The 60948-nt window shown below is 39.9% G+C and overlaps 1 protein-coding gene across 1 annotated transcript; it reads right to left on the minus strand.

The window, feature by feature from the left end:
• Positions 1-55566: 55566 nt before the first annotated feature.
• LOC110894409 (protein NEOXANTHIN-DEFICIENT 1) lies at positions 55567-60644 on the minus strand. The gene is made up of 11 exons (XM_022141639.2): positions 60361-60644; positions 59359-59468; positions 59005-59088; positions 58839-58902; positions 58337-58383; positions 57602-57656; positions 57419-57457; positions 56898-57051; positions 56257-56326; positions 56096-56152; positions 55567-55974 (listed from the first exon to the last, which is right to left on the minus strand). Exons 2-11 carry the CDS (start codon positions 59451-59453, stop codon positions 55755-55757), a joined length of 885 nt encoding a protein of 294 aa, XP_021997331.1. The 5' UTR covers positions 59454-59468; positions 60361-60644; the 3' UTR covers positions 55567-55754.
• Between the last annotated feature and the right edge of the window lie 304 nt (positions 60645-60948).

The raw sequence follows: 60948 nt of genomic DNA on the forward strand, positions 1-60948 counted from the left end.
TATCCATATATCAAAAGAAAGAAAATTTGTTTACAAAATGAAACATAAATCCAGATTAAATTAAACTAAGTCCAAAGCTCCTAAGTCTAGCAAGTTTTGGAAATAGCATCAAACATTTTTACATGAAATATGTGGAAATAAAGGGTCAACTTTGAAAAGTCAGCGAGGGTAAATATATAAAATGGAATACGTACACATCATATGACAAAGTAAAGGGTGTAAACTAATTTGTTAATAAGACATACCAATCAGGTGTACACTCAAACCTATGTTGCCTGTAAGGAACCTAATGTGTTTGTGATAGCACATTGTAATTGTATATTTTCCATTTTGCTCCCTGTGATTTGGTCATTTTAACAGTTTTACCCCAATAGTTTAAAAATAGCCATTTTCCTCTCTGATTTTTCTAACTTATTGTTATTTTGCTCCCCACCTCCAACTCCATCCAAAAAATCCATTAACTAGAAGAGTATTTTGGTAATTTTATAGATAAAAGCAACGACATGTAAGTCTTTTCACCTAAATAACCCTATAACTTGTTTATTTAAATGTATATAAGTAATTCTTTTCTGATCCCACATCTTTCCAACCACTCTTTCTACCGGCCACCATCATCCATAACCATCCACCACCACCTGCAACTACCACCTATCGACCATGAGTCCATGACTACCGCAACTTTTAACTAAATGTTTTAGTTGAGTTAGAGTCAAGGAGTAAACTACCGAAATAGCCCTACTTTTAATTGAATGTTTTAACTGAGATAGAGCCAGGGAGCACACTGACAACAAACTTGAAAGATCAGGGAGGAAAATGGTTGTTTTTAAACTATTGGAGCAAAACCGTTAAAATGACCAAACCACAGGGAAAGTTAACTCTTGTATATTTTGTACACGTTTTAGTTGTTTAAAAGCGTCTTTTCATATCTATAAGTTGTGCTTATTGTGCATCGGGTTTTATTGGCTTAACGGGTGCTAAACGGGTTAAAAAGAGCATACAAGATGGAAAATGGGTTCGACGGGTCAACCCGATAGCTGAAACACAAATTTTGAAAATAGTGTCTCCCCCACGCCACGCGGGGGAGCAACCTAGACATTGCGCGACACGCAAGAGGTGCCTATTTGTGGGCCCCTGATTTGTTAATCCTCGCGCCACACGGAGATGGTAGAAGACTCTCCTACGACGCATGGGAGAGTGTTATTTCGGGATATTTAAGTTTTAATCGAAATCACAAAATAATAATCTCATTCTATTCCTGAAGGGGTAAGGTCACAAAAACCTCATATCAAATACTTGGGACCATACCACAACCTCGTTTTTTAACCCTCTTTTAGACCCGCGCGGTCGCGTACCGGTCCTACAAAGAGTTTAGAAGAAAGTCAGCAAACAATACATGCGCGTCATAAGGAGGATACATAAATCCTTGCGCCACTTCTCTATAGCAAAGGGATAAAATCCTAACAAGTACTTCCGCTCAAGTAATACCCAGACTTGGATATTATTTACTAAGCAGATACCACACAGTAAGGAGTCACACTGGATTATGGCAATAATCTTCTAGAAGACCCAATCGTGCACCATCAGACGGTTATAACCGTCTAGACACGTGTCATCACCCCAGGCCATCCTGGAATCACGATGATGGCATGGAATTGGAGAGAAACTTTCACTTACCCACTTTCCACGTGGCAATCTCCCAACCTTCGATTAAGATCGCGATCCGTGTAATAACACAATCCGATCAAGAGAGTTAACGGAAGGAAAATAACCACTTACGGGGTTAGCATCTTCCGTTAATATTTCAGCAACAAGTTTTCCCGCCCAAAACTCTCAGCTATAAATAAGAGAATAATTCAGGTATGAACTTCAAGTTACACACACTTCACTAATACATCTTCTTCTTCATAAACACATACTTATTCTCACACCAGAGTCGGGTCAAGGAGAGAACCCCCTTCTCCCCTTGACGAGGCTAACGTGTTTTGTTTTGCAGCATTTACCGGAGAAGAAGATCTGTCCCTTCAAATCGAACGAGAGAGAACCACCCTTTTATGCAGAACCTAACCCCTAGATAATCTGATTCCGGTCAATTATCTAGTGTTTCTTCATTGGCGCCCACCGTTTCTTTCTGTTTCATCAGTTTTTTCTCGTTTCGATTCACTTTGTTGATTCCATTTGCAAATGGAAGAAACCTCAGCTCATCAGCAGTATGGCCCTCGGCCAAATTTCATTAACAATACCCAGGTTGACAGTCTTGTTGAAGAAGCATCAAATGACAACGAAATACAGTTCGCCGATAATCATCAAAACGAACCTATCACCCCAGGGGTACAGCCGAAGGTCCCTATAAGCTCAATTTTGCCCCCAGTAGAAACCCCAATCTCCTGGTACATCAGATCTCAGGGGCCATTAAATGTTGTATACACACAGCTGTGTGCAAAAACTGCCCCCAAACACAACCACGGAGACCTGTATCCCAGGCCAGGACACAATCGGCACCTCATGTTTCTCAACATGCTGGTCCATCCTGAGTTCAGATCGAAGACACGGAGGTTTACTCTAGATCTCCTTCGAGATATGAGTATACTCAGTCGGAAAATCGCCGAAGAGGAAACAATGCTCGAAAATACTCAGCGCACGTTCGATTCTTTACGCCGTGTGAACTTAAAGCTCAACCCAACAAAATGTTCCTTTGGGATGGAAGAAGGAAAATTTCTGGGTTTCATAGTAACAAGGGACGGTTTTAAAGTTAATCCAGAAAAGGTGCAAGCCATCCAACTAATGCCATCACCCTCAAAAATAAAAGAGATGCAAAGACTCGCGAGAAGGTTAGCAGCCTTGAACAGATTCTTGGCAAATCACGCTGCGAAGTCTTACCCGTTCATTAGTACGCTGCGCAACTGCGCTAAGAAGACTCACTTCCAGTGGACACCCGAAGCGGAAATAGCCTTCAAGCAAATGAAGGAATGCTTAATTGAACTGCCAACACTAACAGCGCCTCGAGAAAAAGAACCACTAATCTTATATTTATCCGCTGCAGAAGTTGCGGTTGGTGAAGTGCTAATGGTAGAACGAGAAAACATTCAGACCCCAATCTATTACATCAGCAAGATGCTCACCGGTCCAGAGATGCGCTACTCAATGATAGAAAAACTGGTCCTCGCGCTAGTGCATGCATCTCGACGACTTCGCCGATACTTCTCAGGTCACGTCTTTACAGTTCACTAACTATCATTTGGGGCAAATTTTATCCAAGCCCGATGTCGCGGGAAGATTAGCTAATTGGGCCATAGAACTAGGAGGATACAATATCCTATATAGACCGCGACCAGCAATCAAGGGGCAAGTTTTAGCAGACTTCGCCACCGAGGTCCCCATAGACAAGGTGCAGGAATGTGAAGCAATCCAAAACCCTGTTCCCGTTTTCGACGACAGGGTCTGGACCTTACACACTGACGGAGCTTCTAATGACGATGGAGCAGGCGCAGGCCTCCGATTGGTCAGTCCAGACCATCACGAGCTTACATATGCGATACGCTTAGATTTCCGAAGCACAAATGTGACAACTCGTACTTCAAACCCGTCTTTGTGTTGTATGTAACGTATGTGAACATGTGAACTTGATTGACTTATTGAATGTTATGACATTGTGATATGTATTATGTGCATTATGTGTGTATGCTATGTTATGTGAATGTTACAAGAACCGAATGCACAACACTACACACAATCGCACAAGCCATTGGGCTTTACTCTTGCATGCGGACCATTAGCACAAGCCCACTAAATGTCGTGTCCTTTGTATTCGGACCAAAGGGGGGCAGCCATGATGGGCCGGCCCACTCTTGTTGTTCACATAATACTAGGGGTAGTAACCACCCCTCACTTTGATCAAATATCACAACACACAAAACCCTAGCTTCTCACTCTCTCTCTCTCTACTCGACGGCAACAATCCAAGGCAATCGAAGATCTCTCTCTCTCTCCTTGATTCTAACCGGTTAGTACATCATGATCTTATTAGATGATGTTATGATTCCTATGTATTGCATGATGTGATTCGGATGAGTATTGTATGATTGATTGTGATAAAACCGGCTCACATGTGCACTTTACTATAAATCGGATGTTACAATTAGGAACCGAATAGATGATAAATCTGTTGTTATGTTATGTAATTCGGATTGTTAGATTGTTTATGAATCGGACTGTTCTTGATGTGTGTATACCGAATGATTTTAATTGATTTGTATGGTTATTGTCACGGCCCCCGACCCGGTTTGACCCGTTTCCGGAGCCGCGGGACAGAAACCCCGTGATATTTGTTTAATTGAGTTTTAGCAGCGGAAAATTTTGAACATCAGGATCGTTGTAAAGCTAAATTTTTCCCGATTATTTTTATTTCACAATTCGGGATAAAACCCCGATAATTTACAATACATCAGTTTAGTGATAAATTCTTAATTTAAAACATCTTTATTCTTTTTACATTGAGCCACTATTTTAAGCTTGGAAATGCTCCTCAGCACTTTTTCCTGATTTATAGCAGATCACCTGAAACATGTTTGAAAAAGATTTTGTCAGCGGGGAAATACTGAGTGAATCATTCATTTTACTGAAAATGACACATTTGTTATAATTTACAGTATTAAGAGTTTTTACATATGTTTATTATCAACCAACATTTCAAGAATAGGTATTTGTCACAGACCAGCTCTGTGACTGTGGTCATATCACCATTGGCTGGCCCAATGAGTGACGTATATCACTTTCTTTTAGGCTCGCCCACCTAATGTGATTAAAACAATAATAATACTGTGCACAATACCCCACATACCGGCTGTAATTTGGTGATTACATAAACTTAATCACTGTAATTATAACTTTGAAAAATGATTTGGAGTATTGTAAAACAGTTGATAAAAAGAGAATGACTCACATTGTAGATTTAGTACTGACAGAATATGATTTTATCCCTGTTAACCTAATTTCACAATAATGCACACAAAACAGAGTTAGTGATCAATACAGCAGTTACGATAATTTCCCGAGATCAAATATTCATAATGAATGACTAAGTGCGATACTTCAACTCATTTATCAAAATGACAAACGACAAAGTATAGTACTTCAACTCGTGTATCGAATTATCGACAACGACAAAGTACAATGCTTCAACTCATTATCGAATTATCGACAACGACAAAGCATAGCCCAATGTGGGCGGCACTTAGACATTCTTTGGGTATATTGATCCTGGAAACTGAATCGTAATAGCGATCGAATAATTACCCTGTTCTGCGGCAGCGATTCGATAATTGTGTGTGTGTGTTGGACTGTTTTGCTTATAACTCGACCTACGTAACTCCGATTTTCGTCGTTCAAGTGCCAAAATTCAAGTCCCAACCCCTGCTATTTATACTGAAATTTTGACACCGTCGCGTAGCGCGAGGGGGTACCCCCTTAGTCGTCGCGCTACGCGAGTGACCACCCTATTTTCATAGAGTAGCCCTTCGTGCATGTAGGCTTGCTGTGTCGACGGTTTTGTTAATTTCGAATTTTACACAGAGTTATGAGGATAATCGTTACTAGGGTTTTGCCCCCCCTGAGTTTTAGGGCCCCTGATCCTGATTCTGATTGTTCTGGAAATTCTAGGGTTAGTGCAGAATTACTTGGGTGTCTCAATTAGGGTTTTCTTAATAGCTAATTACCATCCTAATTATTTAAATTTTAATGAGAGTTGTTACATCCTCCCCACCTTAGGAAAAATCTCGTCCTCGAGATTCACTGGAATAGATGAGGATACTTGTGCTTCATTTCTGATTCCAGCTCCCAAGTGTATTCTGGTCCTCTTTTTGAATTCCATTTGACTTTGACTAATACCAGTCGTTTGTGTTTGAGAAACTTGACTTTTCTATCTTCGATCTGTAGTGGTTTCTCTATAAACTTTAATTTTTCGTTCACCTCTATATCTTGAAGAGGTACTACCAGGGATTCGTCTGATAAACATTTCTTGAGATTGGATACATGAAATACATCATGTACTCCAGCTAGTTCTTCTGGTAGTTGTAAGCGATAAGCAACTGGTCCGATTCGTTGAATCACTGGGAATGGTCCAACATATCGGGGACTCAGTTTTCCTTTCTTACCGAATCTTACCACACCTTTCCAAGGAGATACTTTTAAAAGTACTTTGTCTCCTATTTGGAATTCAAGTGGTTTGCGACGATTGTCGGCATAGCTCTTCTGACGATCTCTGGCTGTTTTCAATCTTCCCTTGATTTGAGTTATCTTGTCTGTGGTTTCTTGTACGATTTCTGGACCTGATAATTGACTTTCTCCTATTTCTGCCCAACATACGGGTGTTCTGCATTTGCGTCCATATAGTGCCTCGAATGGAGCGGCTTCAATACTTGAATGATAACTATTGTTATAGGAGAATTCAATTAATGGTAAATGGTTATCCCAATTACCTCCAAAGTCAATTACACATGCTCGAAGCATGTCTTCCAGAGTTTGGATTGTCCTTTCACTTTGTCCGTCGGTCTGTGGATGATATGCAGTACTTAGGTTGAGTCGGGTTCCCATTGATTCTTGGAAACTTGTCCAAAATCGGGAAGTGAAGCGACTATCTCTATCCGATACGATGGAGAGCGGGACTCCATGTAAGGATACTATTTCATCCACATATAGCTTGGCTAATCTTTCCATGCTAAAGGTTTCTTTTATTGGTAGAAAATGAGCTGATTTGGTTAATCGATCCACGATTACCCAAATTGCATCATTACCTTTTCTGGTTCTGGGTAACTTAGTAACAAAATCCATTGTTATAAGTTCCCATTTCCATACAGGCATTTCTAACTGTTGTAGTAAACCTGAGGGTTTCTGGTGTTCGGCTTTAACTTGTGAACAAGTTAAACACTTAGATACGTATTCAGCTATATCCTTTTTCATTCCTATCCACCAGAAATTCTTCTTTAAATCTTGGTACATCTTATTGTTTCCTGGGTGTATAGTATACCTAGATTTATGAGCTTCTTCTAAGATCTTTGATCTTAAATTTCCTTGTTTAGGTACCCAAATTCTGCTTTGGTGAAATTTCCAAATTCCATCATTTCCTTGTTCTAATTCTTTTAGGTAACCTTTCATTCCTTCGACTTCGTCATTGATTGCCGTTTTCTGGATTTCTTTCACTTGCTCCCGTAAATCTACTTGTAGATTTATTCTAAGAGCACGGACTCGCTTTTGCTTTTCATGGAATTTACGACTTAATGCATCTGCTACTACGTTGGCCTTTCCTTCGTGATATTGAATATCACAGTCGTAATCACTCAAGACTTCCATCCATCTTCTTTGTCTCATGTTTAACTCTTTTTGCCCGAATATATACCTTAAACTCTTATGATCCGTATAAACAGTAAACTTACTTCCATACAGATAATGTCTCCAAATCTTAAGGGCAAAAACTATGGCTCCTAGTTCTAAATCATGAGTCGTATAGTTTTCTTCGTGCTTTTTCAATTGTCTAGAGGCATACGCAATTACCTTCTTGCGTTGCATTAACACACATCCGTATCCTAATGTTGAAGCATCACAGTATACTTCAAAACCTTCCGTTCCTTCTGGTAAGGCTAAGATTGGCGCATTGGTTAATTTCTGTTTTAAGATTCTAAAAGCTTCTTCTTGTTTTGGTCCCCACTCAAACTTAGTGGCTTTACAGGTCAGCTTAGTTAATGGTACAGCTATTTTGGAAAAATCCTTAATAAACCGTCTATAATAACCGGCTAAACCTATAAAACTTCTAATTTCCATTGCAGTTTGTGGAACCTTCCAGTTGGTAATTGCTTCGATCTTAGCAGGATCTACGTGAATACCTTCGTGATTCACCATGTGGCCTAAGAATTGCACTTCTTGCAGCCAGAATTCACACTTCGAGAATTTCGCGTACAACTTTTCTTTTCTTAACAGAGTTAAGAGTGCATGCAAGTGCTGACAATGCTCGACTTGACTTTTGGAATAAATGAGTATATCATCAATGAACACGATTACAAATTTATCCAAATAGGGTTTACAGATTCTGTTCATCATGTCCATGAATGCAGCTGGGGCATTGGTTAATCCGAAGGGCATGACTGTAAACTCATAATGACCATACCTAGTTCTGAAAGCAGTTTTAGGTATGTCTTCTTCTTGAACTTTCAACTGATGATATCCGGATCTTAAATCTATCTTAGAGAAATACTTAGCTCCTTGTAATTGATCAAAAAGATCGTCAATCCTAGGTAGTGGGTATCGATTCTTAATTGTAACTTTATTCAATTCTCTATAATCAATACACATTCTCATTGATCCATCTTTCTTTTTCACAAACAACACTGGTGCACCCCAAGGGGATGAACTAGGTTGTATAAATCCTTTGCTTAGTAATTCATCTAATTGCTTTTTCAATTCTAGCATTTCGGTAGGAGCTAATCGATAAGGTGCCTTGACTATCGGTGTAGTGCCTGGAATTAGATGAATCCTAAATTCTACTTCTCTATCTGGGGGTAACCCAGGTAAATCTTCTGGAAATACATCTGGGTATTCTGAGACTACAGGAATTTCCTTGAGTTCTTTGCCTTTAGTACAAATGATTACGGAAATCATATATACTATTCCTTGGTTTCGTTCATAATTAGCAACTTTCATTACTGATATGAACTTTAATGGCTTCCTAAGTTTATTTCCTGAAATCTTAATTACCTCTCCAGTAGGTGCTTGAATTTCTATAGAATTTCTATCACATATGATTTGAGCATGGTTGGCTATTAACCAATCCATTCCTAACACAACATCAAACTCAGCTAATTTCATAGGTAATAGGTTTGCAACAAACTTATGACCTGAAAGTTCTATTTCTACTTTTTGCAAAACCTGATTAATTTCTATGGAATTCCCATCTGCAGTTTCGACTATAAAGATCTGCCTAACTGTAGTTAATGGTAACTTAAGAGCTTGACAAAATGAAGTATTTATGAAACTTTGGTTCGCACCAGAGTCAAATAATACTTTTGCATAGACGTTGTGGACTAAAAACGTACCGGCGATCACATCCGGAATGAGTTCTGCTTCTTGAGTAGTCAGCTGAAATGCTCTAGCATTCTTCTTAGTAGTTCCTTCAGCTGCCTTGGGTTTGTTGTCTGTGGGGTTGATTAACTTAGGACACTCTGGTTTGATATGTCCAGCTTCTCCACAATTGTAACAAATTATGGATTTCTTTCTGCAGTTTTCTTCCCGATGTCCGGTTGTTTTGCAAAAATTGCAAACTCTATTACACTTTCCAAAATGTCTCTTTTTGCAAAATTTGCATAATGGCACATTTGAAGATTGCCCTGTTCCTCTTTTCTTGAAATTACTACTATTACCCACCCTAAATCCTTGGGTAATTTTCTGAGCCAATTCTTTCTTCCTATCTTCATCTCTTGTGCGTATCAGTTCGTCGGTTAGGGTATTAGCTAATTCTACTGCATCGTCAATAGTGCGAGGTCTCGCAGCTTTAACGATATTTCGAATTTCGCTAATTAATCCCCAAATATATCGAGAAATGAGTACTGGTTCTGGCGAAGCCAAGTTAGGTACTACTCTCGCATATTCGAAGAATGTCGAAGTATAACCACGACAATCTACTCCGATCATTCGATGATTGAGGAACTTATTTGCCATTTGTTCCTTCTCATACTCAGGACAGAATTTCCTTTCGACCAGATTTTTAAATTCGTCCCAAGTCATGGCATAAGCTACCCGTCTGCCTTTTGCCTGTAACACTGTGTTCCACCATTCTAGTGCTCCTTCTTTAAACAGATTGGAGGCATACATGACTTGATCTTCGTCAGCACATTTACTTATTGCAATTACTGCTTCGGTTTTCTCTAACCATCGCAGCGTTGCAGTTGCTCCTTCGTTGCCTGCAAATTCAGCGGGTTTACAAGCAAGGAATTCTTTGAAAGTGCAACCAGGTGTTGCAGCCTTTCGTTTCTTAGGGTGCTGCGTGTGCTGAGATTCATTGTCATGATTTATATGATCATTGCCCCCGTTTATACTGTTACTGTAATTATCTTCGATGGTATGTTTACTAGGAACAATATGTTGTGGATCGTTTGGATTTTTCATAGCAGCAACGAACATTGGAATTGCATTGGCTATGCCTTGGGCAACCATATTTTCAATATCTTGTTTGGTCATATATTGATCTTCTGGGTGTTGCTCTGATTGATTAACTTCATTTACTGGTTCGTTATCGTTATTTGCCATCTGATGATAAATTATTATGAATAATTAGCAATTAACAATTCATACAAATCATTAAACAAGTTATAACACATAAAGCCCAAAATTATCGATTTCTCGATTGCATTTCATATCAGTATAGTATGCATCAATACACACCGATATTTTACAATGTTTTATTCGTTATGTTACAACTGGTTTCACTAATTACTATTACTATTATACAAAGATAGTTTCCGTCCTCCTATTTGTCATCCTAAAAACGAAGTTCCCTCTCGTCATACTTCCATGCAATCTGTCCCCCTATTTCCCTAATTCTATTCCCTGCATCCATCAACTCTTCACCGAAATGGCGAAGTTCAGCCAAATTCTCATTGCTCATTGGTGGATTAGGTAGGGGTTCTGGGTCGAACTGTGGAAAGAATGAGTAAGCGTTATTGACAATATTTTGAAATTGCCAATCGTTGGTCCACCATTCTTCCATTTCTACAGGTTGGTTATGGACTATTGGTTCAGTGATGGTTGGTGCAAAATTCATAGGAATTGGGTTTTCGATAGGATAAGTAAAAATACCCGGACTGACAGGTTGCATAGTCTCACATTTTTCTAGTAAAATATCTATCTGATCCTGAAAAGTAACTCTTTTAGTTTGGTTAGAACTTTCTCCAACTTCTACTTGGGTTGGGTTAGAACCTTGCCCTATTTCTATTGCTATTTCCTGAGAATACTGATCGAACTGCTCCTCCATTTGCCTGGATTCGTCATTGGCTTCAGTTTCTGGTTCTTGTGGATTAGGGTTTTCTTGGATTATAATTGCTTTTCCTTTGTCTAAAGGTTTACTAGTTTTAGGGGTTCTTGTAACTGTCTTTCTCTTACGTATACGGCTTCCCCATACATAATTTTTCTTTGGCCTCTTTTTTTGTTTGGTCACTGGTGGAGTAGGAAGTTTTACAGGTTGGTCCACATCAGCAATATATCCCGTGAATTCATGAGAAACTTTTATGTTCACTGGGTACAAATTGAGGTTCTGAAAAGCTTCAGATATCTCATTCATGCTGTGTAGCATATATGCAAAATGCATAAAATATCAAGTTAAAACTTTGGAACAAAGTTTAACAAATAACATGGAAGTTTTATTGCACACTATTTGTACAAAATACAGAAGACATACTCAATTTTTTTTTTTATTTTACTAACTTTTATTTATTCACTTATTGAGAAGTACTGCTTAAAATTTTAGAGCATTTTTAAAGATTTGCATGTTCAGCCACAGTGGCTAGCATATATAAATTTGCCCATTTTTCATCGAGTTTATCTTCCCAAGGTGATTTCTTAAGTAACTCATGGGTTTCCTTTTTAATCTTCTTTTCTCGGATTTGCTCCTTACTTTTCTTAATAATCATACTCCTTTTTCTAGGAGAAAGCGGATTTTCATAATTCGCTTTTTGCACAAATATTCCTTCCTCAGGAATTGTAGGGAGCCTTGAAGTTTTAGTTTTAGACGAACTTCCTTTCTCGTAAATTGATCTATCTAATTTAAGATAGATATATTGCAACTTTTGTTTACCCATACTGTAACTAACAAATAATCAGTTAAAAGCATATAATCACATAATCACATAATAGTAATCAGGAAGAATTAAGTATTGGTTAAATACTTAATTAGCTTAACTCAGTGGCTCTGATACCACCTTGTTTCTGTCACGGCCCCCGACCCGGTTTGACCCGTTTCCGGAGCCGCGGGACAGAAACCCCGTGATATTTGTTTAATTGAGTTTTAGCAGCGGAAAATTTTGAACATCAGGATCTTGTAAAGCTAAATTTTTCCCGATTATTTTTATTTCACAATTCGGGATAAAACCCCGATAATTTACAATACATCAGTTTAGTGATAAATTCTTAATTTAAAACATCTTTATTCTTTTTACATTGAGCCACTATTTTAAGCTTGGAAATGCTCCTCAGCACTTTTTCCTGATTTATAGCAGATCACCTGAAACATGTTTGAAAAAGATTTTGTCAGCGGGGAAATACTGAGTGAATCATTCATTTTACTGAAAATGACACATTTGTTATAATTTACAGTATTAAGAGTTTTTACATATGTTTATTATCAACCAACATTTCAAGAATAGGTATTTGTCACAGACCAGCTCTGTGACTGTGGTCATATCACCATTGGCTGGCCTAATGAGTGACGTATATCACTTTCTTTTAGGCTCGCCCACCTAATGTGATTAAAACAATAATAATACTGTGCACAATACCCCACATACCGGCTGTAATTTGGTGATTACATAAACTTAATCACTGTAATTATAACTTTGAAAAATGATTTGGAGTATTGTAAAACAGTTGATAAAAAGAGAATGACTCACATTGTAGATTTAGTACTGACAGAATATGATTTTATCCCTGTTAACCTAATTTCACAATAATGCACACAAAACAGAGTTAGTGATCAATACAGCAGTTACGATAATTTCCCGAGATCAAATATTCATAATGAATGACTAAGTGCGATACTTCAACTCATTTATCAAAATGACAAACGACAAAGTATAGTACTTCAACTCGTGTATCGAATTATCGACAACGACAAAGTACAATGCTTCAACTCATTATCGAATTATCGACAACGACAAAGCATAGCCCAATGTGGGCGGCACTTAGACATTCTTTGGGTATATTGATCCTGGAAACTGAATCGTAATAGCGATCGAATAATTACCCTGTTCTGCGGCAGCGATTCGATAATTGTGTGTGTGTGTTGGACTGTTTTGCTTATAACTCGACCTACGTAACTCCGATTTTCGTCGTTCAAGTGCCAAAATTCAAGTCCCAACCCCTGCTATTTATACTGAAATTTTGACACCGTCGCGTAGCGCGAGGGGGTACCCCCTTAGTCGTCGCGCTACGCGAGTGACCACCCTATTTTCATAGAGTAGCCCTTCGTGCATGTAGGCTTGCTGTGTCGACGGTTTTGTTAATTTCGAATTTTACACAGAGTTATGAGGATAATCGTTACTAGGGTTTTGCCCCCCCTGAGTTTTAGGGCCCCTGATCCTGATTCTGATTGTTCTGGAAATTCTAGGGTTAGTGCAGAATTACTTGGGTGTCTCAATTAGGGTTTTCTTAATAGCTAATTACCATCCTAATTATTTAAATTTTAATGAGAGTTGTTACAGTTATTATGATTGATTAGGTTATTGGATTATTTGCATCATGATTGGGATGGAAGATACGAAATCGGCTGTGATGTATTGTCATAATCGGATGTAGGTTGGTGATCGAGATCCATGTTATTATGTTTATGTATTGTTAAGATGTTGTTCATGCTATGATGCTACTAGGGTTCATGTGATTTAGTAATAGATTTGTCTTGTTTGATCGAAAATTTGTAAAACAAGAAACTGTTAGTGGATATGGTAATTTTGGAATTTGTTAATTGTGTAACAAATATGCATGATTTTCGGATTGATTAAAGCAATCGCACAAGATGATCCATACGCACAAGGGCACCTGGTCGCACAAGGTGTTCTTGATCGCACAAGGCGTATTGGATCACACGAACTGATAAGCCGTCACAAGTTGGGCCGGACGTGCATATCGGACTGGGCTGGTACGGATCGCACAAGGTTACCGGATCGTACAAGCCCATCCGGGTCGTACAAGCTACATCGTCCATTGGGCTGCGTATGACCATGGGCTGATGGTGTTGGGCCTTAAGCCCAATCCTAATCGCACAACCCAACTCAGCCGCACAAGGCTAACCGGGTCGCACAAGGCTAACCGGGTCGCACAAGCTAGCTGGATCGCACAAGATTGTTATTTGGTTAATGAATTGGGCTGTTATGTGTTACTATTTGGGCCGGTACATGTTGGATCGCACAACATGTTGTGGATCGCACAACATGTTGGGCCGATTACATTTGGGCTAGTGATTAAAACGCACAAGTATGGTTTCGTTGTGCTCTCGACTGCCTACGTGTTATACGTGTTTGCTATGGTTATTACGTGCACGTTATCTGCTAACTTATGTGATTCATACGTGCATTACTTGAAGTCAAAACCTGACTTGTGTGGTAACCCTGTTAGGACGTGGTTGACCACCTTTAGTTCAAGAAACCCTCTTTGTGTATCTGCCGAGCAATCCAAGGTGAGTTCACACAGCCAAGGCATGGGATTCCCGGGTTGGGAATTGGGTTGGAATGTTTGATATGGAATGATTACTCGTACTTACGCAATCACTAGACTATAGACCATCGTCCTCAGGATAGTCAGGACACTTACGTAAAACCTACGTAAACTAGTATCTACCACTGTCTCCCGGGTCGGGAGGACACTTACGTAAATCCTGCGTAACCTAACACCCACTACTGTCTTCCGGGTCGGAAGGACACTTACGTAAATCCTACGTAAACCCCACGCGTACCACTGTCCTCGGGGAAGGGCACTCACGTAAATCCTGCGTGACCTAGTACGTATTCCTGTTCTCGGTTTAAGAAGAACACATGGTTGTAAATAGTCTAGTAAGTACCATAATGGGAAGCCCCCATTGTAAAGGATAAATGTGAGAATCCCTCACCAGTAGTATATACTTGTATGGGAATCCCCCACTAGATGAACATACGCATTATTAATACGAACTTACTTTCTGTGAACTCGCTCAACTAGTTTGTTGATTTTTTTTGCTGCATGCCTTGCAGGACCTTAGGTACTTATGGAGCTTGCACAAGGAGGAGCAGGTCGTTGTGGGCAAATGGATCGTGATTACTTATGTCATTTCATACATTAATTCTTATGATTGGGTTTTTATATAACAACCCTCGGTAAAACAGATATTCTCATAATATTTCTGGCACCCTAATATATCTTTAAATATATCAATATGTCTTTATATGCACCCCGTATGTGAAAACCGAGCCCCAAAATAGATTATACTATATAAAATAAATAAAAACAATAATTATTAAGTTGAGGCGGGCCGCGTAGGGCCTCACCTCAAGCTTAAGCGGGTCGCGCGAGTGTGTACCAGGATATCGCCAAAACCCTTAGTTGATGCGGGCCGCGTACATGTTTGGGTAAGTGAAGGCGGGCCGCGAGCGTCCTGATTTGTGGCACAGCCCGGAGCGGCCACGTGTTCGATGCGTGTCGAGGCTACATAGTGACCGGACCAAGCTACGCTTTGACCCGGAGTTGACGCGGGCCGCGTAAGCCCGGCCCAAACTCCACGCGGGCCGCGTGGGGACTCGAATTCAGCACTATAAATAGAAGGCAACGGCCTTCAGTCTGCTTTCGTTCATTTTCTTTCTGTCTCTCTCTACACTTTTAAATAGTGGGCATTATACCCGAGTTCAATATCCCCTAAATTAGCGAGGTTCTGCTACGATGTAAGTATTATAACCCCTGGAGACGTATTAGATACGCTGCCCGATTGATCTAGGGTTCCGTAACGGCTGTCGTGGTTCTGCCCGACGTAGTCGTTGGAATGCCGTCTCGGGGAGAGTATTACTAATGTTAAAATGGGTTATTATACTAACACACGTGCATTTGTGTAAATTATAGATATTCACCAGGAAACCCTAAAGAATCACCTAAGACAGCAATGTGAGTTGATTCGCTTTTTGTAAACCTTTTTGTTTACTGTTTTCACAAAACCTCACTTAATTAAATATATACAAAGCAGTTTTTGAGTATTTGTGAAGAATACAATTATAGTGGTTATGTTGGGGTTTTGTATACAAAATTGGTTACTGGCGTGGTAACATCCCATAAGTTGAGTATGACCGTACCACTGATGTTAATTGTGATGTCTTGGATACAAATGTAATTGCGGATGTGCCCTCAATACTGCAAATTGGTTTTTACTTAAACTTGATTAAACTGGGAATCACTCACCAGTATTTCCCACTGACAAAATGTTTTTAAAAACGCGTTTCAGGTAACAAAATGTGAAAGCCAAATAGAAGCCAGCTGGACAGCACTGAAGGCTTGGAAAAGTGGCAATAAAGTTACCTAAGAATAAAATGGATGTTTTTATTAAATAAATAGGATTTATTCCTATGAAACGTGTGTATTGAAAACTTGGGTTTTTACCCATATGTTTAATGTTATAAAACATGGTGGTTTACTCTGATTAAAATATTTCCTAACTACGGTCCTGATGAAAATTTCCGCTGCCAAATTGAATAAATAAATGTGATACCACCGAAACTGGCTCACGGCCGCCCGTTCCCGGGAGATAGGGATCGGGGGCTGTGACAGAAGGTGGTATCAGAGCTATGCCACTGATTCAGCCACAGAAGTGTTCTGCTGACATCAAAATTCAAAGTGTTAGGAAATAAACTATGGAAATACGTGTATAATTGTATTTCTTGCTATGTGTTATCTGACTATTTGTTAGTTTACAGTATGAGTGACCAAGGACCTTCTGACGCCTATCGTCAACTGTCTGGTTCGCCTAGGAGCGAAGGCACCTCCTCTTCTCAGCCTGCCCTCTCAGGGTATTCTGCTGACACAGAAGAAGGAATCTTTGTGTTTAAGGCTCAGTCTGAAGAGCCATTTCCTCAGAAAAAGAGGGGATGGTTCAGTAGGGGAGCGCACGAGCGTAGGAAAAGAATGAAAAAGTTGCAGGAACAGCGAGTGTTAGCCGCAGCAAAAAGAGAAACTGATGCTTATAATCAGGATATGCTCAATAGGGGTATCGCTAATATCCATATTTTAGTAACCACTGCTACCGACCCAAACCTGGAACAGATGCTAGCACCACAACCACAAAATCCTGATCAACCCATGGAAATAGAAAACCAGATAGAAATGCCTGAATTCAACCCGGAGGAGATACCTAGAGTACCTGCACCTGATCCTCTAGACCCAAACAATTACGACCCCTGGTGGGACGATGTTAGGGACTACGTGCAACAAAACCCAATTCAGGAAAATGTGCCAATACCCAACTTAGGAGCTTATCCAGGGTTAGATCCTCAAGATCCCTACAACATTAGTGACGCATATGTTAGGGAAATTTTAGAAAATCCATACCCGTACCAAGCCCCTATGCCTCCGTATCAGGAACCCGTACCTCAGTTTCCAAACCCAGTCCTAGAAACTGCACCCCCAATGAGTGCAGAAAATGTCCAGGAACTTAGGACTTTTGGGGAAGAAATTTTAGAAAGCAGTGATCGTATGCGACAGGTGGGAGAACGCCTCGTATGGAAATACGATGAGCGTAATATGGATTTCTGGATGAATCCATATCAGTAAACGTGATGACAATACGGTAGTAGTAATAATAATATAATAATATATGTGTGTATGTGTTAAAAAAAAAAACTACGGATGCATACTATTAGTATTGTAGTTTTACATTTCAGTCGGTACTGTAAATTTTATTTCTGTACTGGTGTGTATTGATGCATACTATATAAAAAGAGTAAAAGTCGCAATGCTCGACGCTTTTGGTTAAAAAGTGCGTGTCATGTGATTGGCTATATATATAAATATTATTTGTGATATTAATATTTGGTAAATGTCTAAAATTCAGATGGCCGACGCGGGAAATCAAGAAAATCTGAATAACGATAACCAGAGTAACATTAACGTGGTTAATGAGAATTCGGACAATAATAACAACGGAAACCAAATGGATAATAGTGCCGTTCAGCATATTGTGGCACAGGGAATTATAGATGCGATGCCATTTATTATTCAAACAGTTCAGGAAGCGAATAATAAAAGTAAGCATAGCAGTAAGCGACCAACTGAACCAGAAAACAGCGTGAACAATGGACCCATACTTCAAGCGCCCGTTCCCAAAAGAAGAAGAACCATGCCACATGGTTGTTCTTACAAGGAATTCTGGTCCTGCAAACCAATAGAATTCTCGGGCAATGAAGGACCCATTGCAGCTTTACGCTGGATAGAGAAAACTGAGGCAGTTCTGAAAATAAGCAAGTGTGCTGAAGAAGATAAAATAATGTTTGCTTCAAATCTGTTTAAAAATGCAGCCTTAGAATGGTGGAACACTATCCTCCAATCCAAAGGAAGTGATAGGATTTATAATATGGAATGGGAAGAATTCAAGAACATGGTAGAAAGGAAATTCTGCCCTCCCAATGAAAAAGAACAGATAGCAAATAAGTTTCTGAATCTAAGAATGACCGGGGTAGATAGTAAGGGTTACACTACCACATTCTTTGAATATGCTAGAATAGTACCTACCCTTGCATCACCTGAACCGGTATTAATCTCCCGTTATATCTGGGGATTAATTGGAGAGATTAGACATGTAGTCAAGGCAGCTAGACCCCAAACCATAGAGGAAGCTGTAGAACTAGCCAATACCTTGACAGATGAGTTAATCCGTACTAGAGAAGAAGACCAGAGGAGAAACCTAACCCAAAGGCTTACTCAAGAATTCCGTTCTGGGAATTCCAATCGTAGGAATGTAGGTTCTACCTCTGCACCCTACTGCAAAGCCTGCAGAAAGAAGCATTCTGGAAGATGCTCTACTTACTGTAATTTTTGCAAGGCCCCAGGACACAAGGAAGAGAATTGCAAGAAGAAATCCAGTAATGGAATGTGTTTCAATTGTGGGGAAAAGGGTCACATTAGGACAAACTGTCCGAAATTGGCTCCAGCTGCAACCAACAAAAATCCTAAAAATGCCAGAGCATTCGTGCTAACTACAGAGGAAGCCAGGATGATTCCAGACGTAATTGCTGGTACGTTTTTAGTTAATGATATTTTTGCTAAAGTATTATTTGACTCTGGTGCAAACCAAAGTTTTATTAATACTTCGTTTTGCAAACTCCTAAATCAATCATTAACTAAACTACCACAAGAATGTCTAGTGGAAACCGCAAATGGAGAAACTGTTAAGATTTCTGAAATCTTGCATGGAGCAAGAATAGAAATTTTTAATCAAAAATTTATGGCAAACCTTTACCCAATGAATCTGGTAGGATTTGATGTCGTATTAGGAATGGATTGGTTAATAGCCAATAAAGCCAATATCTTATGTGATCAAAAGTCAATTCAGATAAAATCACCAAGAGGTGAAAAGATCAAAATTAAAGGAGATAAACCTTTTAGATCCACTAAATTCATCTCTGTGATGAAAACTGCAAGTTGTATAAGAAAAGGATCTATAGTGTATTTGATTTCTATAATCACTAACACTAAAGGAAAAGAGTTAAAAGATATCCCAGTAGTATCCCAATTTTCAGATATCTTTCCAGAAGAATTGCCAGGATTACCACCAGACAGAGAAGTCGAATTCAGAATCCATCTGCTACCAGGAACAGCACCAATTGCCAAAGCACCTTACCGTTTAGCACCCGCGGAAATGCAAGAACTGAAGAAACAACTAGACGAGTTGTTGGAAAAGGGATTCATACAGCCAAGCTCATCGCCATGGGGAGCGCCGATTTTATTTGTTAAAAAGAAGGACGGATCAATGCGTATGTGCATTGACTACCGTGAATTGAACAAAGTCACGATTAAGAATCGATACCCATTACCGAGGATCGATGATTTGTTTGATCAACTTCAAGGAGCTCGATTTTTCTCTAAAATCGATTTAAGATCAGGATATCATCAATTAAAGGTACAGGAAGAGGATATTCCTAAAACCGCATTCAGAACAAGGTATGGTCATTATGAATTTACTGTCATGCCATTTGGTTTAACCAATGCCCCAGCCGTATTTATGGACATGATGAACCGAATATGTAAGCCATATTTGGATAAATTCATAATTGTCTTCATAGATGATATTCTAATTTACTCTAAAAGTAAAGATGAGCATGCAAAGCACTTGCACTTACTTTTAAGTTTATTGAGAAAAGAGAAGCTTTATGCTAGTTAACCATGAAGGAATTCATGTAGATCCAACGAAAATCGAGGCAATTACCAAATGGAAAACCCCAGAGTCACCAACTGAAGTTAGAAGTTTCTTAGGATTGGCCGGTTATTATAGAAGATTTATTCGAGATTTTTCTAGAATAGCCATTCCTTTAACTAAGTTAACCTGTAAATCTGTTAAGTTTGAATGGGGACCAAAACAAGAAGAAGCCTTTAGAATCCTTAAGCAAAGATTAACCCATGCACCGATACTAGCATTACCAGAAGGAACTGAAGACTTTGTAGTCTTTTGTGACGCTTCTAAATTAGGTTATGGATGCGTATTAATGCAACGCCAAAAGGTTATAGCTTATGCATCTAGACAGCTTAAGAGTCATGAAGGAAATTATTCGACCCATGATTTGGAATTAGGAGCCATAATTTTTGCCCTTAAGATTTGGAGACATTATCTTTATGGTAGTAAGTTTACCATATTCACAGATCATAAGAGTTTAAGATATGTCTTCGGGCAAAAAGAATTGAATATGAGACAGAGACGCTGGATGGAGTTACTTAGTGATTATGATTGTGATATCCAGTATCATGCAGGAAAAGCCAATGTGGTGGCTGATGCTTTAAGTCGAAAATATCACGAAAAGCCAAAAAGGATACGTTCTCTTAAATTAAATCTACAAGTAGATTTAAACAATCAAATTAGAAAAGCACAAAAATCAGTAATCAAGGAGGATACTAAAAAGTTAAAAGGAATGATTAAGGAATTAGAACAAGGAACAGATGGAATTTGGAGGTTCCATAAAAAGAGAATGTGGATACCTAAATTAGGAAATTTACGTCACCGTATATTAGAAGAAGCCCATAAGTCTAAATATACGATGCATCCAGGAAGTGATAAAATGTACCAGGATTTAAGGAAAAATTTCTGGTGGATAGGAATGAAAAAGGATGTAGCAGCTTATGTTTCTAAATGTTTAACTTGCTCACAAGTTAAAGCTGAACATCAGAAACCCTCAGGATTGTTACAACAATTAGAAATACCAGTTTGGAAATGGGAATTGATAACAATGGATTTTGTTACCAAATTGCCTAAAACAAGGAAAGGTAATGATACAATCTGGGTGATTGTAGATAGGTTAACCAAGTCAGCTCATTTCTTACCAATGAAGGAAACCTTTAGTATGGAACAATTAGCCAAATTATATGTAAATAAAATCGTTTCTTTACATGGCATTCCTTTATCAATTGTTTCCGATAGAGATAGCCGTTTTACTTCTCATTTTTGGTCAAGTTTCCAAAAAGCAATGGGAACCAGGTTAAATCTAAGCACAGCTTATCATCCTCAAACGGACGGACAAAGCGAAAGGACAATTCAGACAATGGAGGACATGCTTAGAGCCTGTGTAATTGATTTTGGAGGTAACTGGGACGAACACTTACCTTTAATAGAATTTTCTTATAATAACAGTTACCACACAAGTATCAATGCTGCACCATTCGAAGCACTTTATGGACGAAAGTGCAGAATCCCAGTCTGTTGGGCAGAAATCGGGGAAAAACAATTATCTGGACCCGAGATAGTACAAGAAACAACTGATAAAATCATTCAAATCAAGGAACGACTGAAAACAGCACGTGATCGCCAAAAGAGCTATGCTAATAACAGACGCAAACCATTAGAATTTCAAGTGGGAGATAAAGTGTTATTGAAAGTTTCTCCCTGGAAAGGAGTGGTAAGATTCATCAAAAGAGGAAAGCTTAGTCCCAGATATATTGGACCTTTCAAAATTCTTAAAAGAATAGGACCTGTAGCCTATCAGCTACAACTGCCAGAGGAAATGGCAGGAATACATGATGTATTTCATGTATCTAATCTTAAAAAAGTGTTTAGCTGATGAATCACTCGTAATACCTCTCAAGGATATAGAGGTTAATGAACAACTCAAATTTGTAGAAAGACCTCTACAGATTGAAGATAGAAAGATTAAGAATCTCAAGCATAAGAGATTAGTACTGGTCAAAGTAAAATGGAATTCCAAAAGAGGACCCGAGTACACATGGGAACTTGAATCAGAAATGCAAAAGAAATATCCACACTTGTTCCAGTAGATCTCGAGGACGAGCTCTAAAACAAGGTGGGGAGGATATAACAACCCTCGGTAAAACAGATATTCTCATAATATTTCTGGCACCCTAATATATCTTTAAATATATCAATATGTCTTTATATGCACCCCGTATGTGAAAACCGAGCCCCAAAATAGATTATACTATATAAAATAAATAAAAACAATAATTATTAAGTTGAGGCGGGCCGCGTAGGGCCTCACCTCAAGCTTAAGCGGGCCGCGCGAGTGTGTACCAGGATATCGCCAAAACCCTTAGTTGATGCGGGCCGCGTACATGTTTGGGTAAGTGAAGGCGGGCCGCGAGCGTCCTGATTTGTGGCACAGCCCGGAGCGGCCACGTGTTCGATGCGTGTCGAGGCTACATAGTGACCGGACCAAGCTACGCTTTGACCCGGAGTTGACGCGGGCCGCGTAAGCCCGGCCCAAACTCCACGCGGGCCGCGTGGGGACTCGAATTCAGCACTATAAATAGAAGGCAACGGCCTTCAGTCTGCTTTCGTTCATTTTCTTTCTGTCTCTCTCTACACTTTTAAATAGTGGGCATTATACCCGAGTTCAATATCCCCTAAATTAGCGAGGTTCTGCTACGATGTAAGTATTATAACCCCTGGAGACGTATTAGATACGCTGCCCGATTGATCTAGGGTTCCGTAACGGCTGTCGTGGTTCTGCCCGACGTAGTCGTTGGAATGCCGTCTCGGGGAGAGTATTACTAATGTTAAAATGGGTTATTATACTAACACACGTGCATTTGTGTAAATTATAGATATTCACCAGGAAACCCTAAAGAATCACCTAAGACAGCAATGTGAGTTGATTCGCTTTTTGTAAACCTTTTTGTTTACTGTTTTTACAAAACCTCACTTAATTAAATATATAAAGCAGTTATTGAGTATTTGTGAAGAATACAATTATAGTGGTTATGTTGGGGTTTTGTATACAAAATTGGTTACTGGCGTGGTAACATCCCATAAGTTGAGTATGACCGTACCACTGATGTTAATTGTGATGTCTTGGATACAAATGTAATTGCGGATGTGCCCTCAATACTGCAAATTGGTTTTTACTTAAACTTGATTAAACTGGGAATCACTCACCAGTATTTCCCACTGACAAAATGTTTTTAAAAACGCGTTTCAGGTAACAAAATGTGAAAGCCAAATAGAAGCCAGCTGGACAGCAATGAAGGCTTGGAAAAGTGGCAATAAAGTTACCTAAGAATAAAATGGATGTTTTTATTAAATAAATAGGATTTATTCCTATGAAACGTGTGTATTGAAAACTTGGGTTTTTACCCATATGTTTAATGTTATAAAACATGGTGGTTTACTCTGATTAAAATATTTCCTAACTACGGTCCTGATGAAAATTTCCGCTGCCAAATTGAATAAATAAATGTGATACCACCGAAACTGGCTCACGGCCGCCCGTTCCCGGGAGATAGGGATCGGGGGCTGTGACATTTTACATTAATGCTTCCGCTATACTTAACTATGTTGGTTTTGATAAACACCTTTCGTATTGATGGATAACTTTTGCTATATATATATATTTACATGTTCAATATGATTAGTGGCTTGATCTTGGTCAGTCACGCTCCCAAGCGGTGATACTCCGCAGGCGGATTTTGGGGGTGTGACAGATTGGTATCAGAGCCATTGGTTATAGAGAACTTGGTTTTAATATGGGAAAACGTTTTTATTAAAACCAGACTATAACCAGAACAGTGCTCTCAACGATCCACAACGACGCTTCGCTCCACGTGCAAGACTCGACATCCTAGGTAATAAGGTTTATGTTTATTGCCTGTTTGCTAGAACTGCTTAGAACTTTGCTCGCATTACGCTTAGATACACATGACTTTATTACATGAGAATACCTACGTGCTTACACTTTTCTGTCATCGCCCTACTCGCGAACCATTCTCACTTACGCTACTTTTACTATGAAGACCATGTCTGGACGAATCAACATGACTCAAGCCCAGCTAGAGGCTCTCGTTCAAGCTCAAGTTGCTGCGGCACTTGCAGCTGCTCAAGCAGGTAGTATATCCTGTAGTCATAGCACACACTAGGATCTTTAGATCCTACACTCCTAAACTAGCCCTTGTATTTAAACTTTGCCCTATTCATACACAATAGGTCAACCAGCGCAGCAGCAAGTTTGCACCTTTAAGAACTTCATGGACTGTCGTCCAAGTACTTTCAGTGGCACGGAAGGAGCAGTGGGACTACTCCATTGGTTTGAGAAGCTCGAGTCGGTATTTGAGATGTGTGAATGCCCTGAGGCTCGCAGGGTGAAATACGCCACTGGCACGCTAGAAGGAATAGCACTAACTTGGTGGAACGCCCAAGTTCAGATCTTAGGGTTGGCAGCTGCTAACGCCACACCCTGGAACGATTTCAAGGAACTTATCAAATGTGAATACTGCACACGTGACGACATTCACAAGCTGGAAAATGAGTTTTATCATCTGAAGATGACGGGGTCAGAGATAGAAGCTTACACGAAACGATCGAACGAACTGGCTATTTTGTGTCCTACCATGGTAGACCCTCCGATCAAGCGCATCGAGTTGTACCTCAAGGGTCTAGCCTCAGAAATTCAGAGCCATGTTACATCGGCTAACCTCGACAATATCCAAGACATCCAGCGTCTTGCTCATCGCCTCACGGATCAGGCGGTGGAACAGAACAAGTTGCCCAAACGCATCAGTGCTACCACTTCAGCCACTACTCCCACTACGCCCAGTGACAACAAAAGAAAGTGGGAGGGGGATTCTAGCAAAGGTTCAGCAACAGTTCAATCTCAAGCTCAGCAGCAGAAGACTGACCACTACCAGAGTCCCAGTCAGCAATCCTCTGGTGGTCATAGACAGAGAAGGTATCAAGGGTTTCACCCCAAGTGTCACAACTGCAACAGACATCACAGCGGCCAGTGCAACAAGGGTCGTTGTCAAAGATGTCTCAAGATGGGTCACGAGGCCAAAGACTGTAGGAGCCCACGACCTGCAAATCAGAACCAGCAACCACAACAAGCAGCTCCACAGAACCCACAGCAGCAGCAGCCACAGCGTGGAAACCGGGGATGTTTCCGGTGTGGGGCTGAAGGTCATTTCAAACGCGACTGTCCTTAACTGAACCAGAACCAGAATCGCAACAACAATAACCAGGGCAACAGGAACAACAACAACGGGGGAAACAACAACAACAATGGCAACGAGGCAAGGGGTCGAGCTTTCGTGTTAGGACGAGGAGACGCAATGAACGATCCCAATGTGGTTATGGGTAAGTTTCTCCTTGACGATATTTATGTTACTGTTTTATTTGATTCGGGTGCGGATACAAGTTATATTTCTGTGAAAGCCAGTAAATTGTTAAAACGTACATCAACACCCCTAAGCACCAAACACGTCGTAGAACTAGCTAATGGTAAGAGTTTAGAAGCCACGCAGATAGTCAGGGGTTGTAGTATTGTATTAGCCGGTCAAGTTTTCTCCATCGACCTTATTCCCATAGTCTTGGGAAGTTTTGATATCGTTATTGGGATGGATTGGTTATCCCAACATCAGGCAGAGATCTTATGCAGTGAGAAGATCATTCGTATTCCCCGTTCTGGTCAAGAACCTCTTGAAATTCAAGGCGACAAGAGTGGTGCTGTGGTTGGCATCATCTCTTTCTTGAAGGCTCAGAAGTGTCTGCGAAAGGGTCACACCGCAATCTTGGCACTCGTTACAGACGCATCAGCAAAGGAAAAGAAATTGGAGGATATTCCAATTGTTCGCGACTACCCTCAGGTGTTTCCTGAAGATTTACCTGGTTTACCGCCTCACCGTCAGGTCGAATTTCAAATCGAGCTCGCTCCAGGAGCAGCACCCATAGCTCGCGCACCATATCGTCTAGCTCCATCAGAATTGGAAGAATTGTCAAAGCAGCTACAAGAGCTCTTGGAAAAGGGCTTCATTCATCCAAGCTCTTCGCCTTGGGGAGCTCCAGTACTTTTCGTGAAAAAGAAAGACGGTACGTACAGAATGTGCATCGACTACCGTGAATTGAACAAGGTAACGGTGAAGAACCGTTATCCTCTTCCACGCATAGACGACTTATTCGACCAGTTGCAAGGGTCGTGTTACTATTCCAAGATAGACTTGAGGTCTGGTTATCATCAGTTGAGAGTCCGGGAGGAGGACGTCTCCAAGACAGCATTCAGAACTCGCTACGGTCACTACGAGTTTCTTGTCATGCCGTTCGGGTTGACGAACGCGCCTGCCGTATTTATGGACCTTATGGACAGGGTGTGCAAACCCTATCTTGACAAGTTCGTCATTGTCTTCATCGACGACATCCTGATCTACTCCAAGAGTCAGGAGGAACACGAGCAGCATCTACGCCTTATTTTGGAGCTTCTTCGAAAGGAACAGCTGTACGCTAAGTTTTCGAAATGTGACTTCTGGCTTCGTGAAGTCCACTTTCTAGGCCACGTAGTGAACAAGGATGGGATCCATGTCGATCCGTCCAAGGTAGACTCGATCAGAAACTGGCCTGCCCCACGTACGCCAACGGAAATACGCCAATTTTTGGGTTTGGCGGGGTATTATAGACGGTTTATCAAGGATTTCTCAAAGATTGCTCAGCCGCTTACACTACTGACACAGAAGGGTGTCACCTACCATTGGGGCAACACGCAAGAAACTGCTTTTCAGCACTTAAAGGATAGACTTTGCAGTGCACCTATCCTCTCATTGCCAGAGGGCACGGACGACTTTGTGGTCTACTGTGATGCATCCATCCAGGGTCTTGGATGTGTGTTAATGCAGCGCGACAAGGTCATTGCTTACGCCTCGCGCCAAATTAAGATTCACGAACGGAACTACACGACGCACGATTTAGAGCTGGGAGCTGTTGTGTTCGCGCTTAAGATATGGCGACACTACCTGTACGGTACCAGGTGCACGATTTACACCGATCACAAGAGTCTCGAGCATATCCTTAAGCAGAAGGATTTGAACATGCGTCAACGAAGATGGGTTGAACTACTTAACGATTACGAATGCGCCATCAAGTACCATCCAGGCAAAGCCAACGTTGTGGCTGATGCCCTCAGTCGGAAAGACACTCTACCACGACGCGTGCGAGCGCTACAGCTTACGATTCAGTCTAGCCTTCCTACACAGATACGAGATGCTCAGGCAGAAGCATTGAAACCAGAAAACGTCAGGGCTGAACCCTACGCGGCTCAAGGCAACGATTAGAACAGAAGGCAGACGGCGCCTACTATGTAACGGGGCGTATTTGGGTCCCACTTTATGGCGGTCTACGCGAACTTGTAATGGATGAAGCTCACAAGTCTCGCTACTCGGTACATCCAGGGTCGGATAAGATGTACCACGACATCAGAACTACTTATTGGTGGCCAAGCATGAAGGCCCACATCGCTACGTACGTTGGAAAATGCTTGACCTGTGCGAGAGTCAAGGTCGAATACCAGAAACCAGCGGGCCTACTTCAGCAACCCACGATACCTAAATGGAAATGGGAAGAAATTTCCATGGATTTTGTTACAGGCCTACCTAGATCCCAGCAGGGGAATGACACCATATGGGTGATCGTGGATCGACTCACCAAGTCTGCACACTTTCTGGCTATAAAAGAAATGGATAAGTTCTCCACTCTCGCAGACGTTTATCTTAAAGAAGTTGTTTCGAGGCACGGGGTGCCCACTTCCATCATTTCGGATCGCGATGCACGATTCACGTCAGAAATATGGCAAGCGATGCACAAATCTTTCGGCTCACGATTAGACATGAGCACAGCGTATCATCCTCAGACGGATGGACAGTCTGAGCGAACGATTCAAACACTTGAAGACATGCTTAGGGCATGCGTTATAGACTTCGGCAACGGCTGGGAAAAGCACCTCCCTTTGGTGGAGTTCTCATACAATAACAGTTATCACACCAGCATACAAGCCGCTCCATTCGAGGCATTGTACGGACGTAAGTGCCGGTCACCTCTCTGTTGGGCAGAGGTGGGGGATAGTCAGATCACGGGTCCAGAGATTGTAGTGGACGCCACGGAAAAGATTGCACAGATACGACAACGCATGGCGGCAGCACGCGACCGTCAGAAAGCCTACGCGGATAAGCGTAGAAAGCCATTGGAATTTCAGGTCGGGGACCGGGTTTTACTTAAAGTCTCACCCTGGAAGGGTGTGGTTCGTTTTGGCAAACGGGCCAAACTAAATCCGCGGTACGTCGGACCATTCGAGATCATTGAGAAAATCGGCAAGGTAGCCTACAGATTGAACCTACCAGCTGAACTCGGGGCAGTTCACAATGTCTTTCACGTGTCGAATCTGAAGAAGTGCTTATCAGATGAGACCCTTATCATTCCTTTCAAAGAACTCACTATCGACGAGCGGTTGCAGTTCGTCGAGGAACCAGTTGAAATCACGGACCGGGATGTGAAGGTCCTCAAAAACAAGAGAATCCCTCTTGTTCGAGTACGTTGGAACTCCAAACGTGGCCCAGAGTACACCTGGGAACGCGAAGACAGGATGACAGAAAAGTACCCCCAGTTATTCGAAACCAATGCAACCACTACTGAGGTTGAAGCTACTACTTCGGAATTTCGGGACGAAATTCCAGATCAACGGGGGGAGGATGTGACACGCTAGGAAAACCAGTGAACGATTGAACTTACCTAGCTTCCTCAGTGAGTGCATACCAAATTTCGGGACGAAATTTCTTTTTAGTTGGGGATAATGTGACAACTCGTACTTCAAACCCGTCTTTGTGTTGTATGTAACGTATGTGAACATGTGAACTTGATTGACTTATTGAATGTTATGACATTGTGATATGTATTATGTGCATTATGTGTGTATGCTATGTTATGTGAATGTTACAAGAACCGAATGCACAACACTACACACAATCGCACAAGCCATTGGGCTTTACTCTTGCATGCGGACCATTAGCACAAGCCCACTAAATGTCGTGTCCTTTGTATTCGGACCAAAGGGGGGTAGCCATGATGGGCCGGCCCACTCTTGTTGTTCACATAATACTAGGGGTAGTAACCACCCCTCACTTTGATCAAATATCACAACACACAAAACCCTAGCTTCTCACACTCTCTCTCTACTCGACGGCAACAATCCAAGGCAATCGAAGATCTCTCTCTCTCTCCTTGATTCTAACCGGTTAGTACATCATGATCTTATTAGATGATGTTATGATTCCTATGTATTGCATGATGTGATTTGGATGAGTATTGTATGATTGATTGTGATAAAACCGGCTCACATGTGCACTTTACTATAAATCGGATGTTACAATTAGGAACCGAATAGATGATAAATCTGTTGTTATGTTATGTAATTCGGATTGTTAGATTGTTTATGAATCAGACTGTTCTTGATGTGTGTATACCGAATGATTTTAATTGATTTGTATGGTTATTATGATTGATTATGTTATTGGATTATTTGCATCATGATTGGGATGGAAGATACGAAATCGGCTGTGATGTATTGTCATAATCGGATGTAGGTTGGTGATCGAGATCCATGTTATTATGTTTATGTATTGTTAAGATGTTGTTCATGCTATGATGCTACTAGGGTTCATGTGATTTAGTAATAGATTTGTCTTGTTTGATCGAAAATTTGTAAAACAAGAAACTGTTAGTGGATATGGTAATTTTGGAATTTGTTAATTGTGTAACAAATATGCATGATTTTCGGATTGATTAAAGCAATCGCACAAGATGATCCATACGCACAAGGGCACCTGGTCGCACAAGGTGTTCTTGATCGCACAAGGCGTATTGGATCACACGAACTGATAAGCCGTCACAAGTTGGGCCGGACGTGCATATCGGACTGGGCTGGTACGGATCGCACAAGGTTACCGGATCGTACAAGCCCATCCGGGTCGTACAAGCTACATCGTCCATTGGGCTGCGTATGACCATGGGCTGATGGTGTTGGGCCTTAAGCCCAATCCTAATCGCACAACCCAACTCAGCCGCACAAGGCTAACCGGGTCGCACAAGGCTAACCGGGTCGCACAAGCTAGCTGGATCGCACAAGATTGTTATTTGGTTAATGAATTGGGCTGTTATGTGTTACTATTTGGGCCGGTACATGTTGGATCGCACAACATGTTGTGGATCGCACAACATGTTGGGCCGATTACATTTGGGCTAGTGATTAAAACGCACAAGTATGGTTTCGTTGTGCTCTCGACTGCCTACGTGTTATACGTGTTTGCTATGGTTATTACGTGCACGTTATCTGCTAACTTATGTGATTCATACGTGCATTACTTGAAGTCAAAACCTGACTTGTGTGGTAACCCTGTTAGGACGTGGTTGACCACCTTTAGTTCAAGAAACCCTCTTTGTGTATCTGCCGAGCAATCCAAGGTGAGTTCACACAGCCAAGGCATGGGATTCCCGGGTTGGGAATTGGGTTGGAATGTTTGATATGGAATGATTACTCGTACTTACGCAATCACTAGACTATAGACCATCGTCCTCAGGATAGTCAGGACACTTACGTAAAACCTACGTAAACTAGTATCTACCATTGTCTCCCGGGTCGGGAGGACACTTACGTAAATCCTGCGTAACCTAACACCCACTACTGTCTTCCGGGTCGGAAGGACACTTACGTAAATCCTACGTAAACCCCACGCGTACCACTGTCCTCGGGGAAGGGCACTCACGTAAATCCTGCGTGACCTAGTACGTATTCCTGTTCTCGGTTTAAGAAGAACACATGGTTGTAAATAGTCTAGTAAGTACCATAATGGGAAGCCCCCATTGTAAAGGATAAATGTGAGAATCCCTCACCAGTAGTATATACTTGTATGGGAATCCCCCACTAGATGAACATACGCATTATTAATACGAACTTACTTTCTGTGAACTCGCTCAACTAGTTTGTTGATTTTTTTTGCTGCATGCCTTGCAGGACCTTAGGTACTTATGGAGCTTGCACAAGGAGGAGCAGGTCGTTGTGGGCAAATGGATCGTGATTACTTATGTCATTTCATACATTAATTCTTATGATTGGGTTTTTACATTAATGCTTCCGCTATACTTAACTATGTTGGTTTTGATAAACACCTTTCGTATTGATGGATAACTTTTGCTATATATATATATTTACATGTTCAATATGATTAGTGGCTTGATCCTGGTCAGTCACGCTCCCAAGCGGTGATACTCCGCAGGCGGATTTTGGGGGTGTGACAACAAACAACGAGGCAGAATGCGAAGCGTTTCTAGCGGGCCTCCGCTTAGCGCTTAAGATGGAAGCAAAAAATCTTGAAGCTAACGTTCATTCAAAACTAGTAACCGAGCAAGTTAATGGACACTACGATGCGAAAGGCGAAGCTATGGCGTTATATCTGGAACAGGCGCGAATGCTAATTAGCCAGTTCCAAACGTTCAAAATAAACCAAATAAAAAGAAGTGAAAACAAGCATGCGGATGCACTAAGCAAATTGGCTGCTACCAGTTTCAGACGCCTAGCGAAAGAGGTTCGCATCGAGGTATTGTCCAATCCTTCTGTTCCTCTCAAACAAGTAAACATCGTAGAGATCGGCAATCCATCCTGGATGTCCCCGATCATCATGTATCTAGTATCTACAGCATGGGAAACTTCCGGAAGGAAAGGCAGAAGCCAGGAAAATCCAGAACAAGGTGATAAACTATGAAATGGCAGGCGGTCCAGAACAAGGTGATAAACTATGAAATGGCAGACGGAATCCTGTATCGGAAATCGTTCATGGGACCACTCCTGCGCTGCGTTGACAAAACAGATGCGCAATACTTAGTCAGGGAGATCCTTGAAGGCTTATGTGGGATACACGCTGCTCCGCGCATGGTCGTAGCTAAAATCATGAGCGCAAGCTACTATTGGCCAGGGATGCACGTTGATGCGATAGAATTATTACGAAAGTGTGCAGCTTGTCAACGACACGCACCAAAAACTCTTCGTCCAAAAAATCCACTCGTACCGGTCACATCTGCTTGGCCTTTCCAGCAATGGGGCATTGATCTTGTTGGTCCATTCCCTGATGCGCCCGACGCAGTAAAATTTATTATCGTGGCGGTAGACTATTTCACAAAGTGGGTCGAGGCCAAGGCATTAGCTTCAACCACGGCAATGGTAATCCGCAAATTCATATGGGAACATATTATTTGCAGATTCGGATTACCATTGCGCATCATTTCCGACAATGGCACCAACTTCGCCTCAAAAGACCTTCGGAAATTGTTTCCGACAATGGCACCAACTTCGCCTCAAAAGACCTTCAGAAATTGTTTAAAGAAATGAAGATTGAACACAACTTCTCCTCTGTGGCGCATCCACAGGCAAATGGGCAAGTTGAAAGTGTCAACAAACAAATAGTTGACGGTATAAAGGCAAGACTTGGGACGGCGCGCAGAGGATGGGTCGATGAGCTCCCTAGCATATTATGGGCTCATCGCACCATGCCAAAATTAACAAGTACGGGAGAAACCCCATTCAGTCTTGTGTACGGATCAGAAGCGGTTATCCCAGTCGAAATTGGCCTTCCATCACCGCGCATGCTCGCCATGGAGAAGCAAAACAATGAAAAAGAACGAAGGATGGATTTAGACCTTCTCGAAGAAAGGCGCGAAAACGCCGCCATCGCAGAAGCAAGATACGAATCCAAACTGGAAAAGTACTACAACGCGCGAGTACGCGTATGTACTTTTGTCCCAGGAGACTTCGTCTTACGTGACAACGAAGCATCGAATGCGGAAAAACCGGGCAAGCTTGCGCCAAAATGGGAAGGACCATACATTATCAACGAGGTCTTAGGCAAAGGAGCATACACTTTAAAAAGAGTTGACGGAACGTCAGTCCCGCGCACCTAGAACGCGCAACAATTGCGCAGGTGTTATATATAACCAAGTTGTTCAGCAGAACAAATCTATACAGGCAATATGTTTTTCCTATGTTACTTTGTATACATTGGCTTACGCCTTATTAATGCAATAGCTACCTTTACATATGTTATTGTTTGTTACAAATCGTATATAATTCTTTTGGTTTACACGAAAACAATATGGTAAACATTGTACGCCTCATGAGCAGTCTAAAGAAGCAAACTCTTGCGCACATTTTAGACATACGTTCACAAGTACAATACCATTCTCATTCGCTATACCTAAATAAAGCAATTAAACATATGCAACATATTGTAATCCAAACATAACTTATGAACCATTCAATTAGATATGCATAACAGTGCATCAAAAACATATATCATTTGTCACACCCCAACCGATGGCGGAAACATCGGGATGAGACGTACAAACTGTTCAAAGACATCATAACACTAATTGTGACAATAATTAAAATTTTATTTATTAATATTTCAAAGTTTCATACAAATGTCATAAAGAGAAAATACAAACATAATACATGATTTATTTCTAGGTGGGTTTCTAAGCCATCCTAATCAATTCTTCGAATCTTGATTCCTCATCCTGCAGTATGCATTTAAAATAAAGTCAACAACACATGTTGGCGAGTATACAAGTTTGAATATAGCATAATAGAGTTAAAATAGTTTAACAGGATCTAGTCCACGTGAATACTTGAATTCATATTAACAGTTATACTCGTAACGATGAAACTATGTGTTCAAACCATAGTTTAACGCAATTAACATAGCCTAACCCTCGAAAGGGTGGTAACATAGAGTTAAAAATCCTAACAATACCCATAATATTACGGGAGGGGCGTTACAACCTACAGCACTGCCATTGTTAGAGGAGGCTTGCAAAGTTAATGAACACACAGCCATAAATGTTTAACATTAGCATAACATGATTAACATGAGTCAAATAGATTCACAAGAAATGTGGATAGATAGTGCAAAAAATGTTTAACATAGTGTTTTTGATATAGGAAATGCATACTACACCCAAAAGTGTAAAATGGAAAATGGGTCAAGTATACTCACCTTAGAGTGCGTTGCGTATTTCTTGGAATAATAATAATAAGAATCAAGAATTTCCCAAGAAGATTGTGCACAAGAGAATTACCCTATTAATTTTGAAGATTTGATTAATTATTGGGAATTTATAGAATTAATTAAATAACAAGACATAAATAATACAAGATTTCCAAAGTGACATAATAAATATATATTTGTCATATCTTGCATTTAAAATATCAAATTATTTACGAGTGAAAGATTAATAAATATTGATACATATATATAAATAATTTTTATAAATTCTGATTTAAATAAATATGATTAGATAATAATTAAATATTAATTCAGAATTAATTTATAAGTTAAACAACAATTAAAATAAATATTCTGAATTAAATCTGAAATTAATGAAAATAATATATTTGATTTTTATATAAATGAAAATTCTGGAAATTATAAATCTGATTATATATAAATAATACTAAATCTGATTTTAATAGAATTAATAATTCTGATATTTAAATAAATAATTTCTGCATTAATAAATAAGAAAAATAAAATTCTGAAATAATAAATCTGTTTTAATAAATAGATAATAATTATAAACCTGATTATTTTAATGAATAGATCTGTTTATTATTATATTTCTGATTTTAAATAAAACTACCAAATATAATTATGTAAATAAATCTGATTATGTTAAAAATTTCAGATTTTATATAAACTGAAATAGTAAAATATTATATAAATAAATCTGTTTTTATTATAAACTAAATATAAATCTGATTTTATAGCTAGTAATATTAATAATCTGTTTATTAAAAGCATTATATAAATAAATCTGATTTACTTCTAAAATATTCTGATTATAAATAAATGCTAGATAAATCTGATTTTATATTATAAACAATCTGATTATTAATAATAATAATAATAATAATAATAATAATATAACTGTACGTAAAGGAAATAAATAAAAAAAAGAACTGATTGTATATATATATGTATAAAAGAAAGCGGATCGGTTACCGGCGTTTGGCGGCACGGCGGCGAAGGCGGTGACCGGTGGTGGCTCCGTGGTGGTGCAGCGGCGGTTCCTGCTAATACGATCGGGTTCGGCTCGGTTCGGCTTCGGTTTGAAAGGAACGAATTCGGGTTGATTCGGTTTTGATCGGGAACAAATGAAAGGAATAATGAGAACTTGGTTCAGGATTTATAAGGTGTTGCAGGTCTGTGGTTACGAAACCGAAAGGTCAAGGTTCCGGTGAAAATGTAAAGAGTCGAGGAAGATGATCAGGTTGTTGGGCGGTTTCTTTATTTAAATTCGCAGCATTTAATGTGTGCTTAAATATTTTATAGCTCCAAGATAATCACAAGTTCAGGTGTAGATCAGTTGGTGTGTGCCTGTTGTTTGTATTGTAATGGTCGCGAGTTCGAGTCCGGGCGCGTGCATAAAATCCCATTTTTTATTAACTGATAGATCTAACTAACTGGGTTAGCCACTAACTGAGTTTTCCAACTCAGTTAGTGCTGCCCTTTAGTAAACTTAACCTGATTAGGCTCATTTAACCGGGTTTTCACTAACGGGGTTAGATTAACTAACGAAAATGCTTAAAAATCAATAAAAATTTAGAAAATAATTATTTAGTCAATTTAAATTATTATTTTATTCATTTAAAATAATAATAAAATAATAGAATAATCAAATTTAACTCAAACTTCAATACTTTTACCGAATTAGCGTATAAATTCCCAATTTTTGCACGGTTTAGGGTAATCTCTTGGCAACGATGAATTTAAGAGCTGAGATTAAGATGTAATTTCTCTGTTTTTACGTGTTTAACATAGTTTCAACATGTTTCAATTGTTTCAACAATTCATAGCATTCAAACACAAAATATGGATAAAATCATGCATTTTCATTATGATTTCAAGTCTCGAGTACAATTTGGAATTTGAAACAAATACCACGAAGGTACAACTTACAAAAATAGAAAGTACAAGTAGACTTGCCAAAAATGGAAAGATTGAAAATACGAGATGTCACATCATTAGTACAGCAAAACACTTCAAACAACCATTTACAAAGAACACAACAGTGTTCTTCCAAAATACCAGTATCAAAACAAACATACCTACAACATCAAAAGAGGTATACACCGTTCCCTTAAAAACTTAACCTAACGGCGATGATCAGCAGCAAGCTCATCATCAGCAACCGGTACCTGACCAGAACGGCGACTTTTCCGGCGATGGTATACCAGCTGGAATCCACCTTTCTGAATCATCGGGAAACGTGCCATCAGGTCATCAGTAGATAATGCATCAACCCTCGCATCAACAACGTCTTTTGGCCGGTAAGCTTCAAAATCAGAACCCATAACCGTGGAAGGAACAGAATTGAACAGTTCTCCGTTTCCGGTAATCACCAATGGCGGTGAATCAGCAAGAAGGAGGAGACCCTCGGCGGCTTCATAAATCCTCAAAATATCCAACAATCATCGGGTACGAAGAGACCATGTTTCCAAATCAAGCAAAAAATTCAAAACCCTCAAACGTATATATAGAAGTACCGACTCCGGGAAAGGAAAAGGGTTAATAATCATGATTAACTGTCAAGTCGTCCTTTCTAAATGGCGCCACAGGGAAAAATGTCACATCTCAATAAATGAAGCCTGACAAACGTCGATACATATCCCAAGGCATGAAGGAAGGAAAGTATCGCGTATATTCATTTTTTATTTACAAGTGACGTAATGAAACGTCAGATCATGATTAGAGAAGGTCAGACCAACAGAGGAAAATTCACCTTAATGAGCAAAAAACCCTCTCTCTTAAAAGATTTTTCAGCTTCACGTCGAGGATTCTACAGTAAAAAGCATCTCCCTTACAAAGTCCAGTGCTCCACTTATTCGCATAAGTACAACACTGGACTGGGGGGACTTGAAGGGGTAAGGTCCCAAAAACCTCATATCCAATACTTGGGACCATACCACAACCTCGTTTTTTAACCCACTTTTAGACCCACGCGGCCGCGCACCGGTCCTACAAAGAGTTTAGAAGAAAGTCAGCAAACAATACATGCGCGTCATAAGGAGGATACATAAATCCTTGCGCCACTTCTCTATAGCAAAGAGATAAAATCCTAACAAGTACTTCCGCTCAAGTAATACCCAGACTTGGATATTATTTACTAAGCAGATACCACACAGTAAGGAGTCACACTGGATTATGGCAATAATCTTCTAGAAGACCCAATCGTGCACCATCAGACGGTTACCGTCTGGACACATGTCATCACCCCAGGCCATCCTGGAATCACGATGATGGCATGGAATTGGAGAGAAACTTCCACTTACCCACTTTCCACGTGGCAATCTGTCACACCCCGATTTCCACGTGTTTCACCGGTGGGCCCGGTGGGGGATTACCGTGACGTAGTTGGCAACAATATAGTCAAACCACAATATATAAATGCACAGCGGAAGCATAAAGATAAATATGATTCAACCATTTACTGTAATATCAAATGTATCACAAGTAGTTGAATAGTATCCACAGGAGGGATCAAAATAAATAAAAATATTGTTCAACAGATAAGACATCAAGCTTGCGAGACTTCTTAAGATGCTAAGGAGCTATTGCCAGCCGATTACGTGTAGTACCTGCACTTAATCTTTTTGGGAAAATACGTTAGTTTACACTGGTAAATACATTTAACCGACACTTTTAAAAAATGTTTATTAAAATTGATTTGAATGCACGAGGCACAAATTCTTTTATAACTTGGGAGAATTATTTTAAAATTATAATCTTGTGAACGAATTACATGTTCCTTCTATGCGTTCAGTAGCCCGGATCTAGTCCGGGTTAAAGATCAATAGACACACCACATTGCGTAAAACCGAGGTGGGTAAACCATCGGCTACGTCTTTTAATTGTATAGACATAATACCGGGTGTACGCCTACACCCGACTGTCAAGGTCGTGGCCATTTCTTCGAATGATGCCAAGGATATCCGGGACATGGTCATTAACCCCCCAAAGGCTTTTAAGTAACAAGACTGTTTAAATGAGCCGATCAAATTATTCAATTAACCACCTAAGCGATGGAAGATTTGATGCTCAATCAAGCGGTATTTTATATACCGTAACCCAAGCCCGTATAAGGGAAAATAAGTTAAAAGTATTTACCTTTGCAAGTATTGTCCTTAATCAGCTAAATCACAGATATCTTTTACTGGGGCTCCTATTCTGGAACGAAGGTTTTAAAATAACCTATTAGAATCCTAACGGGTCTTTTTATTAGCCGTAGCCTAGACCGGTTAGTTTCGAGGGATAGATACGGTTTAATCGCGTGAAAGGCGAAAACCGAGAATGGAATGTGATTCTAACCCAACAAGTTCGGAGACTTGTTTTATACGGGTTTAATATTCACACTCTGAATCTTGGGGTCAAAATGATATGGTTTGACCCGTATCGGCTAATTTATGTAAACTAGTTACATAAGCCGGACCGTGCGCGCAACAGGCGCAACGGGTAACCGTAGGAGTCCTACACTGTTTTCCTAAGTCAATATACTTTAAAGAGGTTGTGGTATCAGTAGGATACCTTCCATAATGCCCGTAACGAGTTTTAGTTCATTATATGCCCCGTAGGGGTTTTCCGGTCATTTTAAAGACTTTTAAAGGGCTTTCTGAGTTCTACAGGAAACCTGAGTTTCCCGATCAGTTTAATAAGTCTAAAATACTTTATTTATTAATTAAAATCAGTAGCAACTGGAATCAGATCAAAAGACCTTGTAGAACTCAAGTTTTGGCCGAAAAGGACATATTCGGTATTTACCGAACCGTAGCCATAACCGCAGGTTATGAGCAGGTTAAAATTAATTAAAAATCTTTAAAAATCCCAAAATATTATTTTACTACAGTGGGTAAAAGTTTTGGTGATGAAATCTTGGTTTAGGTAGGCGTTATGCTAATTGCGCCGTTTATTACAAAAGTTTCTTATAAATGCGCTATTTAACATAACTCCCATTCTAGACCTCGGATTGGCGTGAAACTTTAGGGATATGCTTAGAATTTAGTAAGCAAGGTTATGGTCCCTTCACGTGTCCGAAATACTCGTTTTATTTTAAAAAGGGCGTTACGGTCAACTTTTAAGTAATTAACGGAAATGCGTAAAAGACTCGGACAAACAACGAACCGGTCACAGAGGGTGATACCATCACGTGACCTGGTCCTAAGAGAGTCCTAAGGCATATCTACATTGCACTAAAATGGGTCAGAACTGAAGTCAAAGCAAAAGTCAAACTTTTGCGACTTTCGGCTCCGAACCGGGTCAATATGGCAAATGGCCGAATCAAACGAGCTTAGACAAGTTAATATACTTAATATCATGTTTTATGAGTGTTCAAACAGGTTTCATAGCATATACATTACAGATTACGTACAAAATCGCAAAACGGCTTTCTGTTGACTTTTTAAGCATACGTTTGACTCGATATTTGAACTAGTTAGAGTGGTGATCAGGGGGAACCCTTTTAGAGGTTTATTACCCACATAAATACCAACACATAACTACTTTTGATTCGAGATATGACTGAGCCATTGTAGACTAATCTCGAAGTCAAACCGTAATTACGACGGTTTGATTTTTTAGCTATATACTAAGCAAAAACTAAACCACAAAAGATTAGACAACTTACAGAGGGTTAGTGCACAACTTAGAATGATAGAGTAAAGCTTGAGAGCTCCAAGAATGATTAGAAGTTGAGTTTTGAGGTGTGTTCTAATAGTGAACTATGAATGGCCTTTTATAGCACAAGATTGGCCTCTAGATCATTACAACACATCCTATGAATGAGTATGGATGAATGGCATGTGTCCTAAGGTGCTATGGGTCGAGTAGGGGACGCCCATACATCTGGGAAACCCATTCTTAAATGTTTTACCGCTTTAAACAGCCAACAGCCAACTTTCTGTCGATGGGCATCGCTTACGGACCGTATGGCTTGGGCCTTGCGGTCCGTAAGCCTGTGGCGGAGACAAGCTTAATCATTCACCCCTTTACGGTCCGTAAGGCAGGACCCTTGCGGTCCGTAAAGGTTGTTTTTAAATCTTTTTCAATCTTTTGCAATGATTATCAAAATCCTTGTAATTAGTAACGAAATCTTTGGTAATTAATAACCTGACCTTTCGGGTTTGAAGGGGAAACTTTACGATTTGGCCCTTGATTATTTACAACTAAGGGCCTCGTGTTATTTACCCGTACTGTTTAGTCCCCAGTGATCTTGTTAATTATTCGGAAAGCCTAAATTTTCATTGTTGACGCTTTTAACTCTTCTCGTACGAATTTGATCATATCTTTCTCGTTTTAAAACGGAACTTCGCGGAATTTATATAGTACATTCCAGTGAGCGTATTTTACTGTTACAAAGCCTCGGGTACGTCAAAGGGTCACTCAGAGGTATAATTAAACATGTTGACACAGTTAACCCCCGCAGCTTGTAATCTCTCACTTTCTTCCGCGTTTTGCTTCCGTACGATCCATGATTTATTGGTTTGAAGGTACTAGCATCTTTTAGGGTTACTATACAGTATACTTACCCTTGTTTGACATTTATAACCCTCGAATTTACATACTTTCAAGGTTTGTCAACATTAGTCCTTTATTAATATTATACGCCACGTGTAAACTCAAGACACGTGTCAATACATTATTGGACGCAAAATTTCAAGGTGTTATATCCTCACCCCCTTAAAATAAATCTCGACCCGAGATTTACTCAAACAAATAGGGATATTTCTCCTTCATCGTGGATTCAACTTCCCACGTGAATTCGGGACCTCTCCGGGCATCCCATTTAACCTTAACTATCGGCACATGTTTTCTTCGGAGCTTTTTCACCTGTCGGTCTTCAATCGACAAAGGCTTCTCCACAAATTTCAAGCTCTCATCTATATGCACATCTGTGTGTGGGATCACCAATGATTCATCAGCGAAGCACTTCTTTAGATTGCAGATGTGGAACACATTGTGAATTCCATTGAGCTCTTCTGGTAAGTTCAGTTTATAGGCAACCGACCCGACACGTTCGACAACCTCAAAAGGTCCTATGTATCTCGGGCTCAGTTTACCCTTCTTACCGAAACGCATCACCCCCTTCCAGGGTGATACTTTTAGTAGCACTTTTTCACCTACCTCGAAGTGAAAATCCTTACGCTTTGGGTCAGCGTAGCTTTTCTGCCTTTCACGGGCAGCCTTGAGACGTTCCCGAATCTGGACAATCTTGTCCGTTGTCTCGAAAACTATCTCTGGTCCTGATAATTGGACCTCTCCCACTTCCGCCCAACAAACAGGCGATCTACACTTCCTACCGTATAATGCCTCGAAAGGCGCAGCCTTTATGCTGGTATGGTAGCTATTGTTGTAGGAGAATTCGATTAGGGGTAGGTTCTTATCCCAACTACCACCTAAATCGATAGCACATGCCCGCAACATGTCTTCTAACGTTTGAATAGTACGCTCACTCTGGCCGTCTGTCTGAGGATGGTAAGCCGTACTAAAGTTCTAACGTGTGCCCAAAGATTGTTGGAAACTCTTCCAGAAATGAGACGTGTATCTAGTATCTCTATCAGAGATAATAGACACAGGTATGCCATGTAAGGCGACAATCTTATCAACATATAACTGGGCCAATGTATCGGAGCTATAAGTCTCCTTGATGGGTAAGAAATGAGCTGACTTAGTCAGTCGATCGACTATAACCCATATTGTGTCGTTTCCTTTGCTCCTTTTTTGTAACTTGGTGATAAAATCCATAGTTACACACTCCCATTTCCATTCAGGAAGTTCAGGCTGTTGTAGCAAGCCAGATGGCTTTTGATCCTCAGCCTTGACTTGCGCACAAGTTAAGCATTTGGCTACATAAGCGGCTACAGACTTTTTCAAGCCTATCCACCAATAGTTTGCCTTTAAATCCTGATACATTTTATCTGCTCTGGGATGGACATAATATTTGGAACTATGGGCTTCTTGGAGGATAACATCTCGTAGTCCTCCATAAATAGCAACCCATATTCGCCCATTCAATCGTAAGATTCCATCCTTGCTAAGAGTTAACTGCTCCTCAGTCACTCCTAACTTTTCCTTTGGATAATTAGCTTCCAACACAACCTCTCGTTGTGCAGCTAATATCCTTTCAATCAAGTTATTCTTGACTTCAATGCTCTTGGCATTGATGCGGATGGGTTTCATCCTTTCTTTTCGGCTCAGGGCATCAGCGACTACATTCGTTTTGCCGGGATGGTACTTGATCTCACAATCATAATCGTTCAAGGTCTCCATCCAACGGCGTTGCCTCATATTTAGCTCCTTCTGATTGAACAAATGTTGAAGGCTTTTGTGATCTGAATAGATCACAAACTTGATCCCGTATAGATAATGCCTCCACAGTTTTAGTGCGAATACAACGGCACCCAGCTCCAAGTCATGGGTGGTGTAATTCTTTTCGTGCACCTTTAACTGCCTTGAAGCATAGGCAATCGCTTTGCCTTTCTGCATGAGCACACACCCCATGCCAGTGTGTGACGCGTCGCAGTAAACTACGAACTCTTCGGTACCTTCCGGCAGCGTCAACACAGGAGCGTTGCTCAGCCTTTGTTTCAAAATATCAAAGGATTCTTGCTGCTTAGGGCCCCAAATAAACTTTTCCTTCTTCTTGGTTAGAGAAGTTAAGGGCGCAGCGATCCTTGAGAAATTCTCAATGAATCTCCTGTAGTATCCTGCCAATCCCAGGAAACTACGGATCTCTGTGGGCGTCTTTGGCTCTTGCCAATTCATGACCGCCTCTACCTTAGCGGGATCCACCTGGATACCACGCTCGCTTACGACATGTCCCAGAAATTGGACTTCTCGTAGCCAAAATTCGCATTTAGAGAATTTGGCATAGAGTTTCTCGCGATGCAGTAATTCGAGAATACATCGTAGGTGTTTCTCATGGTCGGCTTTATTCCTTGAATAGATAAGAATGTCGTCGATGAATACGATGACAAATTTGTCCAAGTACGGCTTACAGACGCGATTCATGAGATCCATGAACGCAGCCGGTGCATTTGTGAGCCCAAAAGGCATCACTAGGAACTCGTAGTGACCGTAGCGAGTCCTAAATGCTGTTTTATGCACGTCTTCATCTCTGACCTTCAGCTGATGGTAGCCCGACCTTAAGTCGATCTTCGAGAAATAGCTAGCCCCTTGCAATTGATCAAACAAATCGTCGATCCTTGGCAATGGGTATCTATTCTTTATCGTGACTTTATTAAGTTCACGATAATCGATGCACAGACGCATCGATCCATCCTTTTTCTTCACAAACAGGACATGTGCTCCCAAGGGAGGCGAACTAGGCTTGATGAAACCTTTTGCTAACAGTTCATCCAGCTGGGTCCTCAATTCCTTCATTTCAGTCGGTGCTAGCCTGTAGGGTGCTCTAGCAATGGGAGCTGCTCCAGGGATGATATCTATTCTGAATTCCACTTGCCTATCTGGTGGCAACCCAGGTAGATCTTCGGGGAAAACTTCTGGATACTCCGCAATGGCAGGAATGTCTTCTATCCTTGATTTGGGCTCTTCAATAATCACTTGTGCCATGTAGATGACACAGCCTCTTTTTAAGCATCTTGAAGCTTTGAGCATAGTTACGTTCTCGGGCAATCCATACTGCGTATCCCCTCGAATGGTGAGCGATTCACCAGTCGGGGTCTTTAGCACAATTTGTTTTCTATTGCAGACTATCTGGGCCTGGTTGTGCGCTAACCAGTCCATGCCCAGAACGATGCAAAACCAGCTAGATTAAAGGGAAGTAGAGATAGAGGAAAAGAATGGTTCTTAATGGATATCATACATCCCTCTAATATAGTGGAGACGGTTTCTACAGTGCCGTCTGCTAGCTCTACCTCGTATTTCACATTTAGGGTTTTGATAGGCATGTTCAGCAATTTGCAAAATTTTTGGTCTACAAAGGATTTATCAGCGCCTGAATCGAAAAGTACTCTTGCAAATATATTATTCACGAGAAAAGTACCTGTGATTACGTTGTCGTCCTGCAACGCTTCCTTCACATCCATTTTGAAGACTCTAGCGTTATTCTTTTTGGTTTCTTCAGTCTTCTTGGCGATCTTGGGGCAGTTGCTCTTGATGTGCCCCTTCTCACTACAGTTGTAGCAGGTCGCGTCTTTAATCTTCTTACAGTCCACAGTCTTGTGGTCTTTGGACTTGCACAGTCCACAAGTATGCGTCTTTGACTGGGACTGTGAGTTCGGCCCAAACCTGCATTTCCCAAAGTGGAATTTTTGGCAGTTTTTGCATTTGGGCTTCTCTCCGGTTTGTTGCCCATCTTTTCTCGACTCTGTTCCTCTCTTGCCATCACCGTTCCCACGGTGCTTCTTTCCCGACCTTCGCGAGGTATCATCCTCACGCTTCCTCTTTTCGGCCTCTTTGTTCCTCTGCGATCTCAGTCGGACCGCGTCCATCGTGAGGGACAAAGAGAGGTCAGTCACAGACCTGAAGGTCGTTGGCCGAGAGGCCTTCACACTAGCCTTTATCGCAGGTTCTAACCCCCCGATAAAACGAGCAATCCTCCTTGGTTCCGGGGTGACTAGATATGGAACCAATCGAGACATCGTGTTGAAGCTCGTTAAGTAGGCCTGGCAGTCCAGATTTGTCATCACCAATGACACAAAATCGGACTCTATCTTCTCCACCTCATGCTGAGGGCAGTAATTTTCTTTGATGAGAGAAACGAATTCCTCCCACGTCATGCTGTAAAGCACAGCTTTTCCCGAGGCCTGAACCAGCGCCCTCCACCAAGCTAGGGCCTCGCCCTTAAACGACTGCGACACAAACTTCACTACATCCCTTTCCGCGCAGCCACTGATGTCCACCACTGTGTCCATCTCATCCAACCATGTCATACATTCCACGGCACCCTTTTCCCCCGTAAAGTCTCGGGGTTTACAAGACACGAAGTACTTGTATGTGCAGCCCCTGGCACGGGAAGCATCAGTATACTCCCTTTCGCGACGAACACTATTTTCATTTGACGAGTGATTGTCGTTGTCCTTCTTGGGCTTGGACGAGTGGTTATCGTCGTCCTTCTTGGGTTTGGATAGTGGTTTGCTGTGGGATTTTGATTGTGTCTTTGGCTTTGATGGTGGTTTGGAAATTGTTCTGCTTCGAGATTCTGTATATTGTCGATCCAGAGCTGCTTGCACAGCGTTGTCGACAAGAGCCTTGAGTTGAGCGCCCGTTAGATTTATTTGGGCATTATCATAATCATCTTCATTTGTATGACTATTTCCTCCATTAGGATTCGCCATAGTAGCTTGTATCTGCTGCAGAAGATAATGAAAATTCTATTTAGGAGTTTATTATTGAATTGTCTTTTATGGCAATTCATTAACCATGGTAACGAAGACCATATCCGGTTAATCTGTTACTCACTTTTTATTTAGGATTTGAACATACTTATCCTAATCACAATTAATATTGCTAGTGGCATAAAAGCCTAGTCACGAGGACGTTATTATAATATTAGCCGAGATTTCAGAGAATCAAGGTATGAAGGTTTGAACCGTAGTCCTTTTACTCCTTCTGACAGGGAGTCCTAAACCACCACTGTCTTTTGCCTTATCATGACAATATGTATGGCACGTAGGCACTACATCGCTTATGGATGTTTAACAAGTGATCATCTTTATTGATGATTTAACCCATGATTTATTATATCATTAATTTGGGCTTTGGAATCCTTTAAAGGATTCTTGTATAAGAATGACGTGTGCGACTTTTACGAATCACATCTGTCATGATTGTTAACATGCTTACAGAGGTTAACAGGGGATCTGAATCTTTCAATTAGGTCTTACCATCTTGGCCGGATCTTAAAAGACACCTGGCTAGGTTTCACTCTGAAGATTCTTTATTTAGGCAGATCAAATTAAAAGGAATGGTTTTGATTTATTTCATATATAGTAATAACAAAAATGAAATTCATAATATAACATTCCATAATTTTAATACGATTACACACCGCCCTAAACGGGACTTTTAAACAGTACATACCTACATAGAGGTTAAAATAAGAGACAAGTCCACGCAGGGACTAATACAAGATAAGTGTCCACGCAGGGACTAAAAGATAAGTCCACGTAGGGACTGAAATACGATAAACGTCCACGCAGGGACTTATTTAAAATAAACATTACATTAGAACATACATAAGGACTAATGGTCACGTTTCTTCTTCTTGCCCTTCAGTAGGTTTGCTAAGCCCTTGAGGAATCCTCGGTGGCTCTTACGTTCTTCCTCGAAGTCTCTTTCCACACGGCTTAAACGGTGGAGTATTTCTTCTTGTTCAGGAGGAGAGAAACGTGGTTGTGGCGCCTGTTGCGGAACTGTAGGTCTGGGAGGTGCTGGGTACCCATGAGCTGAGTAGTCCGGTACTCCCATGTTTCCATGAGCTCCGTCGGGATAGCGAGCATTATACCTAGCCGCTACCACATATGGGTCGCGCTCATAGTTGTAGTTGTAATGTGCTTGTTATGACGGTTCGAACGGGTTGTAAGCCGTTGGACCCATGTATGCAGGTATTGCGTGGTCATACCCAAATGGTGGCGAAGTTGGTGCAGCTGGTGCGGAGTTCGCCTCCTGTACAGGACTTGAAGGTCCTTCTTCTTGTAGTGGCGGGTAGTGGCTACTACTAGAGTGTCGAGGGGTGCTGAAGTGGAAATCCCCTCCTCCTCGTGTGGACATACGGGCATTTGTCCTCCTACGCCTTGGCGGATCAGGCATTACTGGCTGTACCGGTGGCGGAGGTGGTGGCGTAACTGCCACGAAACGTGGATCCTCGGAGGGATCTCGCGGATGTTGCGGCTGTTGTGATGTCTGTGGCGTGTGGTACCACTCGTGTTGATTAAACAATGCCATGAAGCTATCTGGTCCCTGATAGGGTGTACCATGAAAGGATGACCCATCAGAGATTTCTATTGGATGCGTGGGCGTACCACGAGCAGGTTCTGTCGGATCAGTATCCTCGTCCATATGATCTTCAGAGAAATGATCTTGTGGTCCTAACGGAACAAAGCCTGAAGGTTCCTGGATGTAGTCAGCTGGATTAAACTGACCTCTGAAGTATGGAGTAGGGTCGTCAAAATTTCGGTGAGATACCGAACGCTGTAGAGGTATGTAGGAGGGTTGCGGGTTGTTGGGATCATTCTCGGAATTTGGCCCGAATGAGTGCCAGAATGATGGCGTCAAGCTATGCGAGGTGGAATGCCTCGCAGGTTCATAAAGGTCTCTTCGCCTTTGCGGTTCTTCACTCCTTGTGGTCGAAGGAGCTCGCGTATTTGAAGGTCCAGCTTCGTGATCGTGGTGAGTAACGATCTCTCCTCTGCCTCTTCTTCCCCTTCCTTTTCCTCGGAAAATCACTGGCGGCATATTTCCTGCTTTTTAAAACTTTAAATACCATAATAAAAGAAAAAGACAAACTTGGAATAATAATTCGAATTTGTCCTAAGTTCTTGTCTAGACTCAAGTATGTGCAATTGTGTCACTGAGATTAAACACATTAGGATAGTGTTTAATTCACTCAATGTTGGCTCTGATACCAACCTGTCACACCCCGATTTCCACGTGTCTCACCGGTGGGCCCGGTGGGGGATTATCGTGACGTAGTTGGCAACAATATAGTCAAACCACAATATATAAATGCACAGCGGAAGCATAAAGATAAATATGATTCAACCATTTACTGTAATATCAAATGTATCACAAGTAGTTGAATAGTATCCACAGGAGGGATCAAAATAAATAAAAATATTGTTCAACAGATAAGACATCAAGCTTGCGAGACTTCTTAAGATGCTAAGGAGCTATTGCCAGCCGATTACGTGTAGTACCTGCACTTAATCTTTTTGGGAAAATACGTCAGTTTACACTGGTAAATACATTTAACCGACACTTTTGAAAAATGTTTGTTAAAATTGATTTGAATGCACGAGGCACAAATTCTTTTATAACTTGGGAGAATTATTTAAAAATTATAATCTTGTGAACGAATTACATGTTCCTTCTATGCGTTCAGTAGCCCGGATCTAGTCCGGGTTAAAGATCAATAGACACACCACATTGCGTAAAACCGAGGTGGGTAAACCATCGGCTACGTCTTTTAATAGTATAGACATAATACCGGGTGTACGCCTACACCCGACTGTCAAGGTCGTGGCCATTTCTTCGAATGATGCCAAGGATATCCGGGACATGGTCATTAACCCCCCAAAGGCTTTTAAGTAACAAGACTGTTTAAATGAGCCGATCAAATTATTCAATTAACCACCTAAGCGATGGAAGATTTGATGCTCAATCAAGCGGTATTTTATATACCGTAACCCAAGCCCGTATAAGGGAAAATAAGTTAAAAGTATTTACCTTTGCAAGTATTGTCCTTAATCAGCTAAATCACAGATATCTTTTACTGGGGCTCCTATTCTGGAACGAAGGTTTTAAAATAACCTATTAGAATCCCAACGGGTCTTTATATTAGCCGTAGCCTAGACCGGTTAGTTTCGAGGGATAGATACGGTTTAATCGCGTGAAAGGCGAAAACCGAGAATGGAATGTGATTCTGACCCAACAAGTTTGGAGACTTGTTTTATACGGGTTTAATATTCACACTCTGAATCTTGGGGTCAAAATGATATGGTTTGACCCGTATCGGCTAATTTATGTAAACTAGTTACATAAGTCGGACCGTGCGCGCAACAGGCGCAACGGGTAACCGTAGGAGTCCTACACTGTTTTCCTAAGTCAATATACTTTAAAGAGGTTGTGGTATCAGTAGGATACCTTCCATAATGCCCGTAACGAGTTTTAGTTCATTATATGCCCCGTAGGGGTTTTCCGGTCATTTTAAAGACTTTTAAAGGGCTTTCTGAGTTCTACAGGAAACCTGAGTTTCCCGATCAGTTTAATAAGTCTAAAATACTTTATTTATTAATTAAAATCAGTAGCAACCGGAATCGGGTCAAAAGACCTTGTAGAACTCAAGTTTTGGCCGAAAAGGACATATTCGGTATTTACCGAACCGTAGCCATAACCGCAGGTTATGAGCAGGTTAAAATTAATTAAAAATCTTTAAAAATCCCAAAATATTATTTTACTACAGTTGGTAAAAGTTTTGGTGACGAAATCTTGGTTTAGGTAGGCGTTATGCTAATTGCGCCGTTTATTACAAAAGTTTCTTATAAATGCGCTATTTAACATAACTCCCATTCTAGACCTCGGATTGGCGTGAAACTTTAGGGACATGCTTAGAATTTAGTAAGCAAGGTTATGGTCCCTTCACGTGTCCGAAATACTCGTTTTATTTTAAAAAGGGCGTTACGGTCAACTTTTAAGTAATTAACGGAAATGCGTAAAAGACTCGGACAAACAACGAACCGGTCACAGAGGGTGATACCATCACGTGACCTGGTCCTAAGAGAGTCCTAAGGCATATCTACATTGCACTAAAACGGGTCAGAACTGAAGTCAAAGCAAAAGTCAAACTTTTGCGACTTTCGGCTCCGAACCGGGTCAATATGGCAAATGGCCGAATCAAACGAGCTTAGACAAGTTAATATACTTAATATCATGTTTTATGAGTGTTCAAACAGGTTTCATAGCATATACATTACAGATTACGTACAAAATCGCAAAACGGCTTTCTGTTGACTTTTTAAGCATACGTTTGACTCGATATTTGAACTAGTTAGAGTGGTGATCAGGGGGAACCCTTTTAGAGGTTTATTACCCACATAAATACCAACACATAACTACTTTTGATTCGAGATATGACTGAGCCATTGTAGACTAATCACGAAGTCAAACCGTAATTACGACGGTTTGATTTTTTAGCTATATACTAAGCAAAAACTAAACCACAAAAGATTAGACAACTTACAGAGGGTTAGTGCACGACTTAGAATGATAAAGTAAAGCTTGAGAGCTCCAAGAATGATCAGAAGTTGAGTTTTGAGGTGTGTTCTAATAGTGAACTATGAATGGCCTTTTATAGCACAAGATTGGCCTCTAGACCAACAGCCAATTTTTGTCGCTGGGCATCGCTTACGGACCGTATGGCTTGGGCCTTGCGGTCCGTAAGCCTGTGGCGGAGACAAGCTTAATCATTCACCCCTTTACGGTCCGTAAGGCAGGACCCTTGCAGTCCGTAAAGGTTGTTTTTAAATCTTTTTCAATCTTTTGCAATGATTATCAAAATCCTTGTAATTAGTAACGAAATCTTTGGTAATTAATAACCTGACCTTTCGGGTTTGAAGGGGTAACTTTGCGATTTGGCCCTTGATTATTTACAACTAAGGGCCTCGTGTTATTTACCCGTACTGTTTAGTCCCCAGTTATCTTGTTAATTATTCGGAAAGCCTAAATTTTCATTGTTGACGCTTTTAACCCTTCTCGTACGAATTTGATCATATCTTTCTCGTTTTAAAACGGAACTTCACGGAATTTATATAGTACATTCCAGTGAGCGTATTTTACTGTTACAAAGCCTCGGGTACGTCAAAGGGTCACTCAGAGGTATAATTAAACATGTTGACACAGTTAACCCCCGCAGCTTGTAATCTCTCACTTTCTTCCGCGTTTTGCTTCCGTACGATCCATGATTTATTCGTTTGAAGGTACTAGCATCTTTTAGGGTTACTATACAGTATACTTACCCTTGTTTGACATTTATAACCCTCGAATTTACATACTTTCAAGGTTTGTCAACATTAGTCCTTTATTAATATTATACGCCATGTGTAAACTCAAGACACGTGTCAATACATTATTGGACGCAAAATTTCGAGGTGTTACACAATCTCCCAGCCTTCGATTAAGATCACGATCCGTGTAATAACATAATCCGAATAAGAGAGTTAACGGAAGGAAAATAATCGCTTACGGGGTTAGCATCTTTCGTTAATATTTCAGCCACAAGTTTTCCCGCCCAAAACTCTCGGCTATAAATAAGAGAATAATTCAGGTATTAACTTCAAGTTACACACACTTCACTAATACATCTTCTTCTTCATAAACACATACTTATTCTCGCGCCAGAGTCGGGTCAAGGAGAGAACCCCCTTCTCCCCTTGACGAGGCTAATGGTGTTTTGTTTTGCAGCATTTACCGGAGAAGAAGATTTGTCCCTTCAAATCGAGCGAGAGAGAACCACCCTTCTATGCAGAACCTAACCCCTAGATAATCTTATCCCGGTCAATTATCTAGTGTTTCTTCAATTCCCAACTGTGTTGGACGATTCCAGAGCACCCCATATGCGATTTTTAGAGTTCTGACACCCCGTTTACCTTATTTCTTCATGTTTAAGCGTTCCAAATCAGGATTTGAAGTTGTAATGACTACCTTGCGAGGCTAAACGCTTCATGACTTCCCCCGGATGAACGATTGCTAGGTTTTTCACATTAAACTCTGTTTTTGGATTCTTGTAATCGGTACTCTTGACCACCTATGTTGACTTTTGGTAAACGTTTATTATATTTGAATTATTTGTCGTTTATCAAGCGTATTGGCGATTTTCTTACATCATTAGCGGGTTAGTAAATTGGTGGGTAATTGGTATCGTTTAACTGATTGTTAGGTTGTTATAGTTATTATTAAAAACTGTCCCTAACCGTTAATCAAAGTTATTAATTACAAGGCCATGTCTATGTGGTGTTTTAATCAGTGAACAGGTTTTATGTTAAACTGGTAATTGGGATTCCGAGTAGGGGTTACTTCTTCCATTCTGAAAACACTTTTTGTAACAATTTACGTTTTTTTTTGTCAAACAATCAAACAAACCCCCGATTAAGATAATAGTTCTTTAGTTAGTTCTTTGTACACTAACGACAACTTCCCTGTGAATACGACCTTACTTACCCGTATTAATTTTGGTTTTTAAGTTAAAAATACTTTGTTTTAATTAACCATCAACAGATACATCAAAATAGCGTCGTTGCCCGGGAATTCGTGCGCTTAGTGTTAGTTTAGAATAGTTGTTATTTCATGTTTTCTAAAAACCACAAAAATCCAAAAATATTTTATTTCTTTTATTTTTTCTTTATTTTGCTCAGTAATACGCCAGGTTTCTTGTTAGTCTCTGTGAAGGTGATACTAGTGTTACATGCATACCAGGTTCTCGAAGAAATCTTCACCACTCTTGCTTGATCCAGAAATCGAAAAGACCACACGATAGAATCGTGTTCTCTTACGTTCAACAGTAAAAGCTAAGGCTCAATCATTAACCGTTGCTCAAGATCTTGAACACGCTGCTCGCGAGATGGTTGATCAAGATAACCAACCACAGAACCAAGGTCAGAATACCCCAATCCCTCCAACTCCAGATCCACCAATCCCTCATAACCAAAACCAAAACCAAAATCAACCCCAGAACCAAAAGCAAAATCAACCACCAGCAGACCCATTTTCCCGATTTAACCTAGCCCCACTAAACAAACCTGGGAACCAACAATTCCAACATGGGGAAATTGTCCATCTTAACCAACCACAACATCAACGCGGGTTTGATGAGGGTCTCTAATACAGAAAGGCACAAGTGGGTTGGAAGTTAAGAGAATGGAAGATAACAAGATTGAAAGTTTAAACATGAAGTTATAGAAGCTTGGATGAAGGTACAAGAGGTTAGAACGCAAGAAAAACAAAGAAAACAATAATTTTTAGTAGCTGCCTAGAGTATGCTACACCATTGGAGTAGCCTACGCTGGCCTTAGTCATTTTTAACAAAATTACACTAGAGTAGGCTATGCTGGTAGCGTAGCCGCGTCGATTGACTTACGGGAAATCTTCAAAACACCCAAAATTAGGATTTTAGCTACCATTTTTCATTCTAATCATGAGGTGGCGATCTAGGGCGATTTTATAGTTTAGGAGCAAGTTTCAGAGGTTTTTCACCAATCTCTTCCATCCAATTGATTCCCAATCATCCAACATGCAAATTCGTTTCAATATTGAAGATCAATTCAGCATCATGTGCGGCTAATATCTTTGTGGTTTCCTCTGGGTGAAGGATTCTTGTATGTAGACAACTAAACTTGGTTTTTCTTGTATTTGGGACATGCAATCCAAGTGTTCGATGGTTATTGCTTAACGATTTGTTTTGATTGATTGTAAACAATTATCTTTAACTGAAACCTTATTCTTACCTTCAGTTCTCAGGAGTTCTAGTCATTGGGATATATTGGACAAGGCTTTGGTTTGGTAAATTATAGTTAATAATTAAGCGATAAACCTTTCATTGCTATGCAATCCGAGTAAATTGTTCTTATTATCGCAGTCAATTAATCAACATGGTAATCACATGTGATTTGTCGAATTAAAACTTAGTTTCTGAATCTTCTTTGAATCTAAAACCCGGAGGAATCACGTCTCCTCACAACTGTTTACAACTCTTTAATTAATTCCTTAATTTAGATTTCAAACAATCAATTTTCCTTTCCGTGTAATTTCATAATTACAAAAGAAACAATTAAACAACAACGTTTTCTACAGTATTGTTCGTGGTTCAACACCCGACTTACTCTATCTAATAAGATATTATGGATCGAGTAATTACTCGCCGTCAGTCAGTTGTTGAACATAACGTTTTGCCACCAAACATGGCTTGTGTTTATTAACTGGACCATTAACATTTCTCTTGATTTTAAACACCCATTTCAACCCAGTGAGTTTAACGCCTTTCTGTACAAAAGTTAACTTCCAAGACGACTATCACGACTACGGTTAGATGAGACAGATTTATAATAAGGTAATTTACCATGGTTTTCTTTTGTTTGAATTTTATCTTCCGTCCTTTCTTCATAGGCTTTTAATCTTTGGACAACATCTTCAAAACCAATCGTCTTGAGGTCCAAGACTTGTTCAATCGAAGCCACATTATGTATAAAACGCCCGGAAAGACTTGTGAAAAATTTCTTTACCAATTTTTGTTCTTCAATATATTCCCCAAGTGTGCCTGACTTTGAAGCAATCCAGATAGTTTTGAAGAAAATTCGTCAACCGTACTGGTGTTCTTCGCCTTTAATCGTCAGTTATTAACATTTGAAGTCTTGCTTCTTTAACTCGTTCATCCCCTAGATTTCTTGTCTTTATCGCTTCCCACATGTCTAAGTTAATTTTAAATTACCGATTTAAAGTATCAAATCCTCCTACGACATTAATTCGAATAAAAGTGCCTTCACCATGTTGTTCTTCTTTGCATCATTAGATCCGTGAATTCCGAGAATTATTTCCAATCTCATACTCCAAAAGGGTAATTTGTTGATGTTGGCCTCGGGTGGGTACTTAAATGACAACGGGTTCGGGTTTGATCGGATAGGAACATACAGTAGCTCGCTAACCACCAGCGTGCTGATTTGCGTTCAACAGCTCCAAGAGGCTGCTATTTCTTGCTTAGTGGTGCCCGGCTGGTCAATGATCGGTCCCTTCATGGCGGCTACCACGATCACGGGTTCAAATATTTCAAAGCTCTGATACCAATTAAAATCAACTAGTACAAGGTATATCAAAATCGGAACTCACACAACAACAATTTGGCTAACACACAATCTTTATTATGAAGACACTATCTCAAAACTTCATTACATATCCTTACTCAATAACATGGTATATATATAGCTAACCTAACGCGTTAGACTATATATATATCTAGGATTCTCATTAATCAAATCCATGATAATCATCTTCCTAACATATATCAGAGAGGAATCTGGATAACTATCAATTAATTGATTAATAGTGTTTAAACGATAACTTGCACGCCAAGTTATCTTCCTTTCTGCCCCATGCCCAAGCCCGCTGAAACCGGAAATTCATCAACAACCCGGTCATACTAAGTACACCCTATTTAGTTTATATGAGAATCAGACAAGTGATATGATCAATATAACCTATGTTTATATAGTCCATTGAACATTATTATTATCGATTAAGTCTTGCAACTAGGTACCAAACCTGAATCAAGAAATGATTTGCTTGTTTTCATCTTAATAATCTTTCAAGCTCTCTCAAGTTTTCTTTGTCTTTGGTTGTTTCTTCATTTCATTGGAATTTAGTTTTAAAAAGTCTTCCATCAAACTTTTGCATTTTCATTTTAATCAAATTAAATATATAATACCAACAACATTATGATTTTATTTGTATTTTGTAAACTAAATATATATACGGAGAGATGACTCTTACTCCATAATGGTACCAAAAGCCTATATATTTTTAGGCTTTTAATTTTTTCTATCTGCATTCACCAAATACATTGATCAACTTACACATTAACTGTTTTTCTTTTCATCTAGTCTTCTGGATTGTATATACACATTTAACTCGTTAAACATAAAACATAATCCAAATCTAACCATTTCAGGTCCATTTGCACATCAATTTGGTCAAAAGTTTGACTTTCAGTACAAGGGACGATGGGACCCTTTCGAAACTACAACAGGAGGTTCAACCTCCATCTTCAGGCAGTTGAACTTGAACGCTAATATCGGTTTTGAAAGCATCACTGATCTGCTAAGTTCTCCTTTATCTGAGTATTCATTCAGCTCCACATTTTGCGATTCAGATGTATGTTTCCGATCCAACTCACCTAAAACTCTTGCTGGCAATGTAGGTTTCACCCTGCCCAAATGCATCGGTTGCAGTTAAACGACACAAACAACAACTAGTTGTGATAATGTGTAGGTTTGTGGGTCGGGTAACAGGTCAAGATGTGTTCGGTTAAAGCTAGAAGAAAACAAACCTGCACTCGATCTGACATCTGTACTTAAGAAGCTGAGGTTTATGCTCTGTGTGACCGCTGCGATTTTAATGCAACAAAAATAAAGGCACATGCATACTTGTAAGTTCTCTTGGTTTCTAAAGCTGCTTGATGATAAGAAACCGAACAAAATATATGTTTACCTAAAGCTTGGAAGTGACATCTTAATCTCTGGGCCCATACTCATCCACTTCAACAGATTCGTCTTTAAAACTATAATATTACCAAATTCATGTGTCGGAACTAGAACTTTTTAACTGGGTTGTAATAATTTTTTATTTTCGTTTCAACTGTTCTACAAATACTACAAGAAAGGACGAAAATGAATAAACACAGCCCATATATTTATTAGTGTAAGTTTCAACATAAGTGTCTATAAGTTTATTATTTAAAAAAATAAAAAAGAAACTTATAACATAGACCATTTGAATGCTGATTCTGAAATTATGTATCCTAGAAAATGTACATTTTTTCACGTGTGTAGCCCTGTCCCCAGGTATTGGGCTCAACATCTGGCGCAAGTAGGCTTGGGCCATGGGGCCTGACCCAACCCACAACCCCCGCTTCCTCTAGTCTCTACAACCTCATACATAACACATACGTACTTGCGAACTTACAAGATTGACTCGGAGGGTGTTCCCTAAGGCCCCGCCTTGGGTGACTGTCTAACGGGTTTTTACATGTTGCAACTCAGGGTCAGGAATGCTAGACACGGTCTAACCAAACAAGACCCAATCCGCTTAGAATTGTAGCAACAACGTGCAATTTGGTGAGAAAAACTTACCAGGAGAAGCGAGTGTAATATCATAGAGGCTAGTTGCCACACGACCATTGATATCAGCTACTCGAATATTTATGTTACTATCCGTACCAACATCACTAGTTGACAAAAATGCGTTGCCTTTTCTCTTCGGTCCCCTTGAAATGGCTTTTATACCCTGTTTAAATGAGAACTATAAAACTTGAATGGTGATATTACTAAAGATTTATTACCTAACATCTTTCACTTTATATGTCACCATATGTACGGAATTAATATTGTTTTTTCCCATTGTATGGGACACACTTTCGGTTTTATAATAATTGTTTGTAGGTGAAAGATTGGCGTGACATCCGCTTTGAGATGACATGGTTGTGTGACATTTCACCAGTTTAGCCAACTATATTGAAGGACGTACAATGAGTAAAACAATAAGTTGCATTGCTATCTATCAAAGTATGATCTCCTCGAACCCCTATAGTTTCGCTCAATGATTGAGTTATTATGTATTATAAACTCGACAAACAACGCATTTGTGAGCTCACCTTGGAAAGAGTGGCAACGCGACTTGGAAGCCCGAATTCCTAAAAAAACGATAATCAGGAATAAGGTTAGAACACAACTCCTATAATTTACTAACGTGAAACAAAAAAAAAATTATCTTCATTCCAACATTGGAATTTTAGAGAAAAAAATAACATCAAATTTTGAACATAAAGTTTGGGTACCTTTCTTCCATGCTTGCAAGCCTCCTCACTATTGACATAAACCCTTGCAGCCCACCTAAAATTCATTGAAACAATATAACTCAAAGATCTATAACCTTATATAGCCATAAATGAACGATGACCAATCACACAGCTTAACTTGTGTGTGGGCTGAGTAGCAGGTCAAAATAGGTTTTAGGTAAACGTATAAGCATGTCAGGTAAGGATTTGCCTTCCATAAACACTTTCTTAACATATCCCTATTTTGTAATTTATAAATAACTATGAGCAAATATGATTACATAAACTATGCTATTACAAAAATATCTGGACTTTTAATAATAAAAGTGATTTAGAACCAAAGGGTATTTGGCCTAATGATATCAAGGTGTTGGATAAGGTTTTGCCTTTTTATGTGGTGAAGGTTCAAATTCTATTGGTGATAAAAAAAATAAGCCGTTCTAAAAAAATACACTTGGATACACAACCTATTAAATGTGTATCCATATTAATTAGCTTTTTAGGTTGATCCTATTGACACTTCAAAAAAGCAATATTTCCCCAGATAGAAAAGTAATCAAACCTTTTTAGACAAGTCACCTTTTGTAATACCACTATCTTAGTTGGTCTTAGACATTGGTAATTGGTGTGATCTCAAGTGGCAAATAAACAAATGCATGAATGGAAGTAATTAACTATATAATTAAGTGCATGAACCTTATTATTAAGTTAATTAACTAATCAAGTTGTACTCACGCATGAGACGTTGGCGGGTTCCATACGATTCCTGCGATCACCACAAGCTGAATAAAACATGGCCATATAAATTAACATTCACTGTAATTAAAGAAATGAAAATCACGATGATACTCGATATTAGGTATATCTATGCCAGTGATCATGTCGCGCAAGTTTTTACGACTGCAGTCATGAAAGGCACACAAATAGTGTGTATCTACTTTATGTTTGTGCATCACCTTAAATGTCTACAAATTACAGTCACATTTACTTTTCTTCATTTATACACAAAATAGCGTAAATCTACTTTATGAAATTGGCCCTTATTTTTCATGTATCTAATTTTTTTTCAAGTTTTGTACATTGAAGACATTATGATAATACATGGTTGTTATAAAAAATGATGATTATGATAATTTCTCCTTAATAAAATGCAATCCTATGTACGAGAATGTGTCAACTTGCTTCATTACTTTGTCATTAAGTGGGATTTATTTAATGGTTAAAATAAGAAATTAACCTCATCAAAGGGTCCAAATGGGCTCTCACTGTAATCTGCAAGAAAGAAACCTCCTAGAGTGTACCTATAAGTGTGTGTATATATTCATATTAAAATATAGAAACCATTAATAAAAGGCAGGACATAGTTTTGAAATGCACTTTTAATTATTAAAAAATAAAGATACCCAAAAGCTTGAACTAATCTGAACTCTTTTGGAATAATAGCTCTAGCAATATCTGCCTTCACAAGATGAAACTGGTACAGTGCACTAAAGGGTGAAAAAGACATTAAAAAATTGTTAAAAAAATGTCAAAATGCAATGAAACCAACATTTTTTTATATAAAAACTTGCAATTGGTACGCAAACGATGCACCATACTTTACAATTTCTTACCTATCGTTATTAGTTATAAATCGCATAATATGGTAAGAAATTGTAAGGTGTATCGTTTTGTTACAAATAATATCATATTGGTCACGATATGAATGTATATTGTGTGCATATTGCCAAAATGAATTAAATTGTAGGATAACTTGCCTTCCTTTAAAAATCCAAGGAGGTTTACCATATCTTGAACTACATTTGTTTTCCTCAATATCCATACATTTCTTGTTTTCCTCAATATGATCCATACCTTAGTTGTGGAGCTGTAAAAAAAAAGGTCAACATGTGATTACTAAGTGAAGAAAGTAGGAGTTATAAAATCAAAAGTCAAGTATGATCATGGGCGAAACTAGAGGCCGTTCGGGGTGTGTTCTAGCCGACCAAATAGTGCCAATGATCTCTAGATCAAGTGGTGGAAGAATTGCATTTCTCTTGAGAGATGCAAGTTCAACTCCCACTTGGTGCAGAGTGAGGCATTGGTGGGCAATAATAGAAGACCCAGGGAAACCTGGGTTCGATCCTTGAGCCAAACGGGTTTTACCGGTAATTTCACTGTCGTGCCTACGGGCGGGTGGGTTATCGGGTTTTCCCCGGAATTGGTGGTGGACTCGGGTTACTCTCGGAGTACTCCGTTTGGTCCAGTGGGTGCCCCGAGAGTGCTCGGGATTGATTCTGTTGGCCGTTCAAAAAAAATTTTGGACCCCAAGTTAAAAATAAAAAAAATAAAAAAAAAATCGTTTTTTCGTCACCATAAAGGAAAGAAATGTACTGGAAAATGTTTAAACAACATAGTATCACCAAAATCATGTGACCTTAATTTTGTCAGAAGTGCCAATGATAAGTTCCCAAATGTGTAACTCCTATATTAAAAATAAAATGCAAAATTGTAGATATATGATATTTTTTCTATTTGTTTCAACTGCTCTGCTGACGACAATTTAGGATCAAACTACAAGAAAGCGACATTTAACATCCATCTCAATAGAACTTTTTGGCGACTAAGGGGTCAACGGTCCCCCGGAACCCATGCAAAACGATAATAAACAAGAAAAACTGAAACCAAAGAAGCAACTGCAAGAAACTATGATACATGAGTAAACAAAAACACATAGATTGTAATTAACAAATAAAGAATGTTGGGTTTTGTTTAATCACCTAAAAAGAATGTTTCTTTGAAAAGATGCAACACAAAGTTAGTCCAGAAGAACAGAAGCAGAGTAGAAGAGGGAAGAAATTTTGTAATTTGATTTGTGAGGATGAGGAGCCAATAAGAAGAGGGTGAGGGCAAACAAGGTCATTTATGTAATTTCACATGGTGTTTCCTGTGTGCTGTGTCACTGTGTGCATGTCTACTTATAAGGTCTCAATGGTCCCATGTGCTCTTCATAAATTGCATCTCATTGGTGCATGGGTAGTTATGGAAGTTGCAAGTTGTAGCTTCTCGATTTGATTTTTCTATTTTTTTTTATTTTAGATTTGAAATATGAATTGAAGGTGAAAATATGTTTAGGAAAAATGTAAATATATTTTAAAAGTTGTAATCCAATTTATATAAGAAAATGTAAAAATATTTCACGATATTTCGAAATTCTAAATGATATTTTAGAGCAACTTGGGCTTTTTTTAATCTTTTAATATTTATTTAAGAAGATGAGGAAGGAAAGGCAGTTGATGTCAAATTGTGTACCTTCTCAGCACCCGGATTATCATATCCAATCTCTTTTCACATGCTTGTAACTTAGC

Source organism: Helianthus annuus, chromosome 12 (assembly GCF_002127325.2).
Source record: "Helianthus annuus cultivar XRQ/B chromosome 12, HanXRQr2.0-SUNRISE, whole genome shotgun sequence".
Taxonomy (NCBI): domain Eukaryota; kingdom Viridiplantae; phylum Streptophyta; class Magnoliopsida; order Asterales; family Asteraceae; genus Helianthus; species Helianthus annuus.

Bases quoted from the DNA above. Each gene is read 5' to 3' on its own strand.
- LOC110894409 (XM_022141639.2), bottom strand. From the start codon at position 59,453: ATGGATCATATTGAGGAAAACAAGAAATGTATGGATATTGAGGAAAAC. The intron at 56,153-56,256 runs GTAAACATATAT...TTAAAATCGCAG, and splicing joins ATGTCACTTCCAAGCTTTAG to CGGTCACACAGAGCATAAAC. The intron at 55,975-56,095 runs GTTTGTTTTCTT...GCATTTGGGCAG, and splicing joins AGATGTCAGATCGAGTGCAG to GGTGAAACCTACATTGCCAG.